We start from the raw sequence: 59,204 nt of genomic DNA on the forward strand, positions 1-59,204 counted from the left end.
TGGAACACTGAAAAAATAAAATAATGTTTAAAAAAATGTATGAAAGACCTCAATGTGAGACAGGAATCCATCAAAATCCTAGAGGAGAGCACAGGAAGCAACCTCTTCCACCTTGGCCACAGCAAATTCTTGCAAGACACATCTCTGGCAAGGGAAACAAAAGCAAAAATGAACTTTTGGGTCTTTATCAGGATCAAAAGCTTCTGCACAACCAAGCAGTCAACCACACCAAGAGGCAACTCACAGAATCAGAGAAGATATTTGCAAATGACATTACAGATAAAGGGCTGGTATCCAAGATCTATAAAGAACTTCTCAAACACAACACCCAGAAAACAAATAATCCGCTCAAGAAAGGGGCAGAAGACATGAACAAACACTTCTCCAAAGAAGACATACACAAGGCCAACAGACACATGAAAAATGCTCCACATCACTTGCACTCAGGGAAACACTTGTCATGGAAACACATATCAAAACCACAGTAAGATGCCACCTTACACCAGTTAGAATGGCCGAAACTGACAAGACAGAAAACAACTAATATTGGAGAGGATGTGGATAAAAGGGAAAGAATCCTCTTACACTGTTGGTGGGAATGCAAGCTGGTACCTCCACTCTGGAAAACAGTATGGAGTTTCCTCAAGACATTAAAAATAGAGCTACCCTACAACCCAACAATCACACTCCTGGGTATTTACCCCAAAGATACAGATAGGGGCGAAAAGAAGGGGCACATGCACCCCAATGTTCATAGCAACAATGTACACAATAGCCAAACTGCAGAAGGAGCCGAGATGTCCTCAACGGATGAAGGGATAAAGAAGATGTGGTCCATACACATGATGGAACATTCCTCAGCCATCAGAAAGGATGAACCCCCACCATCTGCATCAACATGGTTGGAACTGGAGGGGATTATGCTGAGTGAAATAAGTCAAGCATATGGTTTCAGTCATATGTGGAACACGAGGAATAGTGAGGAGGACCTTGCCAGACCTCAAGCCCCTCCCACAGACGAGAACTGTCTCCCCCGTTTTCATACTGACCCCGAGAGTCACTGAGGTCATGCAGCTGCTCAAGGTCCCTCGTCCCCAGAACAATACCCTACACCACTCTGCTAGGAGAACAGGGGCTGGGGAGGAAGCCGGGGCTGCCTCTGGCCTCCGTGCAGCCAGGGACACACCACCCTCCAGGGCCTTTCCCTCCAGAATGTTCCTCCGCTTGCCCTGGGGGACTCCTCTGGACCAATCCGCACAGGTGCTCATTATGGGAGTGGGACAGGGGTTCCCCAGGGCCTCATTCTCTCTTCTCAACAGCACGGAGAATCGCTTCCCCTGACTCCTCTCCAGTGAGCGGCTCACCCACATCCCCGCTGCACGGCTCCGGAGCCTTCAGAATCCGGAAGGCGGTTTCCACGGCCAGCTGCAGCCACCGGTGACCTGTGACCGGCCCAAGACACCGGTCCTTGCCTGGTCTCACCCTGGTGCCGGCTCTCTGGGAACAGACACCGCCACTCTGCCGGAATCTCGGTGCTTCTCCAGACCGGGCCGGCTTCTCTGCTGAAGACCTTGTGTTCACTCCTCGGCTGACAAGCAAGGGCTCGCCTCCCCGAGTCCTGTTCCTGAAGGAAGGACCTGGCTCTGACCTCAGGCACCCAGTCTCGAGATCAACAGTCATGCCATTTGCTCTTTCATCCCCACCACGGCCATCTCCAACTCTGAGGATCCGGAGCGGACGCAACAGACCGACTGATCATCTGGAAAGAAGCGGCGGAACATCAGTGCCCGAGACCCGGACATGAAGGTAGGAAGATGGTCTTGTAGGTGACGTGCACGTTCTAGAATACCGAATGAGGTTTGGGGACACATCCTGGAATATTCTGATGACAGATTTGTCTTCTGGAAGCCTCAGGGTGCGATGAGGGAACACGTATGTGCACATATGTGTCTGAGTATTCGGGAATGTGTGTGTCCACGGGGTACTGGTGTTGGTTGTGTGATTTTACTGTTCTGCGCCTGGTTTCGGGGTTTGGTGTGTCTGGAGGGGAACTGTTCAGGGCCTGGATGGCTGAACGGGTGTGTGTCTACGTGATCCCAGACTTAGAAAACTGGACTCTCTAGAACAACGTCTCTTGCACCTTTGGGCCACAAGCCTGAATGCCAGCTCTCGCCTATATTCCTCTCCCCGAGGCCTCCGTGCTCTGCAGCAAGCTCGGGGTTCGCAGGTCCTCCATCCTCCGCAGCCTCTGGCAGGGTAGAGCCCGGCTTAAACATATGTGCACAGATGTAAAACAAGGCTCTTGGAATTAGGGAGCTTTGGGTGAAATCCTGACAAGCATTTACAAACAGTGTGGCCCAGGCAAGCTGTTTAACCTCAGCCGCCCGCCTACCTTCCTCTTAGGACAGGAGTATTGCCTCACTTGCAGGTGAGTAAAGACCAGAGTTCGTCAATAAAAAGACCTGAACTCACAGCCGGCTCTGGCCCTGACCGGTGTGGGAGCGCAAACAGACCTCTCCTGACTCGCAGGTGCAGATGGGAAGAGCGAGCACTTACTAGACGCCCACTCGGTCCCGGGCCTGTTCTGAGAGCTCTCCGTGCTTCACCCCCCCACCCAGTCCACTTTCAAGGGAGGACACGGAGCCACAGGCAGGTGAAGCCACGTGCCCAGGGTCGTTCCGCTGGGCGATGGCAGAGCAGAGACTGGAGCTCGGGCGGTCTGACGCCCCCGCCCTTGCTCTGACTCACACCAGGAACACCTGTTCCGTCTCCTGAGCATAAAAGGATCCCAATAAGCACGACGTGCTCTGGGGGAAAGAGATTTCCCTGAAACATTTTAAAGAAAATTAGGGCCTCGCGATTTTTAAACTCAGAATAGTGACTACAAAGTTTATCTATCTCCGCACACCTGCCAGGAAGTGTGCAGGAGCGAGATTTCGCTGTAACATTTAGGCATCGCATCTACCGTATGGTTTCTGTACCATTAGGAAATGCGACTCAGTGTCACTCTGCAGGGTTAAAGCCTTCTGTGTTGGGTCCCCTTCTCATTCAAGGACAATTTTTTTTTTTTGCCAATGAGAGCCAGCCTATAAGACAGGAGCCCTGGAGACCCTCTAGGTCAGACTCCTCCTCTTACACGTGGACCAGGAAGGCAAAGGGAAGTGCAGTGACTTCCCCACATCAAATAATCCAGCTGCCCCAAGGCAATTACGCTGGTGGGACCCAGGGCGTCTAGGTTCGTGTCTAGCTTCGTGTTCTGCCGGAGGACTCTGGGTTTCAAGGCCCCCAGATCATGACCACCACACAGGGAGAAGCCAGAGAGGCATGGATGACGGTGACAGCCTAGAACACAGACTCCCCACAGAGCAGCACTCAGTAGTCAGCCGCTAATGGTTGTATTCTCAGAAGTAGAATCCCTGAAACAAAGAAGGCCATAGACCGTTCTCATCTCCTAAGTAACAGCTCTACCCAGCCTAGGGCATGCGCTTACTCACAGGCACTACACACTTTGGAAGGAGGCTCGGAGGCTGGGGGGGACTCTGTCTTCCAGTATCTGAAGGACTAGTCTATGGGCGGGAGATCAGATTCCTGCTTGGCCGGAGGAGTGCAGTTAGAAGGCCGCCAGGAGCAGAAAAAGCACAGATTTGGAAAGGAGACAAGCCCGACTACAAGCCCCACGGGGCCACTCACTAGCTGTGACCTTGGCCAGTCTTCCCTCTCCCGGTCTAAGTCTGCTCTTCCAACAAGTGGAAATTCCTTCTCCCCGACAGAGTCTGCTAAATAATTCATCAGCCAAGCTGTACTGAGGTAGGGCTAGGACTCCCGTCTGTATTGAGAGCGACTCCGCTCCCTCCCAACCGATCCCCCGCCCCGCGGGCCCCTCGCTCCCAGCCAGCTCCCCGATGGCCAGGCCCCCGGGCAGCCAGGCTCTCTTTAGCTCCCTGGGGGTAAACTCACCCTCGCTCAGCCTCCTTCCAAACACTCTGGGAGTTTCCTCCCGCAGGCCAACCACAGCACCGGGGAGCGCTTCCTCCTGCTGGGTTTCTCCGACTGGCCCGCGCTGCAGCCCGGCCTCTTCGTGCTCGTCCTGCTCTGCTACCTCCTGACGCTGGCGGGCAACTCGACCCTCGTGCTGCTGGCCGTGCGCGACCCGCGCCTGCACACACCCATGTACTACTTCCTGGGCCACCTGGCGCTGGTGGACGCGGGCTTCACCACGAGCGTGGCGCCCGCGCTGCTGGCCAGCCTGTGCGGCGCGGAGCTGTGGCTGCCCCGCGCGGGCTGCCTGGCCCAGCTGTGCACGTCGCTGGCGCTGGGCTCCGTCGAGTGCCTGCTGCTGGCGGTGATGGCGCTGGACCGCGCGGCCGCCGTCGTGCACCCGCTGCGCCACGCCGAGCTCGCCTCCCCGCGCCGGTGCCGCGCGCTGGCCTGCGCCTCCTGGCTGGGCGGCCTGGCCAACTCCGCCGCGCAGAGCGCGCTCCTGGCCGCACGGCCGCTGTGCGCGCCCCGCCGGCTGGACCACTTCATCTGCGAGCTCCCCGCGCTGCTGCAGCTGGCCTGTGGCGGTGACCGCGACGCCACCGAGCGCCGGATGTTCGCTGCGCGCGTGGTCATCCTGCTGCTGCCGTCCGCCGTCATCCTGGCCTCGTACGGCGCCGTGGCCCGCGCCATCTGCGGCATGCGGTCCCGGGGCGGCCGCAGCAAAGCGCTGGGCACGTGCGGGTCCCACCTGACCGCCGTCTGCCTCTTCTACGGCTCGGCCATCTACACCTACCTACAGCCCACGCGCCGCTACGACCAGGGCCGGGGCAAGTTCGTTTCGCTCTTCTACACCGTGGTCACCCCGGCCCTCAACCCGCTCATCTACACCCTCAGGAACAAGGAAGTGAAGGGGGCAGCCAGGAAGCTCCTGCGCAGTGTGGGGAGAGGGCAGGCTGGACGGTGAGTGCGGGGCGGGGGCGGGAGGAAGGGGTGAGCCCCGGGCCACGGATGGGAATGTCCATTGGGAAGGCAGCGAGCCCTCGGCCTGTCCGTTTCCCTGTGAGAATCGGCAAGATGTGTCCTCAGGGAGTCTGAGGTCCGTGGGGAGAACCCATTCTCCGCCCCCCCCCCCCAAATGTTCCTCTGCTTCAGGGCAAATCCCGCTATGCTGCATATACAGGTTCAGGGAGGGGAAGTGGCCTTCTGGCTCTCTCTTAAGCTCATGAAGAGAGAAGGCATGATTTCGAGAGGACCTTCCCCGTCCTCAGAGGTCCAGTGACAATGCCCGGAGAGTCCACACGCTGGTAACATCCTGTACGGCAGGACAACTAACGTTCCCTCTCCCCCAGTCTGATGGCGCACACCGTGAAGACCCCACAGTGTCTGACCTCAGGAGTCCCCCAAGTTGACAGAGCAATCCCAGACTCTACCCTGCCAGAGACCCATCCAAAACAAGGAGCCGCAGTTGCTCGTCCAGGGAAATCAGTCCAACCTAATGCCCACCTAACCGGGTCACTAGTGCCACCAAGAGCACTGGAGCCCAAAGCAGAACAAGGAATTCCCCTAAGTAGGGGTGGTGCTGCTGGGATTCAGCTGGGATCTCTTCTGCACAAGGTGGTTCTTGAGCAAGTTTAGAGAGCAGAAGGGACAAGGCATGTCTAAGATGGTGCGAAAAATGTGTTCTTGACGAGTCATGAGACACAGAGGGACAGTGACAAAGGAGTGAGTGAGGAAGATACAGGAAGATCCACATTCCCGAGGGAGGAGCAGACACAGAGGTGGGGGGTGCAGGAGGGAGCCAGGAAAAGGCTCTGTCAGCCAGGAACTGGGCACAGCCTCGGGAGTCATCCAGAGACCAACTGAGAGCCCCCACCTGAAAGATGCCCCCACCCCAGAGAAGACCTGCCAGACCCAAACGCAGGCAGGACAGAGACGGCTCCACGACCACACCTCCCCCAGGGACCCCCCCCCCCCCCCGAGAACAAAATCTCTGAGTCCCCAGGGGAGGTGTCTTCCCACGCGCACCATCATCTCCAGAAATAAGAACAGCTGAACTCAGAGTGGGGCGTAGAGCGTAAGATGGCGCACCGTGCCGGGGATCATTTCCTGCCAAACAACGTTAAATAAGGACAGAGAAGACAGTTTAGTTGAATTTCTAAATTGTTTATTACTTAGATTGTAATCATACCAGAGGAATTATCACACTTCAATCTAAATCCTTTCACTGTTCTCTACAAGCAGAAATTCAATTTAATTCAACATATTGAGTGATATTACAGATGAAATATGCCGGTGGGAACACAGGAGTTAGGGGAACATGGATCCCAACGTGGAACTTACTATCCTGTCAGACGGAAGAAAGAGGAATTTTTCTAAAAATCAGAGGGACGAGGGAAAGGATTGAATTCCAAGCTGGCTTTGATGCTGTCTCTACTGTGCCTTAAAATATTATTTTCTGTTTTCAGTAATACACACAAGCAGACAGCTAATCAACTGTGTTCGATCAAAAAATCATGGAGTTAGAAACTTTTCTGCAGTCTTCCTTCCCACTTCACCCCTAACTTTCCATCTTTCTCTTTCTTGTTAATTTGGGGAAATCATCAAAGGATGTGGGGGGAGTGAGAGCTATCAGCAGGCTCACCCCCCAATGCAGTAGTCTGCCAGCCAGAGTGAAGCGCCCCGTCTGATGCCGTAATCCGCCATGGTCTTCCCGTCTTCCAGCCTCTTGCCGTTGCAAGTCACAATCTGTTGCTCAGGCGCGATCGCGGTCTTGGTCTCGATCATCTGTTTCACCTGGGCCACTGAGCTGGACCTTCGCACCTGGAGGAGGTGCCTCTGCCCCCCATCACATGACTGCACCAGAGTCACGGGCAGCTCCTCATCACTGGGCATCACCACCTTCAGAGTGAGGTGGATGGTCGTCTCCTTGTCAATGCCGTAAGACGACAGCCTCCTCTGGGGCTTCAGCATCTTGGAGCCCAGCAACAGGACCTGGTCCTGCACAGGAATCTTGGTCTTAGCCCGGACGTGTTCTTTGATCTTCCTCACTGTGTCATCCGAGTTAGCAGCGAAGGTCATTGATGTCCTTCCCTCAGAAGAGACCGTCACCTGGACAAGGAAGGCCAAGAGACCGCAAATCAAGGTGCCTGGAACGTCTGCCACCTTGACACCACTGTCCCCTCCTTGCCCGGCCCCGCCCTCCCTGCCTGCCTGGTCCTCCAGCTCCTATACAACAGGCTCTGTCCCTCCCTTTTGTGGAACTTCTCTTTGGGAATCTCAAGCTTTTAACGCAGGAAAATCATCGTTTTCCTTTACAGCCATGCCTCTCATTTATCCCAGCATCGTCCGTGACTTTCCACATTTCGCATGCCTCCGATCCAGATAGAGGTTGTCAAATGCCAAAAACTAAATCCAATTACAGAGCACGCACAGTTATGTACTGGACGCTAAAAACAGCTCCCAAAGAGAATTATCGGCTCGTCAGCTCATGGGACGCTCATCACTGCCCTCCAAGACTACTTCAGAAGGAAACCCTGGACAGGACACATACTCTCCGTACTCCGGGTTTCTTTCTTACTGTCCTGTGGCCGTGTAATGACTCACACGTTATGGTGACACTGTGTTCAGTGTGACTTGTTCCCCTGGACTTCCTGCGTGTTTCTATCTACCTATTGCAGAATATGGTCTCCTGCAGCTAAACCAGGGCCTCACTCACAGAAGGTAGGGCCAGATCGAGGTCTTCCTTCCATAGTCTGAAGCTGGCCAGTGCACCCTGTGTTGTCGCTGGAAGCCTGGCAGGGCCTCCGTCCTGCTCTATTCAAAACTATCTTTGCAGTCACAGACATTTCCTCACAGGACCAACGCCCCTCTGTGCTAAGCAGCCCCCCGATGCCAGCCCACATGTACTGCACGCGCTCCTCAAAGGCTCACGGATCTGGTCATTAACACCTTAGAGTGAAGGAGTTTTGTGTACCTCTCTTTTGGGAGAAGGTGTTGAAGAGCCCAGGGACCCTAATCAAAAGGAGGAGAAAAGGCCCCAGAAAATATTTCCATAGGTTCAGATCCAGCCCTGTGGTCCCAAAGCCCACTCCCTCTTCCCACCATCCTCCCCTAACAGGGCCCAGTCGGGCCTGACACAGAAGAGCCCTGAGGAGCCAAACGAGGCGCTTCTCTTCCCAGAACCTTCCTTCAGCTTCTATAGCGATCAGAGCCTGTCTCAGCCCCTGCAGGACGCCTTCCCAATCACTCTGCCCCCACCTCCCCGAGCTCTGTCCCTCGTGGACTCCTGAAATCACTCCCCAACCCTTGGCGGTGCTTCCCTCTCCGCATCCCCACTTCTCAACCCCGGCTTACATGGAGGCAGGAAGTACCAGACGCCATGTCCACAGCCAACAGAGCAGACTCAGGAGGCTGAGGAATAGGACTGGCGCCCAGCTTATGTACGAGCTGAGCTGGAAATCCCCTGCCTGAGCCACTGTGCCCACGCCCTTTGTTCTCCCACGATGTCATGTATTTTCTTTCACTTTCGCTTGGACAGAGTCATACACACAGAGAATACTCTCTGATCAAAACATTCCTCCCATCCATTCTACCCGCCCTCCTCTTCCAAACATAGGATGGTCCTTCTCTCTGGAGAACGTCCCCACTTAACAACTCACCACTCCCAGTCATGACTTATGACTGCCCAGCCTACAGCCTCACCCACTTCAAGACCTTTACTACTTGATGGTCCTCTCCTGCTGCTTTTGAGAACCTGCCCCATGCATCACTCAGGGGCCTTGTTGAGAGCAAGGGTGCCCAGGGGAGGATGTAGAGTCCAGGAGAAACGATCTGACCATGAGCAGCCTGTTCACACCAGCCAGGCAGAGTGGGAGGCCCAGGAGAGGATGTAGAGTCCGTGAGGAGTGAAGAGGCCGTGATCACCTGTTCACACCAGCTGGGAAGAGTGGGCAGCCAAGGAGAAGACACAGGGGTCCATGGGGGTGATGAGACCGTGATCAGCTGGTTCACACCAGCCAGGCAGAGTGGGAGGCCAAGGAGAAGACATAGGAGTCCATGAGAGTTGATAAGACCGTGATCACCCTGTTCAAGCCAGCTGGGGAGAGTGGGAGGCCCAGGAGAAGACGTACAGTCTGTGAGGAGTCATGAGACCATGATTAGCCCGTTCACATCAGCCGGGCAGAGTGTGAGGCTCAGGAGAGGAGGTGGGAGTACATGAGGAGTGATGAGACCGTGACCAGACTGTTCACACCAGTTGGGCAGAGTGGGAGGCATGCCTCCAGATCACACAGGATACACAGCCTACTCTGAGAGGAGACAGGAGTTTCATTCCCGGGGTGCCACTTGCTCCCTTAACTTGGGCAAGTCTGTTCACCACCTGAGATGTTTGTTTTCCAGTGAACGTGGATTCAGAATTCAGAACACAGTTTGTAAAACGGACCTTACATCCCTGGGTCTTGAGCTCTCTAGCACACTTCCATTCCTGTCCCAGAACTGGCAGCCCAGATCTAGTACTTAGAACAATCCCGGCCCAACAGTCAGGGCCAAGCCCACCTCCCATGAAGCAGAATACGCATCGGCTCTCACACTGCGGTGACTCTGTTTCCCCGCCTTTACTGCTGGACACTCCCTACTCCCTGTGCTCTGTGACCTCACACACACCCATGCTGCTCCTTCCTCCCTGGCTCTGGAGGTTTGGATCAGACAAGAAGGGAGGGCACAGGCCGTGTGCCCTCAGAGAATTTATTTGCTACTCTGATCCTCCTAACATTCCAGAGGAATCCCTGTCCTCCCCCAAACTCCCAGGACAGCGCCACAAAACACATTCTCCAAGAAAGCCTTTATGAAAGGAACTCCCAATTTTTTCAAAGTAAAAAAATCCCATAAAAATGACACTGTCATCTTCTTTGCTGTGTCCTTAGCGGCCATTTACTGTATCTTCAGCACCGGTAGATGTCAAATGATCCCATTTTACTGCTGGACTTTCCATCCTGGAGAACGTGGGTTTCTAGAAGTGCCTATGTAGAGTAATGGGATCCAAGAACCAGTCCAGGCTTTCAAAAAACTCAACATAAATCAGGTTCTCCTATTTGAAGCTCTCATCAGATGCCCATAAACTTGGAAAATTTGTATTTGAGTGTACCTTGGGATAAACACCCCTTCAAACACATAGGATGAGTAGGCAGGGAGAAGAGTGTCTGATGCACCAGACAGGAAACCGCGGCCCTGCCAGTCTCCCTTCAAGGCCTCTCCAGGCTCCTACCATCCGCTCTGTGCAGAAACCAAGACTGTGATCTTGGATCTGCAGCTGGCGCCTCCCACCACGCATGCAGCGTCCAATGGGATCTGCGGATTCTGAAACATCACCAGTAACCGAGCAGAAAAGGTCAGAGCGGGTGGACGGAGGCAGGGAGCAGGTCCACAGCAGGAAGAGAGGGGAAGCTCACGAGCCCAGGCTCCTCACTCCCACATTTCACCTGCGCCCGTCACCTTCTTGGACCTTTGCCTCCTTCCTGGAAAGGGAAGCCGAGAGGAGGCATCTAGAGCTGCTTAGCATGAAGTCATTCTGCTCCTCCTCCCCCTTCTAGTCTTCCTGCCTGGGCAGCCTACACCATCATGGGGCATTGATCTCCTTTCTCAGGCAAGCAGGGAACCTCGAGAGAAGCTCCTGCCCGGAGAGCCCAGGAACCACGTTTCTCAGGATGGTGTCTGTCAGAGCTGTACCCGCAGCCCAGATCCGAGCGGCAGATCTGCAGTCTAGCAGCTTCTGTGCACGGTTCCGAGTTCCCGGCCACCAGGTCAGAGAGCACGTATCTCCTTCCAGTTCTACCCGGTGTCAGGGATTTACACAGATACAAGATGTAAGCTGTGCCTCCTCCGGGAAGCCTTCCCTAGCTCCTGTCCCAGTCTGGGTCATGTGCGATCCTCTGTCCAATTGTTCACCCTCCCCAAGCCCCTCAGAGCAAGTGTCTCCAGCAGGAAGATCATCTGCTTATTTGTCTATTCGCCCTGATGAAACACTGGAGACCTGGGGTGACACTATCCGGGATAGTGTCTTTTTTTTTTTATATTCTTTTTTTTAAGATTTTATTTATTTATTTGACAGAGAGAGATCACAAGTAGATAGAGAGGCAGGCAGTGAGAGAGAGGGGAAAAAACAGGCTCCCCGCCGAGCAGAGAGGACCCTGGGATCATGACCTGAGCCAAAGGCAAAGGCTTAACCCACTGAGCCACCCAAGCGCTCCTCCATGATTGTGTCTTGACTAACTTGGATCTCTAGCACTTCCCAGGCATACTGTCTGGTACACTAAATACTTAGCATTTACCAAATGCTTGAATGAACCTTAAAAAAAAAATGAGTATGTAAGTAAATTAAAAAATTGTAAAATAACATTTAACGAGTACTTGCTAGAATTCAGGAGCTGCACAAGGTGTTCGTAAATGGCCCCTGATGCACTGTTCTAGCTTTCTAATGAGGTACGTATCCATTTCCCCACTGCGCAGCACGCAGTGAGCTCACCCACAATCACATCGGGAGGAGCAGGTGAGCAAGTCTTCAGGTGCGTATCTCGACGGCTGTCCTTCTGCTCATCTCCTCCCAGTGGAAAGGAAGGGGGGCTTGACATGCACACCTTTGTGTTACAGGGAGGGCACACATCAGGGAAGGGGTACAGACAGACCAAGGAAAGCAGAGCCTTCGAGGAGCCTTGTGAGGAATGAGCAAGGAGAGTCTGGGCCCATATGCGGGTAGGAGCCTCCCTGGTGGGGGGACCTGCCTAGACCACAGGGCAGCCACGGGCAAAGAGCCTGTGAGTGCAGCAGGCAGAGGCTGGGGGAGGATGGCAGCCCGCCCAGGACTGGGAGGGTTAACGGTGCCACTGTGACACTCAGCCACAGGATCTCCAGCAGGGAGCTACCTCAAGGGCCAGCCTCAGATGCTCCCACGAGTCACTGATTCAGGGGATTCCCTACCCAGCCAGATCTGGATTCTGAGAAACACTGTCCCTTCAAGGAATCAGAATAACAAGCCTAGACATTGACCTCTCTCTTTTCCCTCCTCCCTTCCCTGTGCAGATCCTTTCCACGCCAAGGGGCGCGGCAAGGGCTGTCCCCCGCTGAGTCACAGCTAGGACTTCTCCCCAGGACCTGACCTCCACCCTGCTTCCTAGCACACTGTCAGTCCGGCTTTTTTCCTCTGTGTCACAGTAATGTTTTCAGAGGTGGAAGGATCACTTTCCATCTGCCCTTCGACAAATTCAGAAAACTAGCCAAGGTAAAGGTCATGAAGACCTCACCAGGTCATAAAACAAAGGTCTCAGATACACTCAGACCTCCCCGTGTGACTCCCTCGCTGATGCGCAGTCTTGGGAAGCTCATTGCCTTGCTGAATCCTTCCTGGAGAAGGAAACAGGCTCTGCCTTCTGCACTCACAGGCTCTTTGCTCCTGTCTCTTTAATGGTCCCCAGGAAGGTGCTTGTTAAACTGCTTTGACATCTAGAATATTGCTTCAGAAATGTAAACCAAATTCGCTCAGAAACCTACTGTGACTTTTCCTTTATTGATGATTGGGAGAAAATATTCATCCACTCTCAAAGGTCAATTTGGAAATACTTATAAATATAAGTCTTTATTTGTGGATATTTCCATTATGTTCCATTGCTCTATTTGTCTATCCTTACATCACTACGACACTGTTTTTGTCTTTCAAGGTCATAATAAGCTTTGAAATCAGAGTATATAATTTCTTTTTTTTTTAAACAAATCTGTTTTAGCTATTCTCAATCCCTTGTATTCCCATATATATAAGTTTTAAGATTAGCTTGTCAATTTCTAAAAACAAAAAAAAACCCTACTTTTTAAATAGGTATTTTACCTATAGAGAAATTTGAGGAGAATACCCATTCTTTTAAAATACCCAATTTTAAATTTTCTTCTAGAGTTCTTAGAGTTTAGCAGTTAGGTCTGAGATCCCTTTTGAGTGTATAATGTGAGATAAGGAGGTCCAGATGAAAATACTTTTGGATGTTGGTATGTGTTGATCTCTGATTGTAACGGGACAATTTTTTAAAAGACTGTCTTTTCAAGGCAAGGCAAGATGGCAAAAAAGTAGGGGACCTAATTAAATCTGGTTCCTTGAATCTAGCTGAATATCTATCAAAGTGTTATGAATGCCCATGAATTCAGCCTAAGATATAAGTAAATATATCTGGATCTCCACAACTAGAACAGTGACTGCTTTTTACAAGGTAGGACGTGCAGAGTCCTGAATCTGCGAGGAGTCACCAGAAGATCAACGGAGCGGGGAGGGAGCCTCCATAAGCTGGCTCCTGGAAAGTGACAGAACATCGGAAGCACAAAATCAGAACCCTTAGAAGACTGTTCCAATGAGAGACATCCCTCTCTGAAAGGGGCTCAGGGGATGAAAAGGGCAGAATTCTAGGTGAGGCATTGTGGTTTCAGGATCCCAGGAAACACAGACGGAATAGGGGTGCCTGAGCCGGTAGAGTTGCCAAGCAGTGGAGCAGGGAAACTGGTTACGGTCACCAAGCCCAAGAGGGACTCTCAGCTTGGCTCACCATAAACTGTGAGCCGGACCAGTCGGGTGACCACTCTTCCCCTGAGCACCCTGAAAAGGACTAGAACTTGCAGGCCATTTACCATCCCCTGGGAGGGGTCAAAGAGCTGTGCCCATGAGCGACAACAGCTCTCAGGGTGGCGGTGGCCCTGGAAAGGACAGTAGGACTGCTCCCAGCTGTGACCCAGGAGCAGCAGAGCAGGGTGTATGCGTGAGCTGGCAATAGCTAGCAGACCCAAGTACACAAAGGGCAGTGGCACTCTCGGGTCCCAGGGACTCCCCCCAGGGGACTGTAGTGGGCATGCGCCACAAGAGTCTATGAAGTTTGGCACCCACAAAAGGAACTCTTTGTCCCAGAGGGCTGACTGGAGAGGGGGGCGACAATCTTTCAGTTCTAGGCCAGAAATCGGGGCACAGCCCTTGTTGCTCTGACCCTCTGATGTGGTACAGAAAGCCTCCAGGGAACAAAAACCACACAGAGAACCAGCTTACACTGAGCCCAGCCTCTTGACAAGGGGCGGGGCAAATCCATGGATGCAAAGACCCCTGAGAAGCAGCACAGCATATCCCCCCCCAGAAGACAGGCTGGAAGAACAGGTGGACTAGGACTTCATGGATCCACAAGACTGTACACCTCCAGCACCGAGGGAAACTAGTACACTGAGCTCCAGGTGTTTTCTCACAACGCATTCAACTTTCAGTCTAAAGGTTTCCATTTCTTTTTTTTTTTTTTTAGCTTTTTCAAGTAGATACTTATTTTACCAACTTATGTTTTTAAGTCATGTTTAACTTTTACATCTACATTTTATAGGTATATGCTTCATTTTAGTTCTTTGTTCCCTCCATTCAATTATATAATATATGTATTCTTTGTGTTATTTGCACTCTGGGGAGGTGGTGTCTTCTAACACAGAGACCAAAATTCAATCAGGAACAAGTGGGTCACCCTGCTTTGTCCACCCTGGGAGATTATAATCTCCGCCACCTTTTTTTAGGTTTTGTTTCATTTTGCTACTGTTTGCTTTTCTGTTGCGGCTTCAGACTTTTCTAGGGTATATTTTACTAAGGTCATGGTTGATAAATTGGACTCTGCTCATTCGCTCACCCATCCTTCTCTGGGCAAAATGACCAGAAGGTGGAATTCACAACAAAAGAAAGAATTAGAGGCAATGTTCCCTGATACAGAGCTAATCATTGTGAATATAGGTAAGATACCAGAGATGGAATTAAGGGTACAATTATAAAGGTAATAGACAGGCTTGAGAAATGCATAAATGACAGTACAGAATCTCTAAGGGTAGAAATGAGATTGAATCATGTTGAAATTTAAAATAATATGAATGAGATGCAGTCTAAATCAGATGCTCTAACAGCTAGGGTCAATGACACAGAAGAGAGAACAAGTGATCTAGAGGACAGGCTGACTGGAAGGAAGAAAGAGGAGGAAAAGAGTGAAAGACAGCCAATAGCCCATAAAGAAAGGCTTCCAGAATTTAACGATACCTTGTAATGAACCAATGTCAGAATTACTGGGATCCCAGAGTAAGTGTAGAGATAGAGAGGGCTAGAAGGTACATTGGAGCCAAGCATGGCTGAGAATTTCCATAATCTGGGGAAGGAAGCAAGCATTCATGTCCAAGTAGCAGAGAAGACCCCTCCCAAAATCAATAAAAATAGATCAACACCCTGACATGTAATAGTAAAGCTTGGAAATATTAGAGAAAAATAAGTTATCCTGAGAACAACTAGGGATAGGAGGTTTCTTACATACGGAGAGAGGAACACCAGAATATTATCACGCCTGTCCACAGAAACCAGGCAAGCCAGAAAGGGCTGGCAAGACATATTCAGGGTACTGGATGAAAAAAACGTGCAGCCAAGAATACATTAGCCAGCAAGGTTCCCATTCAGAATGGAGGAGAGATAAAGAGCTTCCAGAACAGACAAAAACCAAACAAACATGGGACCACCAAGCCAGCCCTACAAGAAATATTAAGGGGGATTCTGCAAGTGAAGAAAGATCCCAAGAGTCACAGAAACCAGAATGAAACAGATAATCTACAGAAACAATGACTTTACAAGAAACACAATGCCAGTAAATTCATATCTTTCAATAGCTGCACTGAATGTAAATGGGCTAAATACTCCAATCAAAAAACACAGGGTATCAGATTGGATAAAAGAGCAAGAACCATCCATATGCTGTCTATAACAGACTCGTTTTGAAACTAAGGACACCTCCAGATGGAAAGTGAGGGGATGGAGAACCATTTACCACACAATGGACCTCAAAAGAAAGCTGGGGTATGGATGCCTGGGTGGCTCAGTTGGTTAAGACACTGCCTTCGGATCAGGTCATGATCCCAGGATCCTGGGATCAAGTCCAGCATCGGGCTCTTTGCTTGGCAGGGAGCCTGTTTCTCCCTCTGCCTCTGCCTGCTTGTGCGCTCGCTCTCTCTCTCTGACAAAAAAATAAATAATAAATAAAATCTTAAAAAAAAAAAAAAGCTGGGGTAGCAAACCTCATATCAATGAGATTTTAAACCAAATACTATTGTAAAAGATGTAGAGAGACACTACATCATGCTTAAAGGGTCTACCCAACGAGAAGATCTAACAATTGTAAATATCTCTGCCCCCAAAGTGGGAGCAGCCGATTATATAAAACAATGAATACCCAAAATAAAGTAACATGATGATAATAATACATTAATACGAGGAGACCTCAGCATTCCACTCACAGCAATGGACAGATCATGAGAGAGAAGATCAAAAAGAAACAAGAGCTCTGAATGACATATTGGACCAGATACACTTTGTAGATATATACAGGCTACTCCATCCTAAAACAACAGAAAACTCATTCTTCTCGAGTGTACAGGAGACATTCTCCAAAACAGATCCCACACCAGGTCACGAATCAGGTCAGAACCAGTACCAAAAGACTGATATTGTCCCCTGCATATTTTCATACCACGGTGCTTTGGAACTCAATCACAAGAGGAAATTTGAAAGGAACACAAACACTTGGAGGTTAAAGAGCATCCTGCAAAAGAATGAAGGGGTCAACCAGGAAATTAAGGAACTTAAACAATTCACTGAAACCAATGAGAATGAAAACGCATTAGTTCAAAACAGCAAAGGTGGTCCTTAGAGGGAAGTATGTAGCATTACAAGACTCTGAAGAAAACTAGAAAAATTCCAAACACAAAAGCCAACCATACACCTAAATGATCTGGCGGGAAAAAAGCAAATGAAGCCTAAACGCAACAGGAAACGAGAAATAATAAAGATTAAAACAGAAATCAATGAAATAGTGACCAGAAGAACAGGGGAACAGATCAACAAAACTAGAAGGTGGTTCTTTGAAAGAATTGATAAGATTGAAAAATCTTTGGCCAGGCTTATCCAAAAGTAAAGGACACAAATTAATAAAACCATAAAGGAAAGGGGAGAGATCATGACCAACACCAAGGAAATACAGACAAATATAATAACATACTAGGAGCTAATACATCCCCACCCACAAAAATATGGGCATCTGGAAGAAATGAATGCATTCCTAGACATGTATAAACAATGAGACTGAAACTGGAAGAAATAAAAAACTTGAACAGACCCATAACCAGCAAGGAAATTGAAACAGTCATCAAAGATCTCCCAACACATGTGTCCAGGGCCAGATGGGTTCCCAGGGGGATTCTACCAAACATTTAAAGAGGAAATAATATCTACTCTTCTGAAGCTGTTTCAAAAAATAGAAACGGAAGGAAAATTTCCAAACTCATTCTATGAGGCCAGCACTACCTTGTCCCCAAAAGCAGACAAAGACCCCACCACAAAGGAGAATTACAGCCCAATATCCCTGATGAATATGGATGCAAATATTCTCACCAAAATACTAGCCAAAAGAATCCAACTGTACATAAAAAGTATCATTCACCATGACGAATTGGGATTCATGCCTGGGCTCCAAGCCTGGCTCAGGGTGATACAATACATGTATAAAAGAAAGGACAAGAACCATATGACCCTTTCAATTGATGCAGAAAAAGCATTTGATCAAATAGAGCATTCTTTCTTGATTAAAACCCTTCACAGTGTAGGGATAGAGGGAACATACCTCAGTATCACAAAAGCCACCTACAAAAAGCCCACAGTGACTATCATTCTCAAAGGGAAAAAAAAGAGAGCTTTTACCTTAAGGTCAGGAACATGGCAGGGAGGTCCCCTATCATCACTGCTATTCACCGTAGTACTAAAAGTCCTAGCCTCACCAATCAGACAACAAAAAGAAATAAAAGGCATCTAAATCAGCAAAGATGAAGTCAAACTCTCTCTTTGCAAAGACATGATACTCTATGTGGAAAACCCAAAATGCTACCCCCAAGTTACTAGAACTCATACAGCAATTCAGCAAAATGTATATAAAATCAATACACAGAAATCAGCTGCATTTCTATACACTAACAATGAGACACAAGAAAAGTAGTTAAGGAGTCAAGCCCATTTGCAATTGCACCCAAGCCATAAGATACTTTGGAATATACCTAACCAAAGAGGCAAAGGATTTGTACTCAAAAAACTACAGAATACTCATGAAATAAATTGAGGTAGACACAGGGAAATGGAAAAACATTCCATGCCCATGGATTGGAAGAACAAATACTGATAAAATGTCTATGCTACCCAGAGCATGTGTGTACAGTACACATTCAGTGTACTGTACACATTCAGTATAATCCCTATCAAAATACCATCGACATTTTTCACAGGGCTGGAACAAACAATCCTAAAACTTGTATGGAACCAGAAAAGACCCCAAATAGTCAAATCTGAAAAAGAAAATCAGAGCTGGTGGCATCACAATTCTGGAATTTAAGCTCTGTTACCAAGCTGTAATCATCAAGAGAGTGTGGCACTGGCACAAAAACAGGTATATAGATCAATGGAACAGAATAGAAACCCTAGAAGTGGATGGTCAACTAATCTTCAATGAAACAGGAAAGAAAATCCAATGGAAAGAAGATAGTCTCTTCAATATATGGTTTTGGGAAAAATTGGACAGCCACATGCAGAAGAATGAAACTGGACCATTTCCTTACACCACACACAAAAATAGACTCAAAATAGACGAAAGACCTCAATGTGAGACAAAACTCCATGAAAATCCTAGAGGGAACTCAGGGAGCAACCTCTTCAACATTGGCCGCAGCAATTTCTTGCTGGACGTAGTCTCCAAAGGCAAGGGAAACAAAAGCAAAAATGAACTATTGGGACTTCCTCAAGATAAAATGCTTCTGCACAGCAAAGGAAACAGTTGTCAAAACCAAAAGGCAACCTAAGGAAAGGGAGAAAATATTTGCAAATGACGTATCAGATAAAGGGCTGGTATCCAAAATCTAAAAAGAATGCAAACTCAACACCCAAAGAGTAAATGATCCAATTACAAAATGGGCAGAAGGCATGAACAAACTTTCTCCAAAAAAGACATCCAAATGGCCAACAGACACATGAAAAAATCATGAACTTCATTCAGCATCAGGGAAAACAAATCAAAACCACAATGCAATCCCACTTCACCCCAGTCAGAATGCCTAACATGAAGAAGTCAGGAAATGACAGATGCTGACGAGGATGCAGAGAAAGGGGAACCCTCCTACACTGTTGGTGGGAATGCAAACTGGTGCAGCCGCTCTAGAAAATGGTATGGAGTTTCCTCAAGAAGTTGAAAATAAAGCTATTCTATGACCCAGGAATTGCACAACTGGATATTTACCCCAAAGATATAAATGTAGGATCCAAAGGAGCACCTGCACCCCAATGTTCACAGCAGCAATGTCCACAATTGCCAAACTATGGAAAGATTCCAGATGTCTACCAACAGATGAATGGATAAAGAAGATGTGGTACATCCATGCTATGGAAGACTTTTCAGTCATCCAAAAAACGAAATCTTGCCATTTGCAATGATATGGACAGAGCTAGAGGGTATGATGTCAAGTAAAGTAAGTCAATCAGAGAAAAACATTATCATATGATCTCAGTGATATGTGGAATTTGAGAAACACAACAGAAGATCAGAGGGGAAGGGAAGGCAAAATAAAACAAGATGAAACGAGTGAGAGACAAACCGTAAGAGACTCTAAATCGTAGGAAACAATCTGAGGGCTGCTGGAGGGCAGGGAGGGGGAGGGTGGAGTCACTGGGTGATGGGCATGAAGGAGGCATCTGGTGTAATGAGCACTGGGTATTACCTAAGACTGATGCGGGGCGCCTGGGTGGCTGAGTCGTTAAGTGTCTGCCTTCAGCCCAGGTCATGATCCCAGGGTCCTGGTCAGCGGGAAACCTGCTTCTCCCTCTCCCGCTCCCCCTGCTTATGTTCCCTCTCTCGATGTGTCTTTCTCTGTCAAATAAATAAATAAATAAATAAACAAACTCTTTTAAAAAAAGACTGATGAGGGCACCTGGGTGGCTCAGTCGGTTAAGCGACTGCCTTTGGGTCGGGTCATGACCCCACATCGGGCTCCCTGCTCAGTGGAGAGCTTGCTTCTCTCTCTCTCCCTCTGCCTACCTGTGCTCACTCGCTCTCACTCTCTCTCTCTCTCTGTCAAATAAATAAACAAAATCTTTTAAAAAAAAAAAAAACAAAAGACTGATGAGTCACAGGCCATGTACCTCTGAAACCTATAATACATTTTATATTAATTAACTGAATTTAAATTTTAAAAAATGTTTTAGAAAAAGAAGCTTGACTACCATGTCTGAGGGACCATGTGGAGAGGTCCTGAGAGAACAGGTGGGTGGAACGGAATCCAGAAGAACCAAGACTTACGGTTGAACACACCAAGGTACTAATCATAGAGTAAAGCTGTCTTTGGCTCTGGAGCAGTCCATTTCCTGGCCGAACCCCTCCAAGTGACCCCAACTGATGCTACATGAACAAAAGAAACACCAGCCAAACATTCCCCGTGTCTGGCTCACATTATGAGATACCGTTAAATAGTTGTTGGCCTAAGTCCCCAATATTGGGAGCAGCTGGTCACGCAGCAGTAGGCAACTTGGAACACCCCCAGGGCAGCCACCGGTGTGAGTAAAGCGAGGGGTGGAAGCACGAATGTGGAGGGCGAGGGGACCTGACCCACCTGCTCACAGGCCTTGTGCAGCTCTCGGCTGCTCGTTTTTGATCTGGGACATGGAATTTCTATCCAGCGGTGATTAAAGCTGGAACCCCTGAGCTTATCCCTTGATTGGTCTGCTAGAACCCAGCTCATCATGGGCAGTTCCCAACGCCCCCATGGATACGCTGTCCCGTGTCAGGAGCCCTGTCTCTGCTAAAGCCCAGTAGTGGGCCAGGAGCTCTCCCCTAATAGGACACGCCTCTTTGCAGTAGACAGCACGGCTTGATCAGGAACCTGGGGTGTGTGTCGTGCCTCTCTGTTGGGGCCTTACCAGCAGGAACACCACTCTGCCTCTTGTCCCACCTCGGCGACCTCTACAGCCTGGGCGTCTTTTGACTGTGGTGGAGCTCCTCCAGAGCCCCGTTCTGTTCTGGGCTCCAGTCAGTCCCTGGAAATGGTCTCGTGAATGCAAACATGTTGCCTCTGGAATAGAAGGAGGGTGTCCAGGCATTAGTGGTGTTACCATCAACTGTGTTAAATATGACAAGGAATTGGGGCGCCTGGGTGGCTCAGTGGATTAAGCCGCTGCCTTCGGCTCGGGTCATGACCTCAGTGTCCTGGGATCGAGCCCCGCATCGGGCTCTCTGCTCAGCAGGACGCCTGCTTCCCCCTCTGTCTCTGCCTGCCTCTCTGCCTACTTGTGATCTCTGTCAAATAAAATAAATAAATAATCTTTAAAAAAAAATATGACAAGGAATAATCTGTTCTTTACCTTAGAGCAATGACCTGGCATGCTCCAGACCACTGGCCCTCTGGAAATTTTAGGGATGTGGAGGGCCTTGAAACATAACAGGGTTTCCCTCCCAATCTCAGGAGCACACTGCCTTACCAACACCACCAACATATTCACCAATTCTGGCTTATCCTGCTCGTGTAATTATATATCATCAATCTGGTGGAACCAAGTGAGGTTCTGTGGCATGTCCAGAAGGCCCATACCCGGAGGCCAGCCAAGCTGCCTCATATTTTCTCATGAGAGCAGGTAGATTTTCAGGCATTTTGCAAACCACTTGTTAAAACAGCCACTATTAAAAACAAGTCATATAAACTTATAAGTTGTATTAAAAGCAGAGATAATATTTTAAAGTCATCATTTCCTGATTTTTACTATATTCTGTTTTGGGTTTTTTTTTTTTTTTTTGCTTTTATTTGTATTTATTTTATGCAGAATTTACTCCCAGACCATACACTGTTGCTTCTTCAGTTCTTCTGGGACAGCTTTTTCTTCTGGGCAGCCTCCTCTTCTGCTTCAGGAGCAATCTGCTCTTTCTCAGTAAGGATCATCTCAGTGTGGCAGGGAGAGCTCACGTGTGGTTGAATCTGACCATGAACCCAGTAACTTCTGCGTCACATCTTGGGGCTTTGTTCACCTGGATGTGCTCAGGGGCCAGAGAATCTACTAAACTCTTAAGCTCAGCAATACTCTCTGCAGTTTTAAGCGTGTGCAGTAAAATCTGGCACTCTTTTTGGGCCACTGGCCCTATGTGCACCCCACTGTTTGGCCTGGCGACACCTCCCAACACCACCATTGTACCCAGGGAGCAGTGCACGCTGCTTCTGCAGTGACGTCCTTCAGATACTTGGTGGCTTTCTTGATACGCATATTTCTGATGGCCTGGGCAGTTTCAGGTGTGATCTTAAAGTGAACACAAAGATTCAAGCTTCTTCATTTGCATCATTTTGTAGGGTTTTCTGGGTCAAGTGAATAGTGAACTATTTTCAGAGATAACATCAGACTGCTTATGGGATGAGCTATATTTTATGCTAAACTATGCTTATCGACATCTATTATGTCTGTATGATTAAAAAAATACTATAATACACTGCATGGGGGTGTGTTACTGTGTACAGCTCTTCAAATCTGCATTTTCATTAAAGTTACACTTTTACTGGAAGCTTAAAATCAGGTGTGGTAGAAAAAGTCACACTACAGAAATCACCAAACAGGACAAACCACACTTTTCTTCCTGTAGTTCCAGCACATGCTGTCCACGTCCCTTTGGGCCACATTATGATGCCAGAATTATGATATAGTATAGAATCTCTGAGGGCAGAAATGAGATCTAATCAGGCCAAACTAAAAAATGCTATGAATGAGGGCACCTGGGTGGCTCAGTGGGTTGAGCCGCTGCCTTCAGCTCGGGTCATGATCTCAGGGTCCTGGGATCGGGTCCCGCATCGGGCTCCCTGCTCAGCAGGGAGCCTGCTTCCCTTCCTCTCTCTCTGCCTGCCTCTCTGCCTACTTGTGATCTATCTCTGTCAAATGAATAAATGAAATATATTTTTTTTAAATGCTATGAATAAGATTCAGTCTTAACTGAATACTCTAACAGACAGGGGAAAAGATGCAGAGTGATCTAGAAAATAAGCTGAAGAAAGGAAGGAAGCCAAGGAAGATAGGCATAAATCGCTAGAAGTCCATGAGATCAGACTTGGATCAGATATTATGAAACATTCTAATGTCAGAATTATTAGGATCCCTGAAGGGGTGAGAGAGAGGTCTAGAAGATAAACCGAGAAAATCATAGCTGAGAACTTCCTTAACCTGGAGAAGGAAACAAGCATTCATGTCCAAGAGACAGAAAAGACCCCTCCTAAAATCAATAAAAACAGACCAACACTCCAGCACAGAATAATAAAACTTGCAAATCTTAGAGCCAAGGAAGCTACCCTAGAGCAGGTAGGGGGGAAAGATTGCTTACATACAGAAGGAAGAACATCAGAATAGTGTTAGACCTGTCCACAGAGACCTGGCAAGCCAGAAAGGGCTGGCAGGACATATTCAGCATACTGAATGAGAAGAACATGCAGCCAAGGATACCTTACTCAACAAGGCTGTCACTTAGAACAGAGAGAGAGACAAAGAGCTTCCGGGACCAGCAGAAATTGAAAGAATATGTGACCACCAAGCCATCCCTGCAAGAAATTTTAAGGGGGAATTCTATAAAAGAAAAAAGACCCCAATAGCAACACAGACCACAAATTTAGAGACAATCTATAGATACAGGGACTTTACAGGCAATATGATGGCACTAAACTCATATCTTTCACTAGTTATCCTCAATAAGAATGGCCTAAATGCTCCCATGAAATGGCACAGGGTTGCAGATTGGACACAAAGACAGGATCCATTCATATATTGTCTACAAGAGACTCATTTTGAAACTAAAGACACCTCCAGATTGAAAGTGAGGGGACAGAGAACCATTTGCCATGCCAATGGACCTCAAAAGAAAGTACGGGTAGCAATTCTCAAATCAAACAAGTTAGATTTTAATCCAAAGACTGTAGTAAGAGATGTAGAGGGATACTATATCATACTTAAAGGGTCTACCCAAGTAGAAGATCTAACAATTGTAAATATCTATGTATCCAACATAGGAGCAGCCAACTACACAAGCCAACTATTAACCAAAATTAAGAATCATATTGAAAATAATACATAATAGTAGGATACCTCAACACTCTACTCTCAGCAATGGACAGATCATTTATGCAGAACAACAAACAAGAGCTTTCAAAGACATACTAGACCAGAGGGACTTAGTAGATATGTACAGAACATTCCACCCTAAAACAACAGAATACTCATTCTTCTCAAGTACACATGGAACTTTCTCCAGAATAGAACACATACTGGGTCACAAATCAGGGCACAACTGACATCAAAAGACAGAGACTATTCCCTGCATATTTTCAGACTACTATGCTTTGAAACTGGAACTCAACCACAGGAAGAAATTTGGAAGGAACTCAAACACTTGGAAGTAAAGAACACCCTGCTCAAGAATGACTAGGTCAACCAGGAAATTAAAGAACTTAAACAATTCATGGAAACCAATGACAATGAGAACTCACTGGTCCAAAACCTATGGGATACTGCAAAGGTGGTCCAAAGAGGGAAATACATAGTCATCCAAGCCTCTCTCAAAAATATTAGAAAAATCCCAAATGCACAATCTAAGCTTACACTTAAAGATCCTGGAGAAAGAACAGAAAATAAGACCTAAACCAAGCAGGAGAAGAGAAATAATAAAGATCAGTACAGAAATAAGTGAAACAGAAACCAGAAAAAAGTAAAAGAGATCAATGAAACTAGAATCTGGTTCTTTGAAAGAATTGGTAAGATCAATAAACCTCTGGCCAGACATATCCAAAGAAAAAGGGAAGGACCCAAATCAATAAAATCATAAATCAGCAACTTCTCTCACAACATGTCTCCAAAGGCAAGGGAAACAAAAGCAAAACTAAACTTTTGGGACTTCATCAAGATAAAAAATCTTCTCCACAGCAAAGCAGTCAACAAAACTAAGAGGCAGCCCATGGAATGGGAGAAGATACTGGCAAATGACACTACAGACAAAGGGCTGGTATCCAAGATATATAAAGAATTTCTGAAACTCAAAACCCAAAAAAAACAAATAATCCACTCAAAAAATGGGCAGAAGGGGGCAACTGGCAGGCTCAGTTGTTAAGTGTTTGCCTTCAGCTCAGGTCCTGATCCCAGGGTCCCAGGATCAAGCCCTGCAATGGGCTCCCTGCTCAGTGGGAAGCCTCCTTCTCTCTCTCTCTCACTCCCCCTGCTTGTGTTCCCTCTCTTGCTGTGTCTATCAAATAAATGAAAACAATCTTTTTTAAAAATGGACAGAAGACATGAACAGACACTTCTCTAAAAAAAAACATACAAATGGCTAATAAACTCAAGAAAAAAATGTTCGACCTCACTAGTCATCAGGGAAATACAAATCAAAACCACACGGAGATACCACCTTACACCAGTGAGAAGGGCAAAAAATAACAAAGCAAGAAACAACAAATGTTGGAGAAGTTGCGGAGAAAGGGGAACCCTCTTACCTGTTGGTGGGAAGGCAAGTTGGTGCAGCCACTTTGGAGAACAGTGTGGAGCTTCCTCAAAAAATTGTAAAAAATAGAGCTACTCTATGACCCAGCAATTACACTATGGGGTACTTACCCCAAAGATACAGATGTAGTGAAAAGAAGGGGCACTTGTACCCCAATGTTCATAGCAGCAATGGCCATGATAGCCAAACTGTGGAAGGAGCCGAGATGCCCTTCAAGAGATGAATGGTTAAAGAAGATGTGGTCCATTTATACAGTGGACTACTACTCCGCCATCAGAAAGGATGCACACCCACCATTTGCATCAGACACGGATGGGACTGGAGGGGATTGTGCTGAGTGAAATAAGTCAGGCAGAGAAAGACAATTATCACAGGTTTCACTCACAGGTGGAAGATAAGGAATAGTGCAGAGGATCATGAGAGAAGGAGGAAACCTGAATGGAAAGGAATTAGAGAGGGAGACAAACCACGAGAGACTGTGGACTCTGGGAAACAAACTTGAGGGTTTGGCAAAGGGCGGCAGGGGGCTGGGGTAGTTGGGGGACCAGCATTAAGGAGGGCCCAGGATTTGATGAGCACTGGGTGTTACCCGCGACTGATGAGTCACTGAAGGCTACATCAAAAACTAATGTCCTATATGCTGGCTAACTGAATTTAAATTAAAAAAAGAAGACGAAAAGTATACACACGACAGGAAATCATTTCCCCTATGAAATCTGAAAGCACTTCCTCCACCAGGTGAACAACAGTTAGGAGCACAAGGTTAAGCTTCTTTGATCTGTTTCTTCAAAACCCACAAATCCAGTCTAATCAGGCAAAATAGCAGTGACTCCCCTTGCGGAACATTCTACATTCACAGAATCTGGTGCGCCTGTCCAGAGGCCACCTGCCCCGGGCGGTGCCTGTGACTCTCCAGGACCGTGAGGGCTCAAGGAGAGACTGCCCCCTGGGAGCCACGGTGGCTCCCACATCTCTGGTCCTTGTCGAGTCTGACCGTCAAGTATGTGTCACAGCTGGAAGGAAGGGGACTGCTGCACCTGTCTGCGCTGTGGCTGTTCCGGCCAGTGCCACGCTCAGGGCTTAGTGGGCCACCACGGGTCTCGGCAGGCTCGGAGGCTGTGGGCAAGGAGGCGCCGCAACTCCCAATGCGGAGCATCGCAACCCCCACGGACCTGTCCGTTTTCCCAGCAGCACAGTCAGCTCAGCACCTGGCGGTGGGGGTGTCACGGCCCAGGCTGGCCGGGGCGGAAGGACCGGAGATGCCTGCGGCGATGGTGGTGGCCAAGGGCTCGTCCTAACACCTGGACGTGACAGCTGACCCATCCCCAGCTGGCCCCTGAGACGGGACAAAGGGTTCAACCGGTGCCAGGGGAGCCCAGCTGCCCCGAGAAGACAGCTCTCGCAGGCTGGCTGGTCACTGCGCCCAGGCCCGTGCAAACCCAGGGGTGTCCGCGGGATGCCCGCCCCCCCGGGTCGGGCCGCGCCAGAAGCCCAGGCCGCGCAGGCGCAGTGGGGCCGGGAGCCCCCTTCCCCCGGGGCCCCTCACCCTCCGCAGCCCCCTTCCCCCGGGGCCCCGCACCCTCCGCGCTCCGCGGGGCTGACTTGACTGGGAAGGGCAGTGGTCCCGAGGACTGTCTCGCTCCGGCTCTCAGAGCCCAGGACCCGGGATGGGGGTGGAGCAGCGGTCATGTGTGACCCCCGGCAAGTCCCCTCCATCCCGAAGAACTCCGTGCACGTGCAGGAAGGGGAAGAGGGCGGGTACGCGCCAACCCAGCCCTTAACCCCTACCCCCAGCTTCACCCGACCCGGACCCGAAGCCTGACCCTTGACCCTGAGGCCGGTCCTAGTCTTCAGCTTCTAACACTCAGCTCACCCGAGGCCTCCAACCCGGATCCGACCCCGACCGCCCTAGTGATGAGGGAGCAGGAGGCTGGCTGAGAACGGAGCAGGGGCTGGCGCCTTGCACCCCCTCTCCACCCACTCCCCTTGGTAATATGTGTGACATTTCACAGGCACCCCTGACTGCCCTAAAAGAAGAGCAAATGGTTATCTTGCAGAGATCACAGTCCTGCAAGGCAGGAGTCTCTCTTGGTTTACAAATATCCTTGAGATTTACAACAAAGAAGTTGCCTTATCAATAGACTAATTTCCAAAGATACATAACTCAGTTCCTCAAGCCCTAACGTCACCCTCCCCTCCATAAACAACCGAAGGAGACGGAGGTAGAAGGAAAAGTAAATAAAGTTAAATTTCTTCTAAACCTAAATCTCACTAACAAGGACGTTTGATAGCAGGAAGGTAACATTCCAACAGGAGACTCCCAATTGTCTTTATGTTAGTGCCTCATTAGAGGGAAAGTGGCCTTGGCTTGATAGTAACCAGGCCTTCAATATCCTGACAGTCTTCTTTACCCCAGTAGCCCTTCTGAACAACCCTTTGTCCTCACCTACCCAACTCCTGTGTATATAACCAGCCACTCCTCACAACCCGGGGCAGCAGCTCTTCCTGCCCACGGGTCCTGTCCCCGTGTTTTAATAAACCACCATTTTGCACCAATGACGTCTTAAGAATTCTTTCTTTAGTCGTCGGCTCCGAACCTCACCCCACCGAACCTGACTTAGGTTCTGGAACTTCATCATTTTTGGCGAGCCAGCCAGGAGATTTATGAGTCTTTACGTTTGGACTCTGAGCTTCGGTGCAAAATTGGTGAGTACTTTCCCTTTTCCTTTACTCTCATTCCAGGGCTTTTCGAGGAGTATGGTCTTATTGGAACACTTGCCTGTCAATTGCTCAGGCTGTAATCCTCTAGCCCGTGGCTACTCTATGGGGAGGAGAGCGTCTGCCTTTTGGCTGTAAGCTAGTACCCTGGCCGGAATGGCAATAAGACCCAGAAACTGGATGGCCTCACTCTGTTCCTGTTCTTATAGAAAGTTGTCTCTCTTGGGCACGGGACAGCCACCTAAGTCACCAGGACGGCTGCCAATCTTAAGACTCCCGTGTGAGGTTTCCTCCTGATTGATCTAATGTGATCCCCTCCACATCCCTGGTCTAGCCACTTCTGGCCGCGGGACCTCCACTGGGAGCCGGCCGAAACCAGTACCCGATTGAATTAAAACGCAACCGGGGACCGTTTCCTAGGGAAGTTGGCTGTAAGGACCACATGTGCTGGAATGTCGCTTAGACCATGATGGATTTCAGTCCTTACTGTTTCTCGTCAGTGTCGTCTGCAAACCGCTTAAAGCTATGAAATTGGGTAATTTCCCCTTGCCAAACTTTTCTAGTATTTCCATGGGTTAAAATGGCAAAACAGTATGCAGTCTTCAGGACAGACAATGAGCATGGCATGGCACAGCGTTTTGGTCCATTCACCAGGCACCCATCAGCAGCCTAGGATGCGATGGGGAAGTGGAGGGATGCCGGCACCCCTCCAGGGCCTTTTATGGCAGGAATGTCTTCCCAGGGAAGGCAGGATGGTGATCAATAGCGATATCTTGAGGGACGCCTCTGGTCGCTTTTGACACACAGGAACCTCTGACATATCCTGCGTGGGATATGTGGGGATTTGGTAATGGACCTTCTTTACTTTTCTGGAAGCATGGCCTCAGTAGGCTTCCTCAGTTCCCAAGGACTCTACCTTGGGGTGCCTTTTAACCCACTGGAAATAATTTGGATTGCAAAACTTAGGAAAGGACTGAGCTCCTGTAACACTGCATGGCCTCAGTGGGTTCTATCAGTTAGATCTCCTCTGCAGGAAGCAGGGCAAATGGACCTAAGATACCTTCACCGCTCATACCTAGGCCTTCATCGCTCTGCACCAGGACCCCAAGTAAGGGGCTTTTGCGGAATGTGTTTGCCCAAATGAGTCAGCTAGTAAACTTTCTCCTGACATATTGGATGGTAATTACGTAAATAAGCCTTCTTCTAGTAAACCCAGGTTGCTGGGCCATCCCTAGCAAAGGGGACTCTGGCTTTATTTCTCTCTGTTTCTCCTAATAGATGTGGGGGCTTCTCCCTCACTCACTTCCCGTGTTAATGGCTATAACTGGAGCCAACTGGGGTGGGTCTAACTCGAGACAGAGACCATAAGGAATATTCCCAAGCAGCTGCCGAAACTCTCTTTGTTTTGGGGAAGTTTCCCTGTGTTCTCTGGACGACTTGGACTGCTTAGCCCCTCCCCCCTTGCTGGTGGGAAAGCATGGCGTCTGCTCCTCTGTTGGGGCTTATGAGCTCTAAAACCGGGAATCCTTTCTCTGCCTCCTGGCAGCACTTTGTTTCCTGTTTTCCCCTTCTGTTTCTGCACCAAGGTGCGTGCAGCCTGCATGACTAGCCTCTAGATCATGCACCACAGCTCCTTCTCTTTCCACTGTCAAGGAGCAAGAAGAGCAGCCCCTGGACCTAACACTCCCCACTCCAGATCTTCCCACGCATGTCTCAGGTAAACATTCAAAGCGGAGTGGCCCAGGTGGAAAGTAGATCACTAGTTGGAACTAAGTTAAGTTTGTTGGTTTAATTAAGATAGACATGTCCTTTAAGTTATCAGCAGTAAATGTGAAACTTCGAAATTTACTGAAGGTCAGATAAGCTTGTGTTACTTGTTAAAATTTGTTAGCAAAGAAATAACTAAACTGATGGTTAATTGTCTGTCTCAAAGTTTTAATGGGTAATTGCTGAAGTAACTTTCAAAGTCTTTGGTAACCTGAAAGTTTTAAAGTTTTGCTTGGATGACAAATGGAATTAAATTGTGGACATCTAGGTCTTAACCAAACAGGATAAAATGCTAAGTCGTTAATTACTGGATGTAGATTTGTGGTTTTGACTTCTTACTGCAAAGAAACTAAGAGTATTTAAATCTGTTGGTAAATTTGTTTTCCACTTAACTCATTCATAAATTGCCATCTGAAGAATTCTGTTGTAACAGTTCACAATCGGTTAATAACTAAAGGTGTTTCTAAGAATACAAAGTTCTGCTTAGTGTAACTAAGACTGATGGAAATAAGGGAAACTCTGCAGGAAAGTAGATGATATGTAAGAAAGATTTAAAGAAGGGAAATGCATTTTATTAAAGATAAAAGGTAATTTTTGTCCTAAATGAGATGGTTGTTTGGAAGGAAATGGCTTGGGACAAAACCTGAATGCAAAGGAAAGTTGTAGAAGGTTTGTGAAGGGAAATCTTCAGAAAAGGAATTTTAGCTATGGTCCAGAATGGACTAAGATCGAAATGAATGGGTTTTAAAGGTACATTGGTACAAGACTGAAATTGTCTCTGTTCAAAAGGACAATGTTTTCTTAGATCAATTGATCTGCTGTTAAGAAAATGTAAATGGTTTTCTCTTTGCCTTCCCAGAAAAACCAGTTTCTAACCATATCCATCCTGAGTTTTTGTCATTTATAATTGTTTTAATTTTCTTGTAAAATGAGTTTTATCTTCAAGGAGATTCCTATAAAGGACTTTCAGTACAAATACAGATATTTGATATACTTGAAAATCCTAAAACTGAAATGGGTAAGAATTTCCAAAACTGACTAAAGCCGCATTCACCAGATTTAGTAACATGGGACTAAATGAACTAAAAGATTATAGTGTTGTGTCTCTTAATGTTTTGTCTTACTTTAAACAGTGCTGGTTCTCTATAATGTTCGCTCTTCCAGACTAGGGATACTTCCTCCTAGTTATCTGTAACTTATAGAGATGTAAAAGTGCTCATTTGTAAAAGTGCTCAAAGCATTCAAGCTTTTCTCTCTATCTGAACCCTCTGAAACCAAAAGGTCTCAGTAAGTAAGCATTCTTCCATGGCAAGCAGTCATTTGCATAAGTTCAATAAGAATCTGTTCTCCTTGTAACAGGACACCATTGGAAACTGGTTATTTTACCAAGGCTTTGACTGGGATGTCATATTTGAGAAGACTCGGATATGACCAGACAGTTTAAAGGAACTAAGGTTGACTTTATAAAACCTGGAGCCATAAAGCCCCTTGGGACTGCTGGCCTGATCCCTTGCTTACAGAGTTCCCAGCAGCCTCACCAGGTGAGTAAAGAATGTCACTCTTTGGTAGGTGCAGCCTCAGGAAGAGGAATTCGCCCAAAGGTATTGCAGGCATGCCTGATGGCAAGTACAGGGCTTGGCTTCTGGCCCGGAGAGGCTACTAAAAGTTCAACCTAGAGATTCCTTATACAAAGTTCCAGCAAAGCAGATGCTAAAAGATCTATTGATCACACTCACTGTTCTTGCTGAGCTTATCTAAATAATTAGGCCAAGTTTGTAAAAACTGGACTTGTTTCACAAATGAATTAGTCCTGATTTGGCTATCTCTGTAAATGAGGGTTATTTTAGAGAGAAAAATTATGTTTTAGTAACACACCTTTATGGATGTTAAATTCTAGATTTGATTGTCTTTAAATGTTTGTTTACCTAAGCTAAACAATTTGAGGTAAACTTCAGAGAAGTTACACACTATCTCATTTAGATGATCTTCTTGCTTTTTTATTCTGTGGGGATATTAGTAGAACCCCCTCACACATGATTAAACAACTGGAAAATGGGATTGATTCCCCTACAATTGTATAACTTAACTAACACCTTATGTGTGGCTGGGATAATGAAATTGCCTAAAAGCCAGCCTATGCACTCCATAGGATTAACTATGGACTTGTGGAGACAATGGATGACCCCACTTTCTTTATGAGTGGATTGTATGATGCATGGGGGACTCCCCTTATCTCTTGACAAGTTTTCTCCCACTTGACAATGATCCTCTGTAATCAGGATATTGTTAAGGCTGGACCACTCAAAGGTCGTCTTATTGGTTTCATCCCTTAGTCATATTTATCCTAGAGGCCACCTCTGTTGAGGTGCAATTGCAAATAGATGCTTTAGCGAAACCTAGAACAGCCGCCCTCATAAAAGACCCTCAAAGCTCACTATGGGACAGTGCCTGACTGTAATGATGTCACATCAGGTCCAGATTTGTCTTAGAAGCCAAAGGCCAGCAATGGATGATGGAGGCCAACTTATTAAATACTGGGCTACACTAACAGATATGCCAGAAATAATACTTAAAACCTGTCAAACTTTAAACCTAGTTACCTGTATGCCTGAACCTGACCACTGTACTTCTTTCTCTATAGAGCAAAAATGTTCAGAGTTTATTGATCTTGCTTACTCTATTGGTCCAGATTTAAGATGCCCCTGTTAAAAATACGAATGACAGTTGGTTTTCTGATAACAGTAGTTTTCATAAAAAAATAAGATAAGCTAGGTATGCCATAGTGCTCACTAGCACTTTGCAATTGCCAAAGCCTAAGAATTAACATTTATAATGACTCCAAATATGCCTTCCTGGTACTACATGCCCATGGAGCTATTTGGAAGGAAAGGGGATGCTATCAAGCCATAACTCCCCAATCAAATATGGGCCTAAGTTACAAAACCCTCCTTATCGCTATACTAAGGATGGCATATATCAAATCTGGGATACATATCTGTGGCTTACACCCACGATTGGACGGCTCAGTCAGAAGGCAGTTTTATGCTGGGAACAAAGGAATCATACGAGTGATACTTGGGCAAAGAACGCACGATATCTGGGATGGCTATCACTAGAAATGTGTTCCCAAGTAATAGTAATCCAGGCTACTGACTGGTTTGCTACTGACTGGGCAAGGCGACCTGGCATCAGATGGCCAGCTCCAAACGGAACCCACTGGATATGTGGAACCAACCTGTGGCCCTGGCTTCCTCCAGGGTGGATAGGTCGCTGTACTTTAGGATTTGCCTGGATTCATGGGCGCATTACTAAAACCATTACAACTCCAGCTAATCTCCCCAACTTGAAACAAAGATGGACACAATCTGTTTTAAATGGTATGATCACTTAGCATCCATTTTTGTTCCATCTGCGGGACTAGAGGATGTCATGTGGCATGTAGAAGCCCTTAATAAATACACTACAAAGGCACTCAATGATTCACTAAATAGCATCTCCCTACTTAATACCGAAGTCTCACAGATACGAAGGCACTCCAGAAAATAGGATGGCCTTAGATGTCCTGATAGCAGCCCAGGATGGGACATGTGCAATCATCAAAGCAGAATGTTGTGTGTTCATCCCACACTACCACAAAACTCACAGAACTAAGATATGAATACCCAGATTAAGGCCCTACAAGATCCTTCTCTCTCTCTCAGTGAATGGTTAAGTTCCTGGTTTGAATGAGGACTATGGCCAACAATTAGGAATCTCCTTCTCGGGCTTCTCATTCTTATCACCTTATTAACTTTAATATGTTGCTTTATTCCATGTTTCTCTACTTGGTGCCGAGACTCCATTGCTGCAATGACTTCACCACGACAGATGATCCTTACCACAAGCAAAGACACTCCTTCACTGTCAGCGCTGGATTCGGCTGCCTCCGCCTTTCGTAACTCCCCTATACATTCCTCCACTGATCAATATTGACCCCAGTAGGTAGGGACAGCTCTATGCCCCTATTCAGCAGGAAGAAGTTACAGAAGATGAGACCTTCCACCTTCAACCACCTTAAAGATTTAAGGGTCAAAATTGTTCAGGGGGGAATGATGAGGGAGCAGGAGGCTGGCTGAGAACGGAGCAGGGGCTGGCACCTTGCACCCCCCTCTTCATCCTGCTCCCCTCCATATGTGTGGCATTCCTCAGGCACCCCTGACTGCCATAAAATAATAAATAGTTAACTTGCAGAGATCACAGTCCTGCAAGGCAGGAGTCTCTCTTGGTTTACAAATATCCTTGAGATTTACAACAAAGAAGTTGCCTTATCAATAGCCCAATTTCCAAAGATACATAACTCAGTTCCTCAAGCCCTAACGTCACCCTCCCCTCCATAAACAACCGAAGGAGACGGAGGTAGAAGGAAAAGTAAATAAAGTTAAATTTCTTCTAAACCTAAATCTCACTAACAAGGACTCTTGATAGCAAGAATGTAACATTCCACCAGGAGACTCCGAATTGTCTTTATGCTAATGCCTCATTAGAGGGAAAGTGGCCTTGGCTTGATAGTAACCAGGCCTTCAATATCCTGACAGTCTTCTTTACCCCAGTAGCCCTTCTGAACACCCCTTTGTCCTCACCTACCCAACTCCTGTGTATATAACCAGCCACTCCTCACAACCCGGGGCAGCAGCTCTTCCTGCCCACGGGTCCTGTCCCCCTGCTCTAACAAACCACCATTTTGCACCAAAGACGTCTTAAGAATTCTTTCTTTAGGGGCGCCTGGGTGGCTCAGTGGGTTAAGCCGCTGCCTTCGGAAATTCTTTCTTTAGTCGTCGGCTCCGAACCTCACCCCACCGAACCTGACTTAGGTTCTGGGACTTCATCACTAGGAACCCCTAACCCCCCCCCCCCCCCACGACGGGAGCCGAACCCAGAGACTATGCTGGGGCTTCCTGAGGCTCGCCATCCAGCAGCGGACCCCGCCCTCTCGAAATAGTGGGGCCACAGAGCCCTGGGTCGAGGCCAAGAGCCCCGACAATCGGAAAGTGGCGAGAGTTGGCGGAGAGAGCCGAGAGAGGACTTGAGCAGGCTGAGGGTTGACGGCGGGGGCCGAGTGGTGGCGGGGAGAGCCGAGGGGAGGACCGGGGCAGTGCCGAAGAGGGACGGCGCGGGCCGAGCGCTGACGGAGAGCCGGGCGGCGGTGGGGAGGGCGGAAACAGGGTATGTGCAATGTCGGGGACTGACGGAGGGGGCCGAGTGGTGGCGGGGAGGGCCGAGGGAGGATTCGTGTAGTGTCGAAGGTTGGCGGAGCAGGCCGAGTGGTGGCGGGGAGGGCCGAGGGAGGATTCGTGTAGTGTCGAAGGTTGGCGGAGCAGGCCGAGTGGTGGCGGGGAGGGCCGAGGGAGGACGAGTGCGGTGTCGAAGGTTGGCGGAGCAGGCCGAGTGGTGGCGGGGAGGGCCGAGGGAGGACGAGTGCGGTGTCGAAGGTTGGCGGAGCAGGCCGAGTGGTGACGGGGAGAGCCGAGGGAGGATTCGTGTAGTGTCGAAGGTTGGCGGAGCAGGCCGAGTGGTGGCGGGGAGGGCCGAGGGAGGACGAGTGCGGTGTCGAAGGTTGGCGGAGCAGGCCGAGTGGTGGCGGGGAGGGCCGAGGGAGGACGAGTGCCCTGGGGAGCACTGTCGGACGCGGCGGGGTGGCGGCTAGGCGCACCGAGAAGGCCCAGGAGGGCTGAAGGACGGACACCCGGGGGTGCTGGGGGGAGCAGCCGAGGGGCCACGGAAGGCCCAGGACGCTCGATGGGGCTCCAGATGGGCCGTGAGGGCGGAGAACGGACAAGGAACGAGGGGCGGCGCGCGGGCGGGGGGCTCGGGACCCCCAGGCCGGCCCTCTTGCCCAGCCGGGCCCGACCGGACCTGACCCGCTGGCGGCCGGTGTGCGGTTCCGTGGTTGGCGGCGCAGCGGCCCGAGCCCGGGGATGGCCGTGTTCGGGGTCCGTCCGTGGGCTGCGCGCGCTGGTTGTGGGGGCGCTTCTGGGAGTGAGCCTCGGGCGGGCTGGGGGCGCGGCCGGGGTCCGGGACCCTCGCTCTCGGGTGCCCAGCGCCCGCGGGGACCGTCTAGCGCCCAGTGTGTGGCCACACGCCCCCCTGCACCGCAGCCTCCACCCTTCCCCGAGAAGTCCCCGGGGCTCCGGGGTGGCGCCGGGGTGGCCGTGACGACCTGCGACACCGGCCAGGCTCCGAGGGGCCCGCACGGCCTCCGGAAGGGCCGCACACACCCGCGCTGAACCGCGTCCCGAGCCGTCGCCCTGACCCGGAGGACCCCTGCGAGGGCCCTGACCCGGAGGACCCCTGCGAGGGCCCTGACCCGGAGGACCCCTGCGAGGGTGTCCCGGGAACACTGAAGCTCTTGCGGGTTCTTTCAGCCGAACATCCGAACAAAACGCCTGCTTCCACGGAATGACGCTGACCTTAACAAGAAAGATGGCCTCGCCCGCCAGAAACGAGCTGGGAAATAACCGCAATTCGGGGCTAGCGAGTGACGACGAAGCCCTCCGCAAATCCGGCCATCGAAGGGGAGGACCTTTGTTTTATGGGAACAAAGGAAGAAGTTGGGAAGTGTCGTTTGGAACAAAAATCTAATCGACACACACGGGTAGGCGCCAGATTCTCCGCATTCTCCCCATTTTGTTGTAGCTGCTCCTTGGTTTCCTTCAAATCTGCGTGGCACCCACCATAGCTCTGTGTCACCCCCAGTGTCATCTCCAGGGGCACCGCTGCCCAAAGACTGCCCTCCCCCCGCCATGTACAGGCCAACAGCTAGAGCGTCCACTCCTATTTAGGAGTGAGCCGGAAGACCATGGGTCAGCTAGGAGAGCTATCCCCACAGCGGGAGGGAGCCTTTGTCCAGCCCAAAGAGGCCAGTCTAAGCTGGGCTCTAGCTCCAAACGCTTCCCCAGCAGCCAGGCCGCCGGGTAACTATCCCCGAGTGGAGCCTGAGTTCCACCCAGTGCATGGGTTTCGTGGAGCTGCAGTGAGTCCCTGCTGGACCGTGCTGAGAGGCGCTCTGCTCACCAAGCCCTAAGGACAGATGATGCTCCTAGGGGAGTGCTGGGCACTGTGTTCTTGCCCGGATCTGCTACTAAGGTTATAGCACCAGACACAGTCTAGGCTCCTTTTTTTCTTGCTAGCGTTTTTTCTGTTTATCTAATAAATATGTCATTAACATTAACCTTTGAAAGGGAAAATTATCCTAAAGAGAAGCAGTTGAGCACAAAAATTTACACGTAAGTCAATCGAACAAAATAGAGATTCCAGAACTAAATCCACACTTTTCTGGTCAATTGATCTGTGACAAAGGAGGCAAGAATATACAGTGTAAAAAGTTCTCTTCAACAAATGGTGTTGGGAAAACTGGACATGCGAAAGAATCAAAGTGGACCACGTTATGGCACCATACACAACATAAACACACTGTGTTAAAGACCTAAATGTGAGGGGCGCCTGGGTGGCTCAGTGGGTTAAAGCCTCTGCCTTCAGCTCAGGTCATGATCCCAGGGTCCTGGGATTGAGCCCCATGTCCGGCTCTCTGCTCCGCGGGAAGCCTGCTTCCTCCTCTCTCTCTCTCTGCCTGCCTCTCTGCCTACTTGTGATTTCTCTCTTTGTCAAATAAATAAAATCTTAAAAAAAAAAAAAAAAAAAGACCTAAATGTGAGACCTGAAACCATAAAATTCCAAAAAGAGAGCACAGGCAGTAATGTCTCCAACATCAGCCATAACACCATCTTTCTAGATATGTCTCCTGAGGCAAGGGAAACAAAAGCAAAATTAAACTACTGGGTTTACATGAAAATAAAAAGCTTTCACACAGCAGAGGAAACCATCAGCAAAACAAAAAGGCAACCTAGGGAATGGGAGAAGATATTTGAAAAGGACATATCCACTAAGGGATTAATACCCAAAACACAAAGAATTCATATAACTCAACACACAAAAATCCAAATAATCCAATTAAAAATGGGCAGAGGGTCTAAATCACATTTTCCCAAAGAAGACACATATGAAAAGTTTCACAACATTATTGATCATCAGGGAATCCAAATTAAAACCACAATGTGATATCACTATGTATCTATCAGAATGGCTAAAATAGGGCGCCTGGGTGGCTCAGTGGGTTAAGCCGCTGCCTTAGGCTCGGGTCATGATCTCAGGGTCCTGGGATCGAGTCCCGCATCGGGCTCTCTGCTCAGCAGGGAGCCTGCTTCCTCCTCTCTCTCTGCCTGCCTCTCCATCTACTTGTGATTTCTCTCTGTCAAATAAATAAATAAAATCTTAAAAAAAAAAAATTAAAAAAAAAGAATGGCTAAAATAAAAAACACAAGTAATAATGAGTTGGTGAGGATGTGGGGGAAAACAGAATATTCATGCACAGTTGGGAATGCAAACTAGTGCAGCCACTATGGAGTTTCCTCAGAAAATTAGAAATAGAATGACCATATGATCCGGTAATTCCACTACTGGGTATTTACCCAAAGAACACTAATTTGAAAAGATATATGCACCCCTATGTTTATAGCAGGATTATTTACGATAGCCCCAGTGTCCATCAATAGATGAATGGACAAAGAAGACGTGAGATACACACACACAATGGAAGACTACTCGACCATTAAAAAGAAAAATCCTGCCATTTGCAACAGCAACTGTATTTGTTGCTGTATTTTCCTCCTCTGCTTCCTGCCACTATACACTAACTTGTAGACAAGCATGGTGTGCTCTGTTTACAGACGGACAGTCATGATAAAACCCTCAAGCTCTGATGACCCCTCCATCCCCTCGTCCCTCTGGCTGCAGCTCCCATACTTGCCCCTACTCTGGCTTTGTGGCAACACGATAGTACCTCCAGAAATTGCAAGTAGATAGACACAGATATCCTTCCCTCTTTTCACTCTGCACACCCCAGTATTGTTCATAGGTTACCCTTCTTCTAAAAATAACCAGATTTGTTTTCTGCTGCTTATAGCTTAGACTAATCATTTGACTTTAATATCTATTTCTACCATCTCAAAATCCAGCTGACCTAAGACTTCCTTCGAAAGACCCACTTCCAAAGACTTGTATCTGCCTGAACCTCGTATGGCTTCCCCCTCCCCACTTTCTACTGCAAAAAAAGGTAAGAACATAGAAATAGATAAGCCAGTAGCCACTCCGGATATTTCAAACCTTGGAAACTATTAATCAGGCATGAATCGCATAAAAATATTTACTGTTAGAACTAATATGGATGTTATAACCAACTATTATTAGTGGCAAAGGCTGCAAACCTGTGACACAGTCACTCCTTCTCATACCTTCATCTCAGGAGCAGATGAAGGATCAAATCAAAGGCAACAGAAGAAAAAGATTAGCAATAGCACATATTTAATAAGTCCTTTAAAGACATTTCAACCCTTCCCCTGCAGAAAAAGCAGATCCTGTGTTATTCCTCTTTTAGAGGCAAAGTAGAGTTTAAGAGACTCCTGCCTCCACTGTGTTGCTCCCGTGATGTGAGGGTATTCGGAAACCCAGACAAACAGTCTAGCTGAGGTAGAAAGTTGGAAATGAACCAAGGCCTAAGGGACAGATGAGGCCTTCTCTCAGGGTCTCACCGTAAGTCTATATCTCATGCACTTAAGCCATAGGAAAGGGAAAATTCTCCCACAGAAGGAAGAGGAGAATTCATAGATAAACTCCCAAGTCCTAGCATTGGAAAAGGTTACTTTCCCACCATCATAATCCGGAGCAACTCCAATCTGCCTTGGACAGTAGGACAGAATCTGGAAGGGCTCGGGGCTAGTGCCTGTATACATGCCAGCTGAAGACAGCTGCAGGGTCCAGAATCCTTCCTCGGGGCTGACGTTGAGAAGTCCTCTTCTCACCACTGACTCTCTTGCCACTCCCACCAGGCAGAATGTTGGCCATATTTCATTTTCTTGTGGCCACTCCTCCTCCAACTCTTCACTCTTGTTTCTATATCCAGTGGAACCGTAACCATCGGTAGTGCCCGTTAATCCACCAAGACTGCTAGTGCCCAACACGCCCCTGGCTGCACCCCAGTACTTCGTTGCTGCTTCTTCTCCTCTGCGTCCCACCATATCCTGTCCACTTTCACTTCCCGGTACACTTTGCCCCATGTGAAGGCCTTACTGCCCAGCACCCCAGGCTCAGGGTCAAATCTCGGACCATGCTGGTATTTGTTCATCCGCAAGCCAGTGGGTATCATCCTCTTCCCATTCGGGGACACTGAGAGGAAACCATCGGCTGTCTGCGAATTCAGGATGATCCCCACTATGGGGGCAAGGGGATACAGGTATGGCATCGTAAGATATCAAGGGAGATTTTTCCCTTAGGTTCTGGGGCCTTCTGACCATGATGGGAGATTCCTTTCAGGGACCAGGATACAGATTGCACTGGACCCAGTGCTCATACTATGCAGAGTGTGAAGAAAGGCCAGGGAGAGAATTCGAGAGCATGAGCATCACAATGAGACTCAGGAGGAAAGGAGAGAGGAGCTGTTATCATTATGGTCAAGAAACTTTGGGGAAAGTTTTGCAGTTTTGAACTCTGAGACCTCAGGATAAAGAATGTGGTTACATTAGCCACCACAAAGACCTTCCTGTTGAAGGAGCTGATCCATGAGGGATGCCGCACAGGCGAGCTGTAATTCAGGGTAGCAGAGTTTAAGGTGAACATCAGCCACCGTCCCCTCCAGACACTCACTGGTCTTATACTCCAGATCCCTCTGCAGTCTTCTAGAAAGGAAGAAGTAAAGGGCAGTAAGCAGTCCTGACACGTCTTCCAGCTCCGATGCTCTTACTGTCGGTCAACACTATTTGAAAAGGTGGCTGGGCATGATGAAAGCCCAAGCCACACCAAGAAGTCAATGCAGGAGACACACCGCGGTGCCTAATCTACTGCTGGACCTATCTGCTGCTCACACCCAGTGCTTCCTTATGGAGCCTTCGAGCACATTCTCTGGGCTTTCACCACATCTTCAACTTCTAGTCCTAAATCACACCACTTCTCTCCACTTGCAAAGACACTTCTTTGAGATTAATTCTCAAAGTAATAATCTTATTTAATTATCCCAGTATTTTTTATTCTTTTATTTTTAAGTATGATTAAAGACACATAACATAAAATTTACTCTTTAGATGTTAGGCGCACAGTTCAGTAGGGCTATGTATATCTACACTGTTGTACAACCAATTTTCACAATGGTTTTATCCTGCAAAACCGAAAGTCTGTAATCATGAAACCACAACCCCTTGTTTCCCCCTCCTTGTAACCACTGGCCACCACCCTTCTACTTTCTTTTCCGATGGAATTGGTTGCTTTAGATCATTCCTCTAAGCAGAATCATACCGTATTTGGCATTTTGTGACAGTCCTCTTTAACTCAGCACAATGTCTCTAATGTTTAACCATGTATCCGTGTTACCCAGAGCTTCCCAATATTTTACCTCACTTCTAGACACAAAATACCTTTTCATCAGCTCTGGGACCTACTTGGACTCTACCTTAGTCCAGGTAACATCCTTAGACTGCTGTGTGGACAGACTCCCTGATTTGGACTGACTGACTCTCCCTCCCCAATGTCCCTGCCCACTGTGAATGTCCTCCATAGAAGCAGGCAGCCATGAGAACCCAAGGCCAGAGCCAAACCCTAAGGAAACATTACAAAGAAAGAAAGGGGGTTTTCTGGGCCCAGAGCCCACCCTTCACCCATTCCTTTACCATTGAATCCTCTGATTCCTTTCTCTAAAGAACGAAGTTTATCCGCAAACTCTTCTGCCCACTTTTTGATTGCAGTACTGATAGGCCAGAACTTCTTCCAGGGGGCACCTGGAGAAAACAGAGGCACAGAAGGAGCTCCTGAAAGAAGAGCAGGATTGCACACATCAGCACACACACACACACACACACACACACACACACCAACAAGGCACACAGGGTGGGGAGCAAGACGCACATCCAGGCATCCAGCTCCACATAAGCACTGAAGAGTACAATGCACATAATTCTGAAGAAAGGGTGGTGATCCGAGTGCTCTCTACCCAACAATATGTCAATTTTATGTGGTGTTAAAAGAAGAAAGTCATTTTCCACCTTGGAGGTTCACTGAAACATGCTACTAATAGTTCAACTTCTCAAGAAATTACCTGAGGATATACATCAAATAAATTAAAATTAAAATATAACTTTAAATTTTAATTTTAAAAAAGCCTTTAAATTTGTCAGATTTTAAACCAAAGACTATAAGAGATGAAGAGGGAAACTATAATCTATCCAACAAGATAGATTATATCGATCTATCCAACAAGAGCTGACAATTGTAAATATGCTCCTAGCTTGGGAGCAGCCAATTATATAAACCACTTAATAGCAAAATTAAAGAAACACATTGATAATAATACAATTATAGTAGGGGATTTTAACATCCCAGTCACAACAATGGACAGATCAACTAAGCCGAAGATCAACAAGAAAAAAAGGACTTTGAATGACACACTGGACCTGATGGACATCACAGATATATTCAGAACATTCCATTCCATAGCAATGGAATATACATTCCTCTCAAGTGCACATGGAACATATTCCAGAATAGATCACATACTGGGTAACAAATCTGGTCTCTACTGGTACCAAAATATTGGTATTATTCCCCACATATTCTCAGACAACAGTGAGTTCAAACTTGAACTCAATCACAAAAAGGTAATTTGGAAGGAACTCAAACACCTGCTTGTTCCCTCAAACACTTTAGAGCACCCTGCTAAAGAATGATTGGGTCAACCAGGAAATTACAAAAGAATTTTTTTTTAATTCATGCAAACACATGAAAATGAAAACACAAATGTTCAGAACCTTTGGGATGTAGCAGAGGTGGTCCTACAAGGCAATATATAACAATACAAGCATTTCTCAAGAAACAGAAAAAGTGGGGCGCCTGGGTGGCTCAGTGGGTTAAAGCGCTGCCTTCAGCTCAGGTCATGATCCCAGGGTCCTGGGATCAAGCCCCGCATCGGGCTCTCTGCTCAGTGGGGAGCCTGCTTCCTCTTCTCTCTCTGCCTGCCTCTCGGCCTGCTTGTGATCTCTCTCTGTCAAATAAATAAATAAAATCTTCAAACTTTCACTCTTCACAGATGACATCAGACTTTATGTGGAAAATCCAAAAGACTCCACCCCAAAATTGCTAGATCTCATACAGGAATTCAGCAGTGTGGCAATAAATAAAATGAATGCACAGAAGCCACTTGCATTTCTATGCACTAACAATGAGGCAGAAGAGAGAGAAATTAAGGAATCGATCCCATTTACAATTGCACCAAAAACCACAAGATAACTAGGAATAAATCTAAACAAAGAGGTAAAGGGTCTGCATTCTGAAAACTACAGAACACTCATGAAAAAAATTGAAGTAGACACAAAGAAATGGAAAAAGATTCCATGCTCATGGATTAGAAGAATAAACATTGTTAAAATGTCTATGCTACCTAGAGCAATCCACACATTCAATGCAATCCTTATCACAATACCATCAACATTTTTCTCAAAGCTGGAACAAATAATCCTAAAAATTGTACGGAACCAGAAAAATACCCAAATAGCCAAAGGAATGTTGAAAAAAAAAAAAAAGCTGATGGCATCACAATGCCAAAATTCAAACTATATTACAAAACTGTAATCATCAAGACAATATGGTAGTGACACAAAAACAAACACATAGATCAATGGAACAGACTAGAGAACCCAGAAATGGACACTCAGCTCTATGGTCAACTAATCTTTGGCAAACCAGGAAAGAATATCCAATGGAAAAAAAGACCGTTTCTTCAACAAATGGTGCTGGGAAAATTATATAGAGGAATGAAAGTGGACCATTCACTTATATCATACACAAAGATAATCTCAAAATGGATGAAAGACCTCAATGTGAGACAGGAATCCATCCAAATCCTAGAGAAGAACACAGGCAGCAACCTCTCTGACCTCAGTCACAGCATCTTCTTGCTAGACATGTCTCTAAAAACAAGAGAAAGACAAAAATAAACTATTGGGACTTCCTCAAGATAAAAAGCTTCTACACAGCAAAAGAAACAGTCAACAAAACTAAAGGCAGCATATAGAATGGGAGAAGATATTTGCAAATGACATATCAGATAAAGGGCTAGTATCCAAGATCTGTAAATAACTTCTCAAACTCAACACCCAAAAACAAAGAATCCAGTCAAGAAAGGGGCAAGAAGGGGCACCTGGGTGGCTCAATGGGTTAAGCCCCTGGCTTCAGCTCAGGTCATGATCCTGCTGAGCAGATAGCCCGACGCGGGGTTCGATCCCACATTGGGGGGAGGGGGGGAATATCTGCTCAGCAGGGAGCCTGCTTCCTCCTCTCTCTCTGCCTGTCTCTCTGCCTACTTGTGATCTCTGCTGTCAAATAAATAAATAAAATCTTTTTTTAAATGGGGGGTGGGGCAAGAGACATGAACAGACATTTCTCCAAAGAAGACATATAAATGACCAACAGACACATGAGAAAAATGTTCCACATCACTTGGCATGGGGGAAATACAAATCAAAACTGCCATGAAATACCACCTCACACCAGTCAGAATGGCTAAAACTGACAAGAGGAAAAACAAATGTTGGTGAGGATACAGATAAGGGGAACCTCTTACACTGCTGGTCAGAATGTAAGCTGGTGCAGCCACCCTGGAAAACAGTACAGAGGTTCTTCAAGACATTAAAAATAGAGCTACCCTATGACCCAGCGATTGTGCTACTAGGTATTTATCCCAAAGATACAAATGTAGTGATCTGAAGGGGCACTCCAATGTTTATCCCAGTATTCACAATAGCCAGACTATGAAAAGAACTGAGATGTCCACCCACAAATGATGGATAAAGATGTGGTCCATACATACAATGGAATATTTCTCAGCCATCAAAGGATGAAATCTTGCCATTTACATCAACATGGATAGAACTGAAGGGTATTGTGTTGAGCAAAATAAGTCAATCAGAGAAAGATAATTATCATATGGACTCACTCATATGTAGAATTTAAGAAACAAAGCAGATAATCATAGGATAAGGGAGGGATAAATAAAGTAAGATGAAATCAGAGAGGGAGACAAACCGTAAGAACTGCAGGAAACAAACTAAGGGTTGCTGGAGGGGAGGTTGGGGGCGGGGTAACGGGGTGGTATTTTTTCCTAGGATTGATTTATTTATTTATTTATTTATTTGACGGAGAGAAAGCATAAGCAGGGGAGCAGCAGGCAGAAGGAGAGGGAGTAGCAGGCTCCCCACTGGGCAGGGATCCTGACATGGGGCTGGGGATCCTAGGGTCATGACCTGAGCCGCAGGCAGATGCTTAACCAACTGAACCACCCAGGTGCCCCAACACTGGGTATTTTATGCAGTTAATGAATTACTGAACTCTACATCTAAAACTAATGGTACACTATATGTTAACTAATTGAATTTAAATAAAGTAAGTTAAAAAAAGAAATCAAAAATAAAAATTAAAAGCTTTAAATCATATAGATATACTTATGTATACATTTGTATAATATATATATGTATAGCTGAGCTTTAAATTTAGCTGAGCAGAGATACCTAAGCTAAATACAAAATGAAAGAAATCTGAATTCTAAACTTATTATCAGAAAGGACTGAATTTAAGGCAGAAAGCTATTAAATAAGACAACAGAAAGTATTTATGTTACTGAGAGTATTAGAATCCACAACTGAGATACAACTTCCATTAAACATCCCACAGGGAGAAAAAGCATCAAAGTGTAGAAAAGCTAAACTATCAAAATAAAAAATGGGTAAGAACTGATTGCTAGTAGGAATCTTGGGCTGACCTTAGTCCATGACATCTCAAGAAGTCAAAAAAATATGTATCAATACAAAACACCTTAATAACAAAATTACTAAGGGAAACCTCATGGAGATATATCAAATCCTATTCCAATGAAATTTGAGTGTTTGGAACAGTCACAAGAATTTACAACATGTAAACACAGAATACCTTGATAAAGGGCAAAAGGTAGAAAGACCAACACTCCGTCTGATCACAGTATTTAAAACTATGAATGACAAACTATTAGGGAAAAACAAATCCAGCACCACTGACAAATATTCTCTTTCTTACACAAATTTTATGCTAAAAAGCAAACCAAAGTCAGAATTTCAAAATACCTCAAAAACAACAGTCGCTAAAGTAGTGTACACTGGAAATTATGGTATTCATCAAAAGCAGGGCTATGAGCCTGCTTTTGAGTAAAAAAAAAAAAACATTAAATTTAGGGGGAAAAAGACAGGTAAGTAGAGGAGACAAAAGCAGAAATACACCAAATAAGAAATGAAAAATATTCAGATATAAAAAGGAAATTAAATTTAAGAACATTATTTTGACCAACTATGCAAATGCTTTTGAAAATGTAATAAAAAATGATGACTTTCCAGAATACATAAATAGTAAATTTTCCAATTAAAAATAGAGTGGGGAGGGTGCCTGGGTGGCTCAGTGGGTTAAGCCGCTGCCTTCGGCTCAGGTCATGATCTCAGGGTCCTGGGATCGAGTCCCGCATCGGGCTCTCTGCTCAGCAGGGAGCCTGCTTCCCTCTCTCTCTCTCTGCCTGCCTCTCTGCCTACTTGTGATCTCTCTCTGTCAAATAAATAAATAAAATCTTTAAAAAAAAAAATAGAGTGGGGAAAAAAAAAAAAAAAGAGGGATTGCCTGGGTGGCTCAGTTAGTTAAGCATCCGACACTGGTTTCGGCTCAGGTCCTGAGCTCATGGTGTTGAGGTCAATCCTGGTATTGGCTCTGAGCTCAGCAGAAAGTCTGCTTGAGACCCTCTCCTGCCCTCTCCCCCTTCCCCAGCTTGTTCTCTCTCTCTTAAGGAAAAAGAAAAGAGTGAATTTTTTTGAAAATAGAAACTTTATGTTTCTTATAAAGAGACATATAAAAAATAATATTCCTAGGTATCTTATGGTTATTGGTGCCATTATAAATGGATAGGGTCCTTGATTTCTCTTTATGCTGCTTCCTTATTGGTGTATATAAATGTAATAGATTTCTCTAGCTTGATTTTGTATTCTGCAATGTTACTGAGTCACCATATTATACTCCTGAAACTAATACTACACTGTAAGTTAACTCTCTCAAATTCAGATAAAAACTATAAAACAGGCAGGCAGAAAAAGATTCAAGTGTTCGTAGTTAGTAGAGAAGCATATGGGAAAGGATGTACACTTCATGGCTTGAAACGACACTGTGTGTAATGCATCTTTCTTTTTTTTTTTAAGATATTTTTCTTTATTTATCTGACAGAGATCACAAGTAGGCAGAGAGGCAGGCAGAGAGAGAGGGGGAAGCAGGCTCCCTGCAGAGCAGAGAGCCCGATGCGGGGCTCGATCCCAGGACCCTGGGATCATGACCTGAGCCGAAGGCAGAGGCTTAACCCACTGAGCCACCCAGGTGCCCCGTAATGCATCTTTCAAATAACATCTTTTTCATGATTATATTAAAAATAATAATAAAGTAAATAAAAATAACGCATAAAGACTGAGAGTTAAAAGGATAGAGCTACCGTCCTAACACAAGTTACACGACAGTGAACTTTATAGAAATCCCCGTCATTCCATGGAAGGCCTTTCGGCTTACTCGAGTCCAAGAACCTCTCTTGGAACAATCTTCTTTCCAGCCCTCCTCAGATTTTAGTAATTTTGGAAAAAGAAAACAAAGAGCCACTTAAGTAGTTAAAAAAAAAAAGTCAGGCAGCACTTCCCTGCTCACTGTGTCACTGGGGTGCTGGGAAGGAAGAGAAAACAGGGTCGTGGACAGTAGGATCCCGGAGCTGCCACCATTCCCTGCTGTGGACGCGTCGGGGCTGGGTGCGCAGCAAAACCAGGCCGCGACCTACCCCGGCAGACCCGCACCTGCGCTGCTCCACAGAGGGCATCTGCCTCTCTGCGCACATGCCGCCTCCTCCCTTCCTCCATCCGAGCCCCAGGCTACTCCCTGCAGGCAACCCTCCCTGCTCTATTCGGAGTCCCTCCGGGGTCTCAGCCTGGGCCAGAAGTCCTACGCTCGGCTGGCCCCATAGTCCTGCCCGTAGTGTCCGCCCCGGGAACCGGCTCCCGGAAGTCGGGGTGCCTGTCCCTTCCTGTCCTCCGCACAGCCTGCACCCACCTGTCATCACCAGCTCATGCGTCCAGTTCTCACCCAAGCACCGCACCGTGGTTAGCTCCTCCTTTCTGCTAATCCGAGTCTTTGCTTTTTCAAGGCCAACGGTAAGGACTTCTTCTTCCATGAAGCCTTCCCTCACTACATCCTGGTCCTTTCCAGAATTCCTGTGGCCTCCAGTCGGATCACAAGACTTAACATTTGAGGGACGCCTGGGTGGCTCAGTGGGTTAAGCAGCTGCTTTCGGCTCAGGTCATGATCCCAGCGTCCTGGGATCAAGTCCCACATCGGGCTCCTTGGGAGCCTGCTTCTCCCTCTGTCTCTGCCTGCCATTCTGTCTGCCTGTGCTCGCTCTCTCCCCCTCTCTCTCTCTGATAAATAAATAAAATCTTTAAAAAAAAAAAAAAGACTTAACATTTGATTATTTGTTGTAATTACAAATGCGTACATTTTACTACCTCATTGTACAGACTGCATATTCCTACCCCCTGCCCACTGCAATTTGGGACCTAAATCCTACTGGCTGGCTGACTAAGCCTTATCAGTGACTTCAATAAATGAGAATAAAACTTTTCTCTCTCTCTTTTTTAAAAAGATTATATTTGTCAGAGAGAGAGATCAAGCAGGCAGAGCTTGATCAAGGAGGCAGAGGGAGAAGCAAGCTCCCCACTGAGCAGGGAGCCTGACTCGGAGCTCGGTCCCAGGACCCTAGAATCATGACCTGAGCAGAAGGCACACACTCAACCGACTGAGCCCCCCGGGCGCCCCACAACTTTTCTCTCTTGACTCCTGGTCCAAGTCTCATGCTGATGGGGGGCCCGCACTGCAGCTTAGGGCAAGACGAGCCACACCAAGTCGAGTTGGTTCCTCACCTGCAGAAGCTCTACTGCCGGCTGCTGAGGCTTTTCTTCCGACTCAGAAATCAGGGCTCCAAGTCGGAGCACTTGCTCAGAGTCCTTGCTGACCGGGCCCTCCTGCCTTTGCCTGCTCTTGCGCAATCCTTCCAGCGGCTCCAGCAGGCCCTGCGCTCTCTCTCTCTCTGGCTCAAGAACTGCTGCCCCGGTTCAAACACTGACGCAGTGTCCTGCTGTGGCTCTGCAATTTCGTCTGCAGAAAAAGCAGAAAGAGAAAGGGGCTTCTCCTGAGAGGCTCGTGTGTGAGATCTTCTGGGGGGCAGTGATCCCTGGGTCACCCTCCTCCCCACTCCCCGATGCCCGCCACCCACAGGTGTCACAGAGACTTTGCTCGCCAGCAGGGCCTCAAGCCCATCTTCTCCTGTAGACTGAAATTTCTCCATCCTATCCCTGTCTCCCTTCAGAATCTTCAGATGCTTTAAAATTTTACCCTGTGGAATTAACACGGATATGGTCAAGGTGAACAGGAAAATGCCCTCCTAACAAAAGAGAGATTCAAAGTGATTCCAGAGTAAAACCAGACACACGTGCCTTTGGTAGCACAGTAACAGTCATGTGTAACAGTTTCCATTCTAGTTAGTTAACAAAGAAGAAACAAAGCGAATGCTATGCTAGTTAGAACGATTTCTTAGGCTTGAGATACAAGTTTATTATCATTAATAATGAAACATATGGTGTGGTTCTTACTTACAGTCTCCATCAAAATTACAGACAATTTACATTTTAATGAATTAATAACCTAAAAATAAAAGAGAAGCTCAAAACTGAAAGTGAAGGAAAGCATATATAATAACTCCAAATGGAAAGAAATGACGAAGTTGGTTTTAAGAATCCTGTCAGTCAAGGAGAAAAGAGAAACAATTAATTGCTTAATTCTTTGTTAGCAGACGGAAGGAAACATACTAGCACCTCAGGGGAAATAATATCTTCCCTGAAATTAAGCTCCGAATGAAATCCATACAGGACAAAATACCATCAGAACTATTTCGACAGTCATGTGCTAGAACACACACCAGTTGAAGCTGACGTCAGGGGCTGTCGAGAGTGCTGGTGTCCTGTACGGCTAGTGGAGGCCTGTTCCAAATGCCTCAGAAGACAGACAGTCAGGGCAACAGGACAGACTGACTATTATAGAAAGATATGGGAACAAACCAGTTCTACTACCAAACTTCAAAGGGCAATGCTTTACCAAGAACTTTCACCTAACACTTGTTAGGACAGCTACTTTCTTAAAAAAACAGAAGATAACAAGTCTTGAGGACAATGTGAAGAAAGGGGAGCCCTGCTGCATTCCCGGTGGACATGTTGCCTGATGTGGCCATCATGGAAAACACTGTGGATGCGCCTTAAACAGTTAAAAGCAGAATTACCAAATGATCCAGCAATCCAGCTTCTAAATGTTTATCGAAAGGAATTGAACTCGGGATCTCAAAATGACGCCTGTACTCCTGTGTTAGTTGCAGCATTATCCAACTGTCCATCAACCGATGAATGGATAAAGAAAATGTGGTATTTGCAAACAATGGAACATTCCTCAGCCTCACAAAAGAAGGAAATGCTGGAGGACATCATGCTAGGCGAAAATAGCCAGACACCAAAAGACAAATACTGTGTAATCTTACTTGTAAGTGGAAATAGTCAAACTCAGAAGCCAAGAGGGGAATGGAGGTTGCCAGGGGCTAGAGGGGAGGGAAACAGGGACGCGGAGGTCAACGGATTCATAGTTTCAGTCCTGCAAGACGAACAAGTTCTGGAGATATCTCTACAGCATAGTACTTACAGCTAATAATACAGTATTGTATACTTAAAATTTGCTAAGAGGGGGGCATCTGGGTGGCTCAGTGGGTTAAGCCGCTGCCTTCGGCTCGGGTCATGAGCTCAGGGTCCTGGGATTGAGTCCTGCATCCGGCTCTCTGCTCAGCAGGGAGCCTGCTTCCTCCTCTCTCTCTGCCTGCCTCTCTGCCTGCTTGTGATCTCTGTCTGTCAAATAAATAAATAAAATCTAAAGAAAAAAAATTTGCTAAGAGGATTAATCTTACCTTATATTAAGTATTCTTACTATGCACATACACACACAATGATAATAATAAAGAAGGTGGGAAGAAACTCCCCGAGGCCAGGGATAAGTGTCTGGCTTGATGACAGTGACGGTTTCACAGGGGTACACTGATCTCCAGACTCAGTGAGATGTCTACATGAACTATGCACAGGTTTTCACGTGTCAATCATACTTCAATATAATGTTTTCCTAAAAAAAAAAGAATATGGACCTTGCCCTGAAGGCACCATGGTAGAATTTTTTTTGGCCATGAGAATGAAGTTAGGGCCCAGCAGACTTCTTACCCGATTAGGCTGCGCAGCCTTCTTCAAGAGGACAGCAGTATGAGGCCTGTGCTCCCGGGCCTCCTGGCCCATCACACACAGTATTTGCTGGTCACCCTTGCAGTAATAATGGAACTTCTCCAAACACAGCCCACATAGCTTCTCTGCATTTTTCTCAAGTGGTCTGTCCTCTCCGGGTGGGTCTCTCGCCATGTGTCTTCATCCTCCAGATGTTTTCCACTAGGCTGGCCATCTGCCGCACGTGGCGAATATTCTTTCTCTTAAAGACGGCCTTGCAGAGAGAACAATGCCCTGGCTGCCTGGGAGATCCGCATACCGGGACGATGCAGTGAAAGCAGAGGACATGACCACGGTCAGGGGCGACAGGGTCTCTCAAGTGGTGGAGGCAGAGAGAGCAGAGCACCTCACCCTCCAGCTCTCTCGGAGGGGAGGCGGCAGCCACCACAGCAGTGCCCAGAGTCTTCACAGAGCTCCTTCTCCAGGCGAGCAATCGCTTCCTAAGAAAACAGGAAAGGCAAAAGAAATCGTGAATTTAACCAACATCAAGATAGAACCTGTGAGAAAAGTTTTTGTGTTTAGTCTGTTTGTGTATTTAAGTGGGGTATTCTAGAAGACTGGGGGAAAGCCAATCCCCGGTGAAGTCTAAGGAATTTGCTTCACTTTTAGTAGATAAGCTCAGTAAATAATATTTTTATATTTTTATATAAAATAATTTTATATTATTATTTATAATTATTATAAATAATTCAGTAGTAGAAAATAAGAATTATAAAAATGTAGGGCTGTATCTCAAAACTCATTGAGAACATGAAAGTTAGATGACTAGAAAGCACTAGGTCTGTTATTCATATCCTGCCTAGAAAATCTCATCATCATGGCTTAAACTAATGGTTTTCAATCATGTTTTGAAACATAAGAAATGTATTCACATCCCAATTTAAAATACTTGCATATGCACGCGCACATAAACACACACACAGACACACACACACACACACACACACACACACAAATGTAAATTTTGGTAAATACATTTATTCTTTTTTTTTAAGGTTTTATTTATTTGAGAGAGAGAGATCACAAGCAGGCAGAGAGGCAGGCGGGGTAGGGGGAGCAGGCTCCCCGATGAGCAGAGAGTCTGATGTGGGGCTCGATCCCAGGACCCTGGGATCATGACCTGAGCCGAAGGTAGAGACTTAACCCACTGAGCTACCCAGGTGCCCACACTTATTCTTTATTACATATAATACACTCTGATTTCTTATTATAATCATTTTTTCATGTTTTGATATGTTTTATTGGAGCAAAATCTCAACAAAAGGTTTCTTGTACTTACAGAATTTATGTAGGGACAGTCCAAACCACTTGGATCCAAGTGAGAATAGCCACTAAACCTCTTTACGTATTTAATTTTTACTAGCATACAAAAAAATATTGTAAATTACAAACCCATCCCTCAATTAACTACAAAAACAGCTTTAAAAACACACAATTTAGACTGGTTTAATCTTGAAAGATAACCCAATAAGACTAAAAACTAAACATTCCAGGTCCTGCACGAAATAGTAAAATATTCAAAGGTCTTCAGGATGCTTTGACTGATTTGCATCAATAAGAGAACCTGTTTTTGATGTGGTAAAAGAAATGTGTTCATCTCCAGTTCCAACTCCAAGCTGCTGTCAGCCAACCCTGTCACTCTTCCGTCAAGCTCTTGTGCACATCAGCCTCCTTCTGACCGTGACCCCTCTTTGCAGCTGCTAAACCTTGAAGTATTTTCAGTACCTTGGAGACAGGCTTTGAGATGCTTGTCCACTCTCTTTCCAGGGCCAGCCTCTGGAGTAAATTCCTTTCTTGTTTCACCACCACTCAGTTTTCTGCCTTTTATCCGTGGTGAGCAGCTGGGAACCCCACAGCCAGGTGCTCCTGGAGCCCATACAACTTCCGCTGCTGCGGTCTCGAGGAAGCTTTCCCCGACTCCTGCACACAGCCCTCCCCACCGCACTCTTGGAGCCACTTCTTCAGAGCAGGTCTTGTTCATGTTCCTTGACATGTGGTCTCATACACACTGCCTGAAGGAATACAATGTTTGAAAGGGGATTCTGAAAATTACTGGTCCTGGAAGATTTTAAACATCCATTTCATGGTGAGATATTCTTTAAAAAGTTCAAGTATGGGGCCGCCTGGGTTGCTCAATCAGTTGGGCGTCTGACTCTTGATTTTGTCTCGGGTCATGATCTCAGGGTTGTGAGACTGAGCCCAAGTCAAGCTCCATGCTCAGCAGACAGTCTGCTAGAGATTCTCTCCCTCTCCCTTTGTCCCTCGCCCCTCTACATAAAATAAAATAAAATAAAATAAAATCTCAAGTATAGGGGCGCCTGGGTGGTTCAGAGGGTTAAGCCTCTGCCTTCGGCTCGGGTTGTGATCTCGGGGTCCTGGGATCGAGTCCCGCGTCAGGCTCTCTGCTCAGCAGGGAGCCTGCTTCCTCCTCTCTCTCTCTCTGCCTACCTCTCTACCTGCTTGTGATCTCTGTCTGTCAAATAAATAAATAAAATTTAAAAAAAAACTCAAGTATAATGTCAAGTAAACTAGATGGCTTTTTTTTTTTAAAGATTTTATTTATTTATTTGACAGAGAGAAATCACAAGTAGATGGAGAGGCAGGCAGAGAGAGAGAGAGGGAAGCAGGCTCCCTGCTGAGCAGAGAGCCCGATGCGGGACCCGATCCCAGGACCCTGAGATCATGACCCGAGCCGAAGGCAGCGGCCCAAACCACTGAGCCACCCAGGCGCCCCAACTAGATGGCTTTTAAAGCCTTTTCCAGTGCCCTGACTGTAGGATTCTGACTATTGTACGTTCAAGTTTTCAGTGTCATCCAGCTGAAACTCAAACTCCAGAAACTCATGTCCAAACTTGTCTTTTTGCCCTTTGTAGTAGCACAGGTAGAAACCACTGGACATGGCCATTTTAGGCCCTGCAGAGCCTACCGAAGACCCAGCCAATGTGCCATAAGCTGCCTTATGACTGTCAACTTTTAAATGCTGGTTGTAACCCACAAAATTGATGTCATGATACAACGTATTGCAACAAACACTTGGAAAAACACTGATTTGAACTATAACATCTTTATCACTAACCATGAACTCTACCCAGAAATGCAACTCTAGGGAGCTACAAAGACCTCCTCTATGACCACTTGAATGTGCTGAAGAAGATGTACCATATGAGCACTAACCGAAAGACAGCTGGAGTAGCTACATTAGTATCAGACAAACTAGACTTCAGAACAAGACACACTACAAGAAATAAAGACGATTATCTCATTATGACAAAGTAGTCAATTTTCTAAGTCCCTTATCAAATACACGTGTTCCAGAGCTGCAAAACACAGAAAGCAAAAAACTCCATAGAATTGATATGAGAACAGGTAAACCCACAAAGAAGCTGGACATTTCGACCACTCACAAATTGAAAAAAGAGGCACTTGGGTGGCTCAGTTGTTAGGCATCTGCCTTCGGCTCAGGTCATGATCTCAGGGTCCTGGGATCGAGCCCCGCATCGGGCTCCCTGCTCAACGGGATCTGCTTCTCCCTCTCCCACTCCCCTGCTTGTGTTCTCTCTCGTGCTGTGTCTCTCTGTCAAATAAACAAATAAAAATCTTTAAAAATAAAATATTGAAAAAATGGGGAAAAAATTAGACAGACTGCCAGTAAGGATGAAGAGGACCTGAAAAACCCTGTCGGCAAACTTGACCTGGTGAGATTTACGACACATTCTTCCCAACAAAAGCCGAAGGCACCTTCTTTTCAAGTGCAGACAGAATATTTGCACAAAGGGACCATACTGTTCACCATAAAACAAACATTAACAAGCATAAAAGAATTGAAATTGTATAAAGAATGTTCTTAGAATGTAATAGAATTAAACTAGAAATAGATAATTGAAAAACACTGGAAAATCTCCAAACATTTGGAAATTAAACAACACACTTTTTAAAAAGATTTATTTATGTATTTGAGAGAGGGAGCACAAGCAGGGGGGCAGAAAGGGAGAGAGAATCTCAAGCAGACCCCACACTGAGCACTGAGGCCAACACGGGACTCCATCTTAGGCCCCTGACATCATGACTTGAGCCAAAACCGAGTTGGACACTTAACCAGCTGTGCCACCAGGTGCCCTGAAACAACACGTTTAAATAAGCCATGAGTTAACAAGAAAAACATGAGGGCACAGCTTGTGATGAGCACTGGGTGTTAGTAACAACTGATGAATCTTGAAAAAAAAAGCTAATGATGTACCATATAGTGGCTAACTGAACATAATTTTTAAAAAAGAGAAAAAGGGAAAAAAAGGGGGGGGAAATAAATACATATGTACATACATACTTACTGGTGGGGAAAAAAGAGAAAAGCAAGAGGGTATTAGAAAGAATTTTGAAATGAAGGTAAATAAAAATATAACATACGAACATTTGTGAAATGCAATTAAAACATGTCTATATGCAGGATGCCTGGGTAGCTCAGTCATTTAAGCCGCTACCTTCAGCTCAGATCATGATCCCAGGGTCCTGGGATTCAGTCCTGCATTGGGCTCCTTGCTCAATGGGGAGTCTGCTTCTCTCTCTGCCTCTGCCTGCCACTCTGCCTGCTTGTGCGGTCTCTCTCTGACAAATAAATAAATAAAATCTTTTTTTTTTTTTAAAGCATGTTTATATTAGACAAGGAATGTCCTCTAGTCAATTATTGAAGATTTCACTTGAGGAAATGGAAAAAAAAGAAAAACAAATAAAACCCAAAGCAAGTAAAAGGGGAAAATACAGATAAAAACTGAAATCCTAAGACAATCTTAAATTTTGTATGGAACCATAGAAGGCCACAAAAAAAAACAAAGCAATCCTGAAAAAGAAACCCAAAGCTGGCAGCATCACAATGTCTGAATTCAAGCTCTATTACAAACCAGTGATCATCAAGGCAGTGCGGTGCTAGCACAAAAACAGGCATATAAAATGACATATCAGATAAAGGACTGGTATCCAAAATCTATTAAGAACTTCTCAAACCAAATAGCTGAAGAACAAACAATCCAATCAAGAAATGGGCAGAAGAAATGAACAGCCATTCCTGCAAAGAAGACATCCAACTGGCCAACAGACACCTGAAAAATTGCTTGACATCACTCGGCATCAGAGAAATACAAATCAAAACCACAATGAGATATCATCTCACACCAGTCAGAATGGCTAAAATTAACAAGTCAGGAAAGGACAGATGCTGGCGAGGATGCGGAGAAAGGGGAACTCTCCTAATGCACACATTGTGATTATAGTAAATAGTACTCCACTTTAGACTTAAAAATTACTAAAAGTAGGTATTGATGTTCTCACCACAAAAAAGTGGTAAAGGTGTGTGTTAGTGCAGTATGATGTGATTAAGGCGTCAGCTAATGCAAAGCTGGTGATCATGTGGCAATACGTACATGTATCAAACCGACACGCTGCACAAGTTCAACTGACAGTGTTATGTGCCCACCGTACCTTGCTCAAGCTGGGGAAATGAGGAAATGCCAGAGATTACACAAGAAGTGGACAGAGTAATGAAAGAGTTTAGTAAAGGCTTCAGGATATAGAGTCAATATGGAAAATCAATTTTATTTCAATAAATACAAATAAATAAACAACTGGAAATTGAAATTTAAAAATAAAAATAGTACCATTTAAAGTAATAACATAGGGGCACCTGGGTGGCTCAGTGGGTTAAAGCTTCTGCCTTCGGCTCAGGTCATGATCCCAGGGTCCTGAGATCGAGCCCCGCATCAGGCTCTCTGCTCAGCAGGGAGCCTGCTTCCTCCTCTCTGCCTACCTCTCAACCTACTTGTAATCTCTGCCTGTCAAATAAATAAATAAAATCTTTTTTAAAAAAGATTTTATTTATTTATTTGACAGAGAGAGAGATCACAAATAGGCAGAGAGACAGACAGAGAGAGAGATGAGGAGAAGCAGGCTCCCTGCTGAGCAGAGAGCCCCATGCGGGACTCGATCCCAGGCCCCTGGGATCATGACCTGAGCCGAAGGTAGAGGCCCAACCCACTGAGCCACCCAGGTGCCCCAATAAATAAAATCTTTAAAAAAAAAAAAGTAATAACATAAGTCATGAAATACTAAGGTATAAATCTTAGAAGGTATGGATAAGACCTCTATCCTCTATCCTATAAACTAAAAAGGTGATAAAAGAAATCAAAGAACAGCTCAATAAATGGTGGAGTATACTGTTATTTATGGAGCCAAGACTCAATATTCTTAAGGTGTCAGTTCTCCCCAAACTGACCTACTGATTAAACGAAATGCCTATCAAAATTCCAACAGGATTTTTTGTAAAAATTGAACAGCTGATTCTGAAATTTTTGTGGAAAGGAAAAGACAGTATAATTGCCAAAACAATTTGGAAAAAAAAAACACTCAGAGGACTCACACTATCTGCTTTCCAGACTCCCTCGAAGGGTACAGAATTTAAGGCAGTGTGCTGTTAGAGAAGGAACGTGCGTACAGAGCAACAGAACGGAAGAGAGTCTAGAAGCAGGCCCCCATATTGGTATGAACTATCAGTGTTGGACAAAGGACTCACTAGAAAAAGGGTAATTTTTCAACAAATGTTGCACCTGGGTGACTCATTGGGTTAAAGCCTCTGCCTTCGGCTCAGGTTGTGATCTCAGGGTCCTGGGATGGAGCCTCACATCAGACTCTCTGCTCATCGGGAAGCCTGCTTCCTCCTCTCTCTCTCTCTCTGCCTGCTTGTGATCTCTCTCTCTGTCAAATAAATAAATAAAATCTTTTTTAAAAAAATGATGCAGGATCAACTGGATATTACATGCAAAATATAAAAAATAAACCTCGACTCATCTCTCACATCATGTACAAAATTACAAGAGGGATCACAGACTTAAAGGAAAACCTAAAGTAACTAAACTCCTAGAGAAAAACAGATTAGAGTCTTTGTGTCTTTCAACTGGGCAAAGACACTTAGATATGATGCCAAAACCACCATCCACACACTAAAAAATTGATAATTTGGACTTTATCAAATTTAACAACTTCTGCTCTTTTAAAGATTGAGAAATTAAAAATTCAAGGCACAGATTGTGAGAAAACATTTGCAAATCATTTATCTGATACAGGACTTTTTAAAAGATTTTATTTATTTATTTGAGAGAGAGTGGGTGACAGAGAGCATGAGCAGTAGGGAGGGAGCAGCAGAGGCAGAGGGAGAAGCAGGCTCCCCACTGAGCAGGGATCCCAGTGCAGGACTCGATACCAGGACCCTGAGATCATGACTGAGCCAAAGGCAGACACTTAACCGGCTGAGCCACCCAAGCACCTGATTAAGGATTTTATCCAGAATATTTAATAGCCCAATAAAAATATGATTAACAATTTAAGAAAAAAAAATCAGCGAAGAGCACACACACACACACACACAAATGTATGTAACAGGTGACAAGATACCCCATGAGAAGATGCTAAACATCACTGACTCTAGGAAAATATGAATGAGACATACTATACAATTAGGTATCACTACAGCTACTGAAAGGGCTAACATTAACAAACAAAAAACTTACAAAACTAAGAGCTGATGAGGATTTGGAGCTAGTGGAAC

At 46.4% G+C, this 59,204-nt stretch overlaps 2 protein-coding genes and 1 long non-coding RNA gene across 5 annotated transcripts; 1 reads left to right on the forward strand and 2 right to left on the reverse strand.

The window, feature by feature from the left end:
• The first annotated feature begins 1,800 nt into the window (after positions 1-1,800).
• On the forward strand, positions 1,801-5,622 carry LOC116589475 (putative olfactory receptor 2I1). Its single transcript, XM_032341410.1, has 3 exons — positions 1,801-1,806; positions 3,968-4,941; positions 5,331-5,622. The coding sequence occupies exons 1-3, from the start codon at positions 1,801-1,803 to the stop codon at positions 5,614-5,616; spliced, it is 1,266 nt and encodes a 421-aa protein (XP_032197301.1). The 3' UTR covers positions 5,617-5,622.
• Positions 5,623-6,524: 902 nt separating this feature from the next.
• Positions 6,525-40,207, reverse strand: LOC116589267 (ubiquitin D-like). Of its 3 annotated transcripts, none has more exons than XM_032341304.1 (3): positions 39,826-40,207; positions 21,008-21,159; positions 6,525-7,089 (listed from the first exon to the last, which is right to left on the reverse strand). In XM_032341304.1, exons 1-3 carry the CDS (start codon positions 40,190-40,192, stop codon positions 6,619-6,621), a joined length of 990 nt encoding a protein of 329 aa, XP_032197195.1. In that variant the 5' UTR covers positions 40,193-40,207; the 3' UTR covers positions 6,525-6,618. The 3 variants fall into 3 exon arrangements, with proteins under 3 accessions (XP_032197195.1, XP_032197196.1, XP_032197197.1); XM_032341305.1 differs by having other exon boundaries at positions 39,977-40,034; XM_032341306.1 differs by lacking the exons at positions 21,008-21,159; positions 39,826-40,207 and adding an exon at positions 8,335-8,471.
• Positions 40,208-40,816: 609 nt separating this feature from the next.
• LOC116589276 lies at positions 40,817-51,781 on the reverse strand. The gene is made up of 4 exons (XR_004285279.1): positions 51,557-51,781; positions 49,172-49,406; positions 41,834-41,941; positions 40,817-40,849 (listed from the first exon to the last, which is right to left on the reverse strand). It is a non-coding gene; the product is annotated as an uncharacterized LOC116589276 (long non-coding RNA).
• Positions 51,782-59,204: the final 7,423 nt, after the last annotated feature.

Source organism: Mustela erminea, chromosome 4 (genome assembly GCF_009829155.1).
Source record: "Mustela erminea isolate mMusErm1 chromosome 4, mMusErm1.Pri, whole genome shotgun sequence".
Lineage (NCBI taxonomy): Eukaryota > Metazoa > Chordata > Mammalia > Carnivora > Mustelidae > Mustela > Mustela erminea.

Excerpts from the sequence above, each read along its gene's own strand:
- LOC116589475 (XM_032341410.1), top strand. Across the intron at positions 4,942-5,330 it reads GGGAGAGGGCAGGCTGGACG|TCTGATGGCGCACACCGTGA; the intron begins GTGAGTGCGGGG and ends CCTCTCCCCCAG.
- LOC116589267 (XM_032341304.1), bottom strand. The coding sequence starts at position 40,192 with ATGGTGGGACGCAGAGGAGAAGAAGCAGCAACGAAGTACTGGGGTGCA. Across the intron at positions 21,160-39,825 it reads AGTTGCTCCGGATTATGATG|AGGCAACATGTTTGCATTCA; the intron begins GTGGGAAAGTAA and ends CTTCTATTCCAG. Across the intron at positions 7,090-21,007 it reads GCAGAGTGGTGTTCCTGCTG|GTGACGGTCTCTTCTGAGGG; the intron begins GTAAGGCCCCAA and ends TTCCTTGTCCAG.